This window comes from Clarias gariepinus, chromosome 9 (assembly GCF_024256425.1).
Source record: "Clarias gariepinus isolate MV-2021 ecotype Netherlands chromosome 9, CGAR_prim_01v2, whole genome shotgun sequence".
In the NCBI taxonomy this organism is placed as follows: domain Eukaryota; kingdom Metazoa; phylum Chordata; class Actinopteri; order Siluriformes; family Clariidae; genus Clarias; species Clarias gariepinus.
The window spans coordinates 18,453,557-18,524,987 of record NC_071108.1 but is presented as its reverse complement, the minus strand read 5'-3'; the positions used below and the strand labels follow the sequence as shown (position 1 = coordinate 18,524,987).

The 71,431-nt window shown below is 36.3% G+C and overlaps 3 protein-coding genes across 9 annotated transcripts; 2 read left to right on the top strand and 1 right to left on the bottom strand.

Moving 5' to 3' along the window:
• The first annotated feature begins 8,318 nt into the window (after positions 1 to 8,318).
• Positions 8,319 to 27,980, top strand: LOC128530337 (centrosomal protein of 120 kDa). Of its 5 annotated transcripts, none has more exons than XR_008361127.1 (20): positions 8,319 to 8,470; positions 9,087 to 9,243; positions 9,337 to 9,451; positions 9,603 to 9,738; positions 12,192 to 12,340; positions 13,228 to 13,425; positions 13,548 to 13,772; positions 17,353 to 17,566; positions 17,675 to 17,867; positions 17,947 to 18,096; positions 18,262 to 18,447; positions 19,339 to 19,435; positions 19,527 to 19,679; positions 19,853 to 19,942; positions 20,078 to 20,170; positions 20,362 to 20,523; positions 24,461 to 24,583; positions 24,918 to 25,016; positions 25,318 to 25,388; positions 27,048 to 27,172. XR_008361127.1 is itself a non-coding variant. In XM_053504224.1 (20 exons), exons 1-20 carry the CDS (start codon positions 8,422 to 8,424, stop codon positions 27,565 to 27,567), a joined length of 2,937 nt encoding a protein of 978 aa, XP_053360199.1. In that variant the 5' UTR covers positions 8,319 to 8,421; the 3' UTR covers positions 27,568 to 27,980. The 5 variants fall into 5 exon arrangements, 4 of the variants coding, with proteins under 4 accessions (XP_053360199.1, XP_053360202.1, XP_053360201.1 ...); XM_053504224.1 differs by lacking the exon at positions 25,318 to 25,388 and adding an exon at positions 27,366 to 27,980 and having other exon boundaries at positions 27,048 to 27,193; XM_053504227.1 differs by having other exon boundaries at positions 25,352 to 25,388.
• A 4,443-nt stretch (positions 27,981 to 32,423) lies between these two features.
• Positions 32,424 to 56,271, bottom strand: prdm6 (PR domain containing 6). Of its 2 annotated transcripts, none has more exons than XM_053503244.1 (8): positions 56,113 to 56,271; positions 55,290 to 55,794; positions 53,057 to 53,364; positions 44,467 to 44,594; positions 42,574 to 42,698; positions 39,977 to 40,322; positions 35,882 to 36,068; positions 32,424 to 33,454 (listed from the first exon to the last, which is right to left on the bottom strand). In XM_053503244.1, the coding sequence occupies exons 2-7, from the start codon at positions 55,780 to 55,782 to the stop codon at positions 35,888 to 35,890; spliced, it is 1,581 nt and encodes a 526-aa protein (XP_053359219.1). In that variant the 5' UTR covers positions 55,783 to 55,794; positions 56,113 to 56,271; the 3' UTR covers positions 32,424 to 33,454; positions 35,882 to 35,887. The 2 variants fall into 2 exon arrangements, with proteins under 2 accessions (XP_053359219.1, XP_053359217.1); XM_053503242.1 differs by having other exon boundaries at positions 35,892 to 36,068.
• An 8,457-nt stretch (positions 56,272 to 64,728) lies between these two features.
• On the top strand, positions 64,729 to 67,260 carry ppic (peptidylprolyl isomerase C). 2 transcript variants are annotated; one of them, XM_053504772.1, is made up of 5 exons: positions 64,729 to 64,898; positions 65,916 to 66,029; positions 66,249 to 66,342; positions 66,450 to 66,634; positions 66,806 to 67,260. In XM_053504772.1, exons 1-5 carry the CDS (start codon positions 64,797 to 64,799, stop codon positions 66,932 to 66,934), a joined length of 624 nt encoding a protein of 207 aa, XP_053360747.1. In that variant the 5' UTR covers positions 64,729 to 64,796; the 3' UTR covers positions 66,935 to 67,260. The 2 variants fall into 2 exon arrangements, with proteins under 2 accessions (XP_053360747.1, XP_053360746.1); XM_053504771.1 differs by having other exon boundaries at positions 65,916 to 66,038.
• The last annotated feature ends 4,171 nt before the right edge of the window (positions 67,261 to 71,431 follow it).

Here is a 71,431-nt window from a genome sequence, read left to right as displayed (position 1 = left end):
AGAATTGGTGACATTTCCAGAGGCGCAATGCAATAGTGTCAAGCAGCCTTAAATAGCTACAGTATGTCTATCTGGAAGTATGAAGGTTAAACAATATAGATCCACTGAAATCACACTCTCATTTTAGACTGTGAGCTACAGTATATATAATTATTCAGCAGTCCCCCGGCAGACAGTTTGCCAGCTTGTTTTGAGTACTTTAGACATAACGTCCAAAGCAGCATGTGTGTCCATAAATATCTAATATCATTAGGCAAAGTTGCCAAATTTCAGGCTACAACCTTTTCTTGATACTAGGGGAAAACAAATTTCAGGCACTGAAAAAGGAAAACACATTTTTCTTCTATTTCCTCAGGATATGCATGAAAAAAAGCAATGTCTAAATGGTACACATGGACACACATGTCTAATGAGTAAATGTTATCCATTACATAATCCCACTTTCCTTCTCCCATTCTTGCAATGTATTTAAAAATTGGTTCTTCATGTCAAAAACATTTGCTAAATTGTGTAACATTTATCAGTTTTCAATCAAACAAGAGTATGTGTCACCTGGGGATTTCGAAAATAGTCTAGTCTGTCTATTGCTGTACTTATGAAAATGTTCAAAAAGCATGCACTGGGCAGAGCAAATCTTAGAAAGGCAAGCAAATCAATTGAATATCTTGCAATATATAATTAATATAGCAGTACTACTTAAATACTCGTGTAGTCATAAGACTTTAATTAACATCATGAAATAAGAGCAAAACAAATTCAGGACTCTAAACAGGACCTAGAATAATGAATTATGGCTATAAACTAAATGCTACTGCTTACATACAGTAATTGAAAATGCAGAACTTAACAGTGTGTAAAACAAGATACAAACAAGACTCCAGTGAGTGTATAATCAGCAAACAACTCAAACCATATGACTGTGATCTGCAGGGGCTTATGGGTACTGTAGTTAAATGCTTCTAACGAGTCAGATAATGGAGCAAGCTGGACACCAGAGGTTTCTGTTTTACCCTGTGGCTCGGAAATCCTCTGGGAGGAGCTCAGCAAAGAAAGCCTCGTCATTGTCATTTGTAGCCCGCTTAAAAAAATATTTTTTTAAAGGAGGCTGACTGTAAGTTGTAGGTTGTCTTAGAGCTGATGCCTCAACCTCTGGTCCTCCTGCCTCAGCTGCCACAGGAATCTTTCCACATTGTTGAACTAGAAACATTAATTAATACTTAAAATTAATGCTAGAGAATAACAACAGCACATGTAACACTGATAGTAATTTACATAGCGTGTAAAATAAGATTAACACAAAACTTAGTGTTTTTATTACAGCCAATACATACACATGTGCTAGGGGCTTCTCTGTTCAGAAACAAGAACAAGACAGAGACAGAGGCTATTTCACTATGTTCACCTTTACTTGACTTTAAATCTACATACTGTACAGTACACCATTTTTTTTACATTCTGTTTTTGGTGATCTTGGCGAAAATAACAAAAGTGTGGTTCTCACCAACTTCAAAATTATACAAACAAACTAATAACCTTAAATGCGCAAAAATATATAAAGATTTGAATATCCGGTCATATTGTTCCCAAAACCTAAAGCAAAAAACTTTAAGTAAATATTAGCTGTAGGATTTTGTTGGTCTCTCGCATACTTTCTGGGATGTTTTAATGTTCCTTTAGAATTTATTTAAATTTAAGTCTGGATTCTGTCTTTCCACAACATATTTTATTTTTGTATTTTTTTATCCATTCGCATGTTGATGTGCTGGGGTGCTTGGGATAAATGTCTTGTTGCATGACCAATTTTAGCCCAGCTTAAGCTGCTGGACAGATGGCCTCACATTTGTCTCAAGAATATTTTCCTATAAAATGGCGATCATGTCTCAATAACTGCAAGTTTTCCAAATCCTCTGGCTGTAAGCAACCATAATCATCAGCCCTCCATGACCATGCTTGACAGTTATAATGAGGTGGTGGTATGCTGTGTTTGGTTTTTGCCAGACATGGCAGTGTACAATTTGACCTATTATCTCCACCATAGTCTTTTAAAGGATATTGTCACACAAATGTTGTGGTTTGTTTAAATGCAATTTTGCGAACATAAGTTTGCTGCCATAATCTTTTTGTAACGAAGGGCTTTGACCTAGCCATACTTTCATGAAAGCCACTTGTTATGTTTGTTTCTAATTGTGATGTCTTGGACAGAAACATTTATTGTGTTTTTTGACACAAGAGTTCTAATTGTTTAGAGGTGGGTTTATACCCTTTCACAGATTGATGAGCAGCAACAATTGCTTATCTAAAGCCTGATGTTCTGATTCTATTAAGTCTTTATAATTAATTAAATGACAATTAATCTTAATACAGTGGAACCTCGGATTACGAGTACGGGTAATTGTGAGTGTTACGCTAGACGAGCAAAGATTTTTAATAGATTTTGACAAAAAATAAGCAAGTCTTGGTTTTCGTGCACGTGTGTACTGTTTATTATAACACTGTGACCACGTGTGTGTGTAACATATTTTATTTTGTGTTTGTAAGCGTGTGTGTACAGCGCGCGTGTAGTGTCTATTATAACATGTGTGTGTGCGCATATAAAGCAAAAGAAAGTCTCATTAGAGGGTAAAGAACCATTTTTCTCTCCCTCTCTGTATCAGCCTGTCACGTAATTTGACACCGTGCTCCTTCACTCACACCAACGCACGCACGCACACACACACACACACACACACACTCTCGCCTTTACAATCCCCCTCTCACCCCCTTCTCCTCTCGGCTTCCCACACATACAGACGCTCTATTGCAATTCTTTCTAAAGGTAAAGTGCAGGTTCATTTGTTTTGTTTTTTTACTTTACAGCAGTGATTCTGTTAGTATGCGCTCACGCGAGTGTGATTAGCGATGTTCCTTGCTAATTTTTCCGATAAAAGTCTTTCCGTTAATGTGTGTGTACGCACATTACACACACACAGCGCCTGTGTGCATAAACAAAAACACTTATCTGTCGGGATTTATTTTTACTCTTTTTTAAAGGTAAATTGCAGGTTAAGTTGTTTTATTTTTACTTTATATTTTGTATTAATAATTTTTATGTATTTTTTTTTTGGGGGGGGGGGGGGGGAATTGGTGAAGGTCATCCAGTTGTTATGTAGGTTTTAATATTTAAAGTAAAGAAAAGTGTACTTTCTTTTTCCAATGACTGTACTATTTTCAGGACATCAGGTATCTTTGTGTACTTGTCGATGAAGAGTACTTATGTACATGCAGTACTTGAAGCTGTTCCAGAGCACAGTATGAACAGAACTATTTCGAAACCTCCAAATCGGAAGCGTGTCCAATGCACCTGCTATTGCTTCGCCAAAGTGTGAACTCTTCAGTGTGAAAATGCTTAACATGTGGAAGTATTCTCTGCAGAGTAAAATCATCATCAATCACAGTTCATCAATCATCATTAAGCACATTTAAATGGATGAGAAACACTGAGCTGACAATACTAGTCCAAATATCGGTGGTGAAGCTATACTGTAACATGCAGCTGATGTGTTTTTTTTCACAAAGGCAAGCTGCTTATTTAGTACTTTTTTAAGGGTAAGATCATAGAATACGTTTTAACATACGATTAAAAAAAAATTTATAAAGAAAGAAATCCATTTGCCACGACTGTCACCATTTGAAAGGCAAACATAAGAATTCTAGAAAATGGCAACTTTGTAGTGATGCAAGTTCATTTTGTACATGTGAATACATGTTTACACTGTTATCTTTTCCAAGCTGAAGTCTATAACACCATTGGCCATTGATGTTTATCAAACATAATATATAGTTGTACTGTATTTCTCCCTACATTTGTCAAGGTCAAAGTCATGAAACACAGCACTGGAGGTGGCTGGCAAACAAGCAAGACATAGGTTAGCAAGACTGACAGACCGATTTTCTCCTGAGGTGTGGTATTACATCAATGACCTTTCAACAGCCGTTGGCATACAAGTGGATATTTTCTTTTTCTTGGCAGAAGCCTTTCATTACCAGTTCTATATAACATTCATCAGGCCAGCCATCAAGACAGTGATAAATGACCTGATGAAACGTCTTGTCAGAATGTTTTCAGCATTACTTATCTACTGCAGTTCTGTCTTTGAAGCATGGTGTATATGCACTGTCTCTGATATGCTATTCACTAACATTTCTACACCTTTTCTAACCTAAAGCATTTTTTCTGTAGGCACATCCTATACATCCTATCCTATCCTATACCTAGCAGTCTGAGGGAGTATCTGCTGCAATAAGTGATTTTCCTGGCACTTGCTCTATATTTTACCTGAATTTGAACAGATGTGGGAGGAACCACATGATTCACAGAGAAATTTATTAGGTACTCAAAAGCCTAGCAACAGAACTAGCAGCGTGTGTTAGCTCTTGAAAATAAACAATAATTCAAACAGATAAGAGGAGAGGCATTTGTATACCTTGATGACCACGTTCAGCGCTTCCTTCAATGCCTGCACACCACTCAGTTGGTCTGATGACTTTGGAAATGACCCTCATGCCTTGCCTCTGCTCTAACTTTTTCTTGACCTTACTTGTCAGTGGAACTGCAATGTGATGGGGTGTAAACAATACATATGGTTTAACGTTATTAATAGGGTCAGAGGAAAACCCCAGCCTCATGAAGATTTTTGGTCATGCAACTAACAAATTGTAAGTGTCACCTTTAAGGTCTTGGATTTTATAAATCAAATGCAGTGCCTCTGTTGCAGGAAAGTTGTTTGAGAAGACCTCAAAAATGTACACATCCTGCATGGCACGGTGCTCTTTTGCCTTTAGTGAACTCTGGATACAACACAAAACTGCAAATTGGTCCTTTTTATTGCACAATCAGCATTCTGTGCTCCTCGCTATAGGCAGTCTTCTCATGGGTGAATTTCTTCTTCTCACAGCCACCAGTCTCTTTAAGATGAAGTATCTTTACTGTTTTGTCTTTTTTTAGGGTCCAAGCACTTTGACATCATCCCTATGTCGTCATAGTGTGTGAGTACCCTCTTGTTCTCCATTAGGGTGCCTGAGAATCTGGGCCCCTGGAGTGGCACAAGGCCCTCACACGAGATTTTGCCGCATATAGCTACACACTTGCATGCATACACACGAAAGCCGGTACACATTTAGAGCTAATTGAGCTGAACAACTTTTACATTGCATGTCATGCGCTCAACTTAACAGGAAGTCAGTTATTTTGGGTGTTTGCAAAAGCACCCAAAGGATTTTGATACACTCTTCCTAGGGAATTTATACAATTGCCACCAAACCGGGCCTATGTGATCTCAAGACATTGAGGATGTAAAATGTGGAGGGATGTTTGATGTCTCTAACAGGTCAGCCGTGATAATGTCTTAAACTTATGCTGAAAAAGATTAATAACCTTCTGTGTGGCATATTGAGTGACATTATATTCAGTGACACGTTCAGTGACATCACGTTCAGTGACATCACATTGAGTAACATCATAGTGTAATGCTATTTTTCAGCATCTGCAGCCTATTCTGTACACACTCACACACACACCTCTCTCACAACGCACACACACGCACAAACACACTTATATCACACACACACACATTACAAATGTTAACACCCTCACACTTACACAGATGCACACACGCACACATACACAAACTTACTCATATATCGCACATCACAAATATTAACACTCACACACTCACATCTCTGTCTCACAAGCCTGCACGGAGAAAAACACACACACGCACACAAACTAACAATTCACATGTCTCACACACATACGAACACACACATCACAAATGTTAACACAGACTCACACACAAATATGCACAAACACATTTACTCATCATACGCAGACTGATACATCCACACGTCTCACACACAAATGTCTCACACACACAAACCTCTCTCTTACACTCACACACACTAACCCTCACACACAAACACACTTCTCTCTCTTACTCACACACACACGCGCACACTCAACAAATATTTAGAGCCCAAACTGACATTAGCCCTGTATAGTGTGTGATGTGTGCAAGTTGTGCGGTGCAACCGGGTGGCGATAGCTTTTTGTAAGTCTTTACCAGCTCAAATAACACAGGTTATGCGGTGTCCCCGTGGGGGGGATGGCACAGGGTGCTTGGGCCCATCATCATTTAATTTTTTTTGCCCGGTTAATTATTTCCTTTAATTGTAATGCTGACAATATTATCATTAATTTTTCAAATTAATTATGTTGTTTTATTTTTTAATTTCGTAAAAAAAAAAAAAAATTAAGATGTTATTTTTCTGTCATAGTTTAAATGAGATCTCCATCTAGCAGCAACACCCAGACTATGTCCCCTAGTATGTAATTTAATTCATCAACCGATATGTATATTAATGTATTTACCTAAATATAAATGTATTTACCATATTTCAGAAACTTTTTGTTGAGGCCACAGTGATACTAAAAGGCATAAGAGGCATAAGAAAACAATTCAATTCACCTTTATTTATATATAGCGCCTAACAATTGATATTGTCACAAAGAAAAAAAAATCCAGATATAAATAATAAAAAAAAAGTTTATCTAAAAAATCTACAAGTTTTTCCACATGTGGCTAAGAAAAAAAATCCCTTGTATTACATGAGAAAAAAACCTTGACAGAACCCAGACTCCTTATTTAGGAACCCATCCTCATTTGGGTGATAACAGATGACCATATTTATGTGGTCATAAATAAATCCCTTCTATAACTGTAAGGTTAAAAATCAACTGTATACTAGGAAATGTGTTTTAGTTGCTATAAAGGTCACTTTGTTGAGGTTACCAGCTGTTTACTGATGGAACCACATGTACAAAACTACTTGTGGCAATTTCTCTTTAAATAAACTAGAAAAAAAAATCAAAGCTGTCAAAAGGTCTGAACTACTTACCATACTATTTAGCTTGTCACACTTTTTTCTTCCAGGCAACTTCCCATAAATCTACTTTAATATAGCACCCAATGCCACAGGCTGATCACTGACATGCTATCAGGAGTTGAACATTTGTATATTGTAAATCCTTTTTTGATTTTTTTGAGCTGTAAGCCATAATCATTTAAATTAAACAATATTACACTGTACGTGTAATGAGTCTAGAATATTTTTTTTACATCACTTTTTAAATTAAATTATAGGTAAACATATTTTGCATGATATTCTATATTTTGAGATGCACTATATTTTTCAACCGCCCTTCTTTCTATATACCCTGACTGTTTCCCATACCTCCTCCCTGCATACTTCATATTTCCATTACACATGATTTTTGCCTTATCAGCAGTGTGAATGTCATCTTAAATCTTGGGTTCAGGAAGACCCTTACTTCCTCCTACTGTGCACTGCACGCTGTATATGACTGTGATGATAATTTATATACATTTGACTTGTCAGTATTATACACAGTGCAGAGACAACAATCGCTATTTAGCCAATAACAGTTTTATTAACAATAATAATTACAGTTATCATCCCAACCACTGAAGCTGGTGAAACTAATGGTTGAATGAGAAAAGTCGCTGGTTGCTCTTTCACACCGGGCTCTCGTTTGGGGTATTTTACCATTTACTAGTCAAATTGACTATTTTTTCTCATAGTGCTGCTAATCATAAGAGACAAACTGGTCTTAGACTTCCGGCAGAAAGAATAAACATACATCGATCTAGACGGTAATTTTTGTAGTTTTGGTTTTATAGTCTACTTGCCTTTTTTGGAGTAAACCATGCTGTTCTTGTTTTTTTTTTCATACTTTGTGTATATATGGCAAACTATTGCATGGACTGGCTCTGTTAAGTGATTCATATAACCATGCCCTCCTAGAGAGGAAAAATCTCTAGATTACTCCTAGTCCTAGATTACAGCCCACGTGCAACTCGTGATATCTGCGTTAACTGCGAATGGAGTGTGTGGTCAACTCGCTGCCTCTCCTCACGCTTCTCCAATGTTCCACACAGCCCTACTGCGGTCAGACTTAGGCGCTTTCGCTGTAGAATCCGGTGTTACAGACCGCAGCTATGAGCTCGGCCTGACGTACCTGTTTCGCTACTCTTAGAACGCCTTTGACATGCCCTCAGAAGGGCAGGCGAGCAAATACATTTGACAATAAAGTATATATAATACTGTATGGAAAAAAACTATAGAAAAGCATAGAATCCCTGGTTCCGGGCCTCGTTCCGCCATTTAGTTGGCGTAAACGTACATCCTGTACTGAAGGGGGCGCTGTAACCAGACTTGCGACCTTACCACAGAGTCATAGGTTTTGTTGACGTTCGGTTTTAAATCAGTAGCGGGCGGAAGCGTTGTTTCTGAGTTGACAATATGAGCGTCTTCGGAACTTTGCGAATTCCAACAAATTAAAATTGTTCGTGGATCTAACATATCATGGCCTCAAAATCAGACCAACTCCTCATTGTCGTTTCTATTCTTGGAGGTTTGTCTAACTGTCATCCATTGCCTTTTGTGTGCGCCTGTAGCTTGGTTAGCTTGCGTTAGAATTAGCCCGCTGTTGCTAAGGACAAAAACATTTAAACTTCTGCAAACATGCTGTCCAGTAATGCCTTTGGCTCGGAAGTATAATGTATTTCGTTTTCGTATTTTTTAAAACATGCGCTTGCCGTGTCTGTTTAGTTTCCCAAACTAAAATATGCAGTCAAATGACAGTTTAAACGACGTTTGTATCCAAGCCAACCTGTGAACAAACCGACTGACTGCACCACAGAGCTCATTGTTTAACTAACAACTGGTTTCTTAGTTATGTTCGCACAGCTTTTTCGTTAAATAACATTAGATAATATATTGTAACCATGAGTAACTATGATGCTTTGTTTTTTAAATGGTCTCATTGTAAATTTATAACGACTTATAACAATCAGAATCAGCATCTATAACATTTAACACTTTCTTAGTATTAATGTATTGTACCGAATACATGACATATATTGTTTGTCATTCAAATCTATTTTTCTAAAGCAGGATATAGTTTATTTATTGCTATGATCTGTACGTAGTAGTAGATGATAAAGCATTAAACACATCTGTTCAAACAGGTCGTCAGTTTCCCAAGAGACAGCAACAAACCTTAGTTGTACAAGCAAAGTTTGATGGGGAACAGCTAGAGACAGACCCTGTGGAGCATAAGGAACAGCCACAGTTTTGTACAGAACTGGCATGGGAGCTTGATCGCCGAACGCTTCATCAGCATAGGTTGGTTCTCTATAAAATCATCAAAATCATAATGTTGTCTAGAATCTTACTGTCTTGTTCTGTCTGTTTGATGCATTCTTTGATTTCTTGCAGACTGCAGCGGACACCCATCAAGTTGCAGTGCTTTGCAATTGATTCAAATAACTCTTCAAGAGAATGTGTTGGCTATATTGTCTTGGATCTCAGATCAGTCCAGGAAGTTAAGCAGGTATGTTTGACAGGTAGTCATTTTCATATATTTGCTCATAAACTAATGTAACTTTCAGTACTTTTATATGCACTAAATACAAAATACACTAAATACAAAAAAATCTTTGCTTGCCTGTTTTTTTTCTCTCTCCAAATTGTTGTATTTGTAGCCTCCTAAGTGGTATTCCTTGCTGAGTAGTAAGTACACTAAACTGAAGCCATCACTGTTGTTGAGCCTGGTCCTGGAAAATGACACCAAACAGGAACCTGATCAATTTAAGGCAAAGAAAGCTCCACCAAGACCAGGTATGTTTTTATAGTTCCCTCTTTTCTTAAAAGACCAGAATTTTTCCAAAAACAGTTTATTATAATACGTAAGTATGCTGTTAAACTGTTTTAAACGTACTATGTTACAGACTTTGCAATATGTTACTGAACAAACTTTCATAATGTGGCTGGTTTAAATATGTTAGATTTGTATGTGACTTGTTTACTTGTGTCAAAGTACAAGAAAACACAATTTTGAACTCTAGCAGGAAAATGGAGAATAAACAAACCTGACAGATTGTTTTAAACACAGAACCAAGTTCATAAAAGTTTTTTGTGTGTGCCTATAGCAAAACAACTAAATTCACACTGCAGCAAACTTTTGGGCTTTTGGGGGGTCTTAACATGCTCAAAAACTCATGAAAATTGGCAGACAGGTTGGCCTGACCTGCTGCCATTAGGAGGCCAGAGAGTCGCATGGGCTGTAGCCACGAGATTTTGCTACATAGCTCATACACACTTGCACATATGCACATGAAACACGGTAGACATTTATTATTTAGTGATTTTATACATTATGTTTAGTGACATCATAGTATGAGTTTTTTTTTTGTTGTGCGGTGCACTCGGGTGGCGATGGCTTTTTGTAGGTCTTAACACGCTCAAATAACACACAGGTTGTGTGGGTTGCGATGGCACACGGTGCTTGGGCCGGTCATCATTGCTTGCATCTGTATTTCTTCCTTTTTTTTTTTGGTTTGTGACCTAAGTATATTATGATTAAAATAAAGCTGCTTACATTAGTGCGCACTTTTACTTTGAAAAAGGCAGTTGTTATTTAACAAGTGTATGTATATATATGTGTGTGTGTGTTGGTGTGTGTGTATATATATATATATATATATATATATACACACACACACACACACACACACACAGTTAGGCCCAAAACATTTCAACAGTGACGCAACCATCATGATTTTGCAGATTTTAAGGTTTAATTCAAGGGGTTGAACAAAAATATACAATTTAACATGTAGGAATTGTAGCAATTTTTATACAAACACTCCTCATTTCAGAAGCTCTAAAGTAATTGGACAAATAAACATAACCCTAAGTAAAATGTTACTTTTCAGTATTTGGTTGAGAATCCTTTGGAGGCAATGACTGCTTGAAGTCTGGAACCCATGGACATCACCAAACGCTAGGTTTCCTCCTTTGTGATGCTTTGCCAGGCCTTTACTGCAGCTGTCTTTAGTTGTTGCAAGTGAGCAATTGAAATGCATGCTCGATTGGGTTGAGATCTGGTGAGTGACTCGGCCATTGCAGAATATTCTACTTCTTTGTTTTAAAAAAGGCCTGGGTTGCTTTTGCAGTGTGTTTTGAATCATTGTCCATCTGTACTGTAAAATGCCGTCCAATCAATTTGGTTGAATCTTAGCAGTAAGTATATATCTATACACTTCATATAAGAATTCATATAATGTATGTGTGTTTTGTTTGTTTCCTGGGGTACTGTTATTGATTTTTCCATTTCGTCTGCTTTGCAAAAGTTGAGAGCAGCTTTATTTCAGTCATCATATACTCAGATCACAAAAAGTGGCAACTTATGCAATATAAAATCAACAACATAGAACAAATATATATACTTGCTAAATAAATGCTGCCTTTTGTAGTGTGAAAGCACACACTGATGTGAAAAACTTTATTTCACTTAAAAATTGCAACCACATTCCAGACATTCGTGGTCAAATAATTATTCAGTGCTGGACACGAAGAGCTAAAAAGCATAATGATTACTATTATTTAAAAAAAATCCTGAAGCGTTCATGTGGATTCATGAGAAGAGCAATTTTCATGTGATAAGATTTTTACATTGATATTGAAAGTGTTTTTTTTTTTTTTTTTTTTTTTTCTTCTTTCAAGCTCTTTTTATTTTGAAAAGATTATAAAAATTATAAAGATTATATTTTATATTTATATTTTTATTTTGAAAAGATTATAAAGATTATAAAGATTATAAAGACGCGCTTTCTCGCAAAGAGAAAAAAATGATTGGCATCATCGACAATGTCCTCACAACCTACCGATTAAATCAATTAATGACAATACTGACCAAACTGATCATTGTTTTGATAACGTGATTATTAATGTTAGTGCAATTATTCAGTCTTATTGCAGTATTGCAATTTCAGTACAAAATTTGGCATGGATTTTTTAAAGTTTACTACAGCCACTGTTTAAGTACCAACAGCCACTCATACCTAATAATGACTGTATAAATGTGTGGGAAAAATAACATTTTATGAGCTTCATGTGCTCTAACTGTGCCAACAAGACGCATATTAAGGTATAATTATGGTAATTTCCACTTAAGACATTTTGGTTCTGCCCATCTTACTCTACATGTTGTTTTTAACCCAGTATTTCTCATCTTTATGTGCATTATTTTACAAATGCTACATCTGTAACCATTAATATATGTCCTGCAGAGTCACCTGTAACCACAAAGCCTGAATCAATTAAACTAGAGGTGATTCTAAACGAAGAAGAAGGATATCACCAAATTGGACCAGCAGATGTTTGCAAAGACCTGTTTGTTCTGTCTGTAACTGTAGCCTTTGCAACCAGACTGGAACAGGTAAAACTAAATGTACAAGATTAGAGGTAGATCATAGTACATAGAGTTTATTTTGGAACCAAAACTGAGCTGAATTAGTTTTATCTTTAGTTGGTTACTGATTATGTGCTTTAGTTTTAGCAAAACAGTTAAGGACTGTATGTGCCAAAATATACTGTACAGTACTGAAACTCATTTGTTGATGTGGCATAACTCCAGCCAAATATGTTTCCAGTAGTGAAAAGGCGGTTGTGTTGTGCAGTTGTTGTTGGAAACGTGTCTCTCAATGAACAGAACAGTATTCATAGTTGAGTATTATTTCTGCTCATATAAAAGTGGTAGTGAATGGGGACTGAATTTGAAAAAAAGGTGCCAGAACAATTTAGAGAGAGATTTAGTAAGACTGAACCAATTAACACAGTTTTGATGCATACTGTAATTATGAACTGTAAAAGGATTTTGTATTTGGTCAATTAGAGACCTTCTTCAGAAAAAGTTTTTAATTTCAACACAACAGCAATGTAGTAACTAAACCTGCAGATGGGTACTGATCTGAGGATTATTTGAAACTGTTGTGGTAATGTTTTGTATTATGACAGAACAGAGAACATCTTTGAATTGCATTAGAATACCATTTTAACTGCTTTTCTAAACCACCTCTAGTAAACCAAATTTACCATAAAGGCATCGGTAATTATCTGGGGTAGGATGCTTAACCCTTTAGTGATGTGCTTCTATAATTCTATGTATTCTAGTGATGTAGCTCTATTGCAGTGTTGCACATCTCTTGTACTGTACAGTCTGGTGAACAGTTTATGTGGCATGTGAGGGTTTTATCTGTTAACATTTGTGTTTGTGTTCATGGACAAGAAAAGAGAATAAAAAACTGTCCCCTTTTTATGCTTTAGTTAATTTCAGGTTCAATGAAGTTAGTCAGTGAAGGTTCAGAGTTTTTCTTCTTCTACACTCTGTTGGGCAATGATGTCACCAGCGAACCCTTCCAAAACCTCATCAATCCAAACTTTGAGCCTGAACGAGCCTCAGTTCGTATTCGCAGCAATGAGAAAGTATTAAGAACTTTTTTCAGCAAGCACCCAAACCTTCAGGTAGTATACACAAACTTTTTTTCGAAATGAATTCTGTAGTAATGTTTGCAAGGTGTTGTGTATTTCTACACGTCAGTTATTTGTGCTTTTGCATATAAACCCTGATCTTTATTCATGTATAGATTCATCTTTGCTGTGGAAACCAGTCGTTAGGCAGCACAGAGGTCTCTCTTGCTTCGCTCATGAAGAATAGTGTGGATCTGGTCAAACAGGCGGCCTCTGTAGAGGGGGCTTTTGTCTTGAATCCACCAAGTCGTATACAACGGAACAGTCAGTCTATCCCAGTGGATTTACAGCCAACAGTTGGGGTGTCCGTAGGCTTGAGAAAAGAAGAAGCCAATGCTGAGGTACATAAATGACCTACAGTGGTTGTTTCAGTGTCAGTGTTTCAGTGCAATTTGCAAAAAGTTGCCTTAATAACTTTCCATTAGTAACATTTAGATTTTACTAACATTACACAGGGATGCAACAACATAATACAATTGATAAGTTATTCAGGTGATTTACATTCAAATGCTAAAATAAAGAAATATCACAAATGCAGTTATACTGAATATCGGCATGACTGTAATTTGACAGTTATTGCTGATATTCAGTTATTTATAGTCTTTTGGCTGCTCACGACAAGGGGTCGCCACAGCCATCATTGCTAATATTCAGCATAGCTGCGTAAGTTTGTATGTGATGGTGCTTTTATACAGCAATTAATTAAACAAGATATTGATATAGATAAAGTTACCTTTAACACACAATAAGGCCTAATGTTATGTTTATTTTTGCTCTGCTAGCAGAAATAGATCCCAATTAAGCTATACTCTTTATATAGCAGGTATGCTAGCTCACATTTATTTGCATATTCCCTTTAAATGTGTTTCCAGTAAAGATGGTCCTTATTCCATATATTTGTATACCTAAATAGGGCTGAAACGATTCCTTGAGTAATTTGATTACAAAAATTCATCGAGGCAACATCTTCTGCCTCAAAGCTTCTTTTAATTAATTTTAGAACCTTACGTTATGTTTTTGCGCAGTTATTAGTTTGGTATGACACAGCACGCTTCCGGATGCAAGCCGCCACTAAACATAGACGAAAAAGCGCTTACGTCACCCACAAAGCAGGATACGCAAACAGTTAGCTGTGTATTGATTTGATAAATCTATTGCAGGGAGGCATTTTAGTGCATAACAGTGTGTTTTAGTTTTGTTTTGATACTTTGTCATTTGAAATACCTTTTTTTAGTTTTTGCATCTGAGAACAGGCTTTAAAATAAGAATATATTGCACTGTAATGCACTTAATTCATCTCGGTCAACCTTAAGCTATTCATTGTATTGTGAATAATGACAATGTTTATTTTTGATGAAATGCTGTATGCATTTAAAAAATTAAATTACATTTTTTTTAAAAAGAAAACCAATTAATCTTTGTTTCTCTTATATATTTTATTTATTTTATTTATATTTATTTGATTAATCGATTAAATTTTTGGTAGAATACTCGATCACTAAAATATTCAATAGCTACAGCCCTATACCTAAATAATATAATTTGTTGTGTCTGCAGATGATGTTAATGTAACATTGTTTTTTTTTTGTTTTTTTTTGTTTTTTTAATTCAATTATATTTTTGTTTGTATAACACTTTTCACAATGGTCATTGTTGCATAGCGGCTTTACAAAATCCGATTGTGAATTTTACTTGGTCAACATATATGCGCACAGTAAGTAGTTCTCCTAGTTGCAAGAAATATAGGCTTTCGAACAATCATATTAGTTGACCTAAACTGACCAGTATAAACTGCAATACAGTATCTACAGTAATCATAAAAAAGGATATACACTGTTATAATGTATGTAGCGCAACTTTATTTAACTCTTCCTTATAAACATGCTCTAGAGCTTTTAAATTGTGAGGGGAATCTCGGTTCATAGACCTCTTCATATCATTTTACAGATTTTGGATTTAGTTTGGGCTGTTCCAAAATGTGTACCCATCTTCTGAATCATTGCTTTGTTGACTTGGATTAGGGCTTTGGATCATTACCTTTACTTTCAGAGGCTTTTAGTTTTTGTGCAAAATATTTAAGACCTTGGTCTCATCTGACTATAACAAGTATGATTATAGGTGGGCTTGGTTGTATTATTTTTTTTATTGTGAAGTTTAAAAGCGATTTGTCACATTTGGGAATGAACAGGACTTGCCAGATATTTAGCTTTTTTGATGTTGCTGTAAGCCTCTTAACAGCCTCCCTGATTTTCTTCCTGTTTTACTTTAGTGTTTGATGGTCATCCTATTCTTTGGAATGTTAATTTAGTTTACCAGCTAATGGATTTTGATTGTACATCTAATGCACTAATTGTTTAATGGTCTTTTGACAATAATATCAAATAAATGCTTTATAAACTATTTGAGGGCTGTGGCGCGGCAGTCGGATACAAACCAAAATGTCAAGAAAATCCTGAAAAATCTCCTGTTCAACCCTGTTGGAATCAACTCCATTAGATTTAGATCTAGTGACTGGGAGGGCCATTGTCCTATTCATAACAACAGTTTGAAATGAATTTTGCTTGGTGACACAATGCATTATCATGCTGGAAGGAGCTATTAGAAAATGGGAAAATACTGCATTCATTAACAGGTGAGATGCGGAAGCGCATCGGTTACTGGTCATCTCAGGGACACTGATGGTATGATAGTCCTTCGTATAAGTAAAGAGCAGTATTGATTATCACTTGGATCTGAGTTATTTTTATAGTATTTAATACAAGAGAGAAACAGTAACTTAGGTTATGCTATGATTGTTGTTTAAGTGTGGTTTCCATGCATTCACAAATTTTTTTTACATGTGCATTATATGTTTGTTTAAACAGTTCATGAAATAGTATATGTTAAGCTTATTTAAATTATTTTGTTGTTGCATTTGTTCACATTTTATTTTACTATTATTTTATTAGAAGTAGTGGTGTACCGCTTTCTTTGTGTTTTTTCATTTAAGGTTATCAACCACTCTAGTTGAATCAACTTTGAAGGATTGTTGTATAACCTGCTAAGCTGTCAAACACAATTAAAAAGTGATTCCAGAGTTGATCCCCGTGTCCCCTGTAGATGGCTAATGGCTTTTTTCGAGAAGCAGAAGTTGATGTGGAAATTCCCAGATAAATTGACAGTGGCATCAAAGCAATGACTAATATTTACAGGCCCAAAGTGCGTCAAGAAAACATTTCGCGCACTATTACACTACCCCCACCAGCCTAGGTTGTTGACAGACAGGTTGGGTCCATAGTCATGCTGTTGACACAAAATTCTCACGGACAATCTATAAGCGTCACCTGAAATTGAGATTTATTGGCCCAGCGTATGCTTTTTCCAGTGTTGAATTGTCTAGTTTTCATGAGCCTGTGCCACTAGTGCCTCACCTTTTTGTTCCTCTGTTGTTGTAGCCTGTCCCCCAAGTTTTTACATTTTCTACATTCTAAGTTGTTTTTTTTTTATCACCAGAATTGTATACAATGGTTATCTGAGTTACCTTTCTGTCAGCTGAACACTTAGTTTTGACTTTATTGTGCCATTTTGGCCAAACTCTAGAGACTGTTGTGCATGAAAATCCCAATCAGGCACCAACAATCATACCAAGATCAAAACCACTGAGATTGTATTTCCTTATTTAAATGGTTGATGTAAACATTATCTAAAGCTTCTGGTCTGTTTCTGCATGATTTCATGCATTGTATTGCTGCCAGATGATTTGCTGATAAAATAACTGCATGAATGATGTGTTCACTGAGTAAACTATGTACCACTGTAGATATGGAAAAATGATCGGACATGATTAATTTTTGTTTAATCTTATTACGCTACAAAAACAGTTTTAAAAAAAATCTATATACACTTATATGCTGTTAATTTATAACAATGTGTTTTGATAAGGCGCTGCCTATTAAGGGTGAAGATGGGCTTAGGACTCCTGTTAAAAAAAGCCCAGGAGTGCATTTCTTTCCAGAGCCAACTCTGTCTGAGCCAAGACAGTTTAGTCCATCTCCTGTTCCGTCCCAGAATTCTCCATCACCTGAACATCAGCATTCAGAGAGTGAGGCTGAGAGCCTCCCTGATGATGCAAAGAAAGCTGACCCAAAACAATCAGGTGAGACTGGGCAGATTTGACAGTTAAGTGAAATCCTGCTTACAGATTAGAGCGTTTTACAGTACTGACAGACTTTAACATCACTGCTTGATGTTTTTGCTTTTTCAGAATTGCCTATGCCTTTTTTTGCTGTGTCTGAAAATGTGCTACCAGAGAGAGAACCAGAAGTTCCAGGATCTTCCATTAGTGTGTCTGCTCCAAAGATTTCCATTCCAGCCTCAGCACATCATTACTGCTTTTCCATAGATCTGTGCAGCATCAGAGACCTTAATGTGAGCTTCCCCGTGAACTGCACACTAAGGTAGTATCTCTTAATACATCCTGTTGAAGCTTATGGGTAGTTGAATTGATAATAAAATTTCTGTCTCTTGTAAACCTAGGTATGCCTACCAGTTCTTTGGGAGTGCAGCCCCAATAATGACAAATCCTGCAGTGACGATTAAGAGGAATACAGAGGTTTTCCTGCCTCAGTCCTACTGTGCATTTGATTTTGCTGCACTTCCCAATCAGTTACAGGATACATTCTCAAGGTGACTTCACATCTACATCTGTTTTTAAAAACACTACATATTTTATTACGCTCATAATCCTGAATAGGAAGCAAAAAAATGGTTGACATTAATGTAATGCCAGATAGCATGCTTTTCACTGATACAGTGAACCTTATAATTGTTTGTTTGCTTGTTTTTTTTCAGGGTTCCACTGGTGGTTGAAATGTGGCATCGAGACCCTACTGCCAGTGATGTCCTACTAGGCACAGCCAGCATTCAGCTTTCCCACCTCCTCTCTTCTGAGAAGACCCACTTTCTTAGCCACCAGTCAGGCGAGCAGCACCGGAGACAGACTTACTCTGGGAGACTAGCTGTTGTCAAAACATCACGGTTTGTATAGTATTCAGGTTTTTGCCATATATAGTTTTTGTCAGGGAAAAAAAAGGCTTTTTAATTGAATGCAGTTTATTTGCATTATCTTAAATATACCTCTAGATGGCAGGCATGCAGCACTTTGGTAATATTTAAAGTCCTTTCACTTTCAGCAAGATGCTGATAATGGGCACATTTGTGCCCTGATTGAAACAAATTGTGTAAATCCATAATTCTCAAAACCGGGTGTGCTAATATATTATTTAATTAAACATTTTTAAGGTAAATCAATTTTATGAATCAGCAAATTGACAATCGGTTCTAATTTCATTCTATTATTCTCACATAATATTGTGTTCTGTATGAGTTTATTATCAATTAGGTTCCAGCTTTAGTTGATGATGGAGCCATGCTTGAAGTAATTGTTATGTAATTGCAATGGTATAAAGATTTTTAGCACATAATATATATATGGAGTCTAAATGCCTAACGATATGCAAACTAAGGTAACTAATGAAAAATGATTGTTGCTAAGGTTGTTTAATGAAACTCTTAAACCCTGATAACAAAATGACTAAGTATTTGGTTAAAGATCAGAGACCTGGATTAAATTGGAACATAGCATGTATATATATATTTTTTTAAATGCCACTTATGACAGTTTAAATTTAAATGTCTGATTTGATGTGATTTAATTATTACTGTTTATGCTTCAATGGAAAAAGTCACATACATGTACAACAATGTTCTTTTCACCTCAACTGGGGAAGTCCTCTGCAATCAGAACTTGTTTGGTTCTGACACCAGTATCTTTTGAAGGGAACATCGAAACATTTTCTAATATAAGAAATGCACATTTCTCAATATGTTCCACCTATCTGATTTCATTCTTTATTCTGTTTTATATAGAGCAAACGAGAAGGTGGCTGAACTTAGTTATGTGACAGTTCTGGAGGATATGGGTCTAGTGAAAGCCCAGGATGTCCTCTTTTCTGAGTCTTCCCAGGTAAAACTATATACGTTTTTATGACTAAAATGTATGATTTCATTTTGCTTTTCAGGAAATAGTTATTCCTGGGTCATGTTTTATTTGACAGGGTGCTAATCAGGTATACCACAAGCCAGCAGCTCGGGCTAGGCCATGCAGTGAAAGAGAGGTAGAGACTAAGCCTCGGGAGACTTTGGAGTATAGGGCAGCACTAGAGCTTGAGATGTGGAAGGAGATGCAAGAAGATCTATTTGAAAACCAGGTTACCACTTTTTATTAAGAATGCATTTTAAAACTGCCAAATTTAAACCTTTTCATAAAAAAAACCTTCATGCTCTAATCAAATAACCACACTGCGTGATTATTTTGCGAGTAAATTATTGCATTATAACATTTTAATTAAGTTGGAGAGTGCTGTGGTTCTGGTATCTGTAGTTGAAGCAGAAAGAACTGAGCCACATGCAAGCCCTAGCAGAGGAGTGGAGGAAGAGAGATCGGGAACGAGGGGCACTCCTTAAAAAGAAGGTATTCTGATATTACTGCAATTGATTTGTATTTTTTTAATGACAATGTCCAAGTTGTAAGAGCATTGACTGTTTAATGGAAGGTGATGGGCCAACTTTTTTATTTTATTAAATCATTTATTTATTTATAATTAAGGAGATGGAGTATAATCTTATGGAAGAACAGCTCCAGAAGGCTCTAGCTGACATAGAAAAAAGAGAAAAGACTCTCGCTCATGCAGAGATGGAGGTTGGTGTATTACAATTTGTGCAAATTATTACTAGGATAGGGTAAAAGTAAGACAAGTAATGAAGTAGATACATAGTTTGTTTATAAGTGATTTTTTTTTTTAAATAGCCAACCAATTTAAATTTAGATTTCTTTGCAGTGGTATACAGAGATTTAAAGATACTGTATTGCTTAGACATGTGTTTTATTAGACACAGAGGCTGCAGAAGGAAATGCGTGTGGAGCATGAGTTCAGCATGCGGGAGCTGCAGGACACCACCAGGCGCTTACGTGAAGACTGTGCTCACCAGGTGGAGCTGGAGAGATCAAAGGTCAGACAGCTTGAGGAGGACCTTGCAAGGCGTCAACAGCAGGTAGGCGTGACAGATGTAGTGTACCAAGTTCCATTTCTGCTTTAGTAGAGCAAGTAGCGCAGGAGAAGTTGTCGACCTCAAGGTCAATGGGGTGTAAGATCACTCCTCCGCCTTCTCCTGCAGTCTGATTTCAGAAAAGGACTGCTCAATCATGGTTTGACCCCAAGAAGGCTGTATGATATGGCTGTAGTTAAGTAAACGGGTCAGCTGAAACGATGCCTTAAACTTGCAGTGACATGTTCAGTGACATCATAGTGTGATGCTTTTCTTTTTTTTTCAGCGTCCTCTGCTTTTTGGATGTCTTAACATAATTATTTTTTTTTATTTTACACACTCGCACATCACAAATGTTAACACTCATGCATTCGCGTCTCTCTCACACACGCACAAACACACTTATAGATCACACACATGCACGCACAGACACAATCAAACATCAGACACATACAAACAAGTTGCATGTCTCACATACACGCACATCACACACATAGTAACACACACCTCACAAATGTTAACACAGACTTGCACACCACACATACACAAACAAACACATTCACTTGTCTCACACACACACACTAACACTCACATGTCTCTGTCACACACAAACACACACACACATCTGGGGCTTAAATGATTGAGATCAAACTATTTTTAACATTATACAAAGATAACCCAAGTAAACAGTGCACCAGAGTGGTGATGGCTTTTTGGAGGTCCTAACCTGCTCATTGTGTGGTGCACCTGGGGTGGCGATGGCACTGGTTGCTTGGGCCCATTCATTGTTGCTTGCAACTATATTTCATTTTGTTTTTGATTAATCAGAGCTTTTGGGAGGCTTAACAAGCTCAAAAATTAGACACCAGAGTGGCTGGGGCCTGGTCGTGTACATTGAGTGATGTAAATCAAACCGCAGCTTCATTTTAACAGAATAAATCCTATCACATGGATATGAATACTGTCAATCTCAGTCATAGCGCCACGAATTGGCAGCAGAAAGTGTTTACTTTGAGAAATCTCTAATATTTTGTTACTTACTTTCACCTGATATTACAAAAAATATGTAATTCATATTAAAGCCTTCATGTCCCGGATAATATGGCTTCTCTCGGGATTTCCCCTTTAAATGCATGTGCCCACGGTCTTTATGGTGTGCCTGGGTGGAGAGCGCAGGTGCCAGATCATTGTTGTTTTACAACTATATGTTCTCTTGTTTGTTTGTTTTTCAGCCTAACGATAGTCTTCAGTTGCGCCATTGCTCAACTGACTAGCTTAAACAGACCTTTAAAAATGATCAATTCATGAGTATGATTTCCCATAAAAATAGGCTTGTAGACAATCTAAGCTGAACATACAAAGAAAGCCATATGGACCTTCCCTTCATCAATCCAAGTAAAGAATACTTAGAAGGAGGTAGGTATTTCATTGTTAAAGTTTCCAATCAAGCAACCTTTATGGATGTAAATACAGAGGGTTTCTAAACATCTACCACTTGTAATACTCAATAATAGACAGGACTGATTAGAGTAAACATCAGACATGCCTGTCCAGGTCTGGAACAATATGTTTAGGTTGGACAGATGAAACCTGAATAAAGGAATTGTGTTCCAAAGTGTACCACATAACATAACTGCTGGCAGCAGTGTTATGGCATGGGCATGTACTGCATGCCTCACTGTTTAGTGATGTGACTTCTGATAGAAGTAGCAGAATGAAGTGTATAGAGCTATACTTTCTGTTCAGATTCAGTCAAATGCTTCGAAAGTGAAAAGACAGTGCTTCACAGTACAGATGCATAATGACCCAAAATATATTTTACTACTCAACCCAAAAGCTTCTTGGGGTAAAGAATAATGTGTTACTGTCCTGATTACTCATGAATCTGTATACAGAGGATAACGAAACTTCTGTCATTCTCACCTTAATGGAAGATTTTCTCCTTTATTTTTGTAGTGTCTAAATGTACCAAAAAAATAAAATAAATAAATAAAAACATGTTTTGTGATTGTCATTTTATCAGGCTCACAGCACTTGCTGTTAGGACTTTATGTAGTGTTTGGTCCTGAAACAATGGCCAGTAAGATGGACTTTCCTCATTAAAATTTTCTTTTTTTTATATACGTATTATATGTTTTTATATTTGCATGGTTTACCCTTTATATCACAATATTACTCAGTCTTTATTAGATTACATAAAGACATTTTGTATCTAACATCATGATGTCTGCGCTTCCTGGTCTTGCCCACTTCTGAATGGCAAAGGGAACATTACTTACGAGATGTCAGTGTCAAAACCCATATCTGCTTACATTATGCCATGTTAACCAACACTAATTAATTGCTTCAGTCTATATTGCCTCTAAAGAGTCTGTGTTGTGTTTTACTATCTAGCTTGTAATACAAGGCTGAATCTAACCTCTAAACAAGATACATCATATGCCATAACATCGTTTCATTTGCAACAAAAGCACTAAATAAGTTAACTTTATTACTAGCAAATCCAGGAGAAAACACATATTTGTAAACTGTCTGTCAGTTTACAAGTAATCATTATAATAACCAAACATCTACAAATTAATATCCTAATTACATTTTTCATCTATTTTCACACCCTAGTTTTTCTTTTGAATGTTATGAAGTACACCACAACATAATGCATGTGAAAATATTCAGCAGAACAGAAATAAAGGAACTATTTCGGCAGAAATGAGTGAAGAAATTGCTTTACTGGCAGGCTAACTCCTAGCAGCATTAGGCAAACCTTTCTATTTTAATATCGCTGAATGTTAGATGCAGTATTTACTTGAGCACACTTTATCATTCATCTAATTAATCATCTGACCAACTTGCAAAGTTCTTTTTAAAACCTCCAAATTTAACTTGCGCCAGACAGTGTTTCTGTTTTCTTTCATTTTCCTCTTTTGACCATATTTCTCAGGGTTTTTTTTAACAGAAAAATGCTTCACGTCTTAACCAGACTCGCGTCATGCTTTGCACAGACAGCCCACCTACTGAAATAGTTCAGTCTGCTGTCTCATTTCTTTCCCCAAAACATCTGGACTGGCCCTGGATCTAACAAATCAACCAAAGTAGGTTTCTGACATGCGAAACGGAGAAGGGCCTTTGTGATGAGAGATCCTCGGCTGAGGTTGCCACATGACTCTATATCTTGTCTTCCCTCCCGTGTCAGGAATGTGTAAACATACATTTGTCCTGTGTCAGCACACACTAACTAGTTTATCATGCTAGAATTCTCCTGGCCTGTTTTTCTGGACACTCGTCTTGTCTCAGACCATACGTGTGTGTGTGTTAGGCTTTTTTGGTGTCTGGTTTATATCAGAAAGGGAAGCCTGGAATGGGGAAAGCTCATTGGGATTTAGTTACATTGGATGCTGCCTAACCCTGGGAGCAATACCTAATTAATTGATGGTAGTTTTTTTTTGTTATATAAGAAGTGTTAAGCTGTAAGTAAATGTAGTGGATGTGATATGCACATTTATAAATGTTCAGTGAAAAATTTTAAAGCATCCAAAGAATTAAACATGCACAAAATTCTAACTACTGACTTCTGTTTTTTACTGTCAATAGGTAACAGTAGTGTTCAATAGCTGAGCAATATTTAGTGCCAGTGTTATGATTCATTGATTAACTCATTTTTCACCTGAGTAGACATGCTTGAGGCTCTGTATTTTCAATAGTAAAATTTATGCCATTTTTCAAATAAGACAAAATCAACATTTTCAATGTGGTAAACGGTCTACAAATTCTGACATTCAGATATAGTGAGTAACATGTATACATGTATTCGATGCAAATATGTTATATAACCTTAAACAATTAATTCATCTTTTTTGCATTTGATCATGCTGTGTGTGTGTGTGTGTGTGTGTGTGTGTGTGTGTGTGTGTGTGTGTGTGTGTGCGCGCGCTTCTATCAAAAGGTAATAGATGCTGAAAAGAAGTACAAACTCCTAGAAAAAGAATTTCAGCATTATCGTGACGAGCAGAAGACTCGGCCTGAAATCCATTTGCAGTCTGAGATTAATTTGATTCGATTAGAGAAGGTTAGTAAATGATAAAACTGAAATATTAAGTAGCATTCGCTTTTTAAACCATTTGAAGATGTTTTTTTTTTTTCATTATTGTGAATGTACAAAATAATTCTGTCTTAGACTGAAAACACATTGGCATGGGAACCTTTTATAGAGAAAATATTTTCTGTGCATTTATGACTTGTTATAGACATTTATATAGGCAGTTTTTTGTATCTGGCTGCCTCAGACAAATGATGTAAATCATGTCATGTAAAGTTTTTTTTTTTTTTTTTTTTTTTAAGTAACATTTTGGTATTGCTTCAAGAAACTTTCTAAAATTGTTGATGCTTTTGTGAAACGAAAGGCGGAATTGGAGCGGAAACTAGAATCAACAACAAAATCTAAACTGCATTACAAGCAGCAATGGGGGCGTGCTCTAAAAGAACTGGCAAGATTTAAACAGGTAAGTGCTCTAAACCCCATGTGTTTCTCAGTTTTTAAGTAGGGTTTAACTTTTTTTTTTTTTTTTTTTTAAAGATTTTATGGTTCTACCCACATACTTTCCATCTTATATTTAAAATATCCTCATGATAGACTGATTATTGTAACATACACACAATTTGGAAACACTGTATTGTATATACTGTATGTCCTTCATCATAGCTATAGATCAAAAGCAAACGAAAGTGAGGTATGTTGTATCTCACTTGAGTAGCTGTGCGTGATAGGAAAAGTCAGCTCAAGACTAATGTGCTTTTTCTTAGTGCATTTCCTGCATGAAGTAAATTAATTTTCCAGGGTTGAAGAAAACTCCTGCATGGTGCACTGAGAAACGGTAAGGCTGCCTCTAGCTTGTGGTGTTTGCTTTGAAACATTGAACTCCTTCTTAAGTGAACCCTGTAAAGACTAATACCAATGTAAACAGAGCAGACGCAAAGAGCTTATCAGGCCTTACTAATAACTGTTAAAGACAGAGTCCAGCTGGAAAGTCTGAGTTGTCTTTTCCCCCCTGCCTCTTTTTCTTTCGTCTCTTTAAGTGCCAGATATATGTTAGGAAAACATTGGTTGATTTATGATGCACCAAGGGGTCTAGAACATGATATGAAAGAGAGCTATAAATCAGAATTATATTATTCTAAGCATTAGCCTGCACAGTAACCAATTGAACATTGAGTTCAGTCGTTGAAAGATCAATATATGAAGATGTGATGCTAATATTTACACCTGGGGTAGATTATTCTCAGTGTTCACATATAATTTATGAAAGTCATTGACTGTTGCATATTCGAAATGTATAAAATTATATTAAAACAGCATTATTAGTTGTAAAAGTATTATTTGGAGGGCGTAGTGAACACATGACAGATTTCATTAAAAATCCTTAATACTTATAAAATAGCCCTATTATCGTTAGTCCAAATGCATATTTCTCACCCACTCAGGGAATATCTTCTGGCTTTAGCTGCTAACACTACAGGCCCTGCCTATTTAAAACTTGCTTTAGCATTTATTTTGTCAATTTGAAGAGCTGGGAAAACTTAAGCCATGAAATCCCCCAGGTGCTTGTCCTGTTCTTGTCAGCTCAGTGTTCAGCAGAAAACTGCAATTGAGCTGTAGTCTGGAAGCCTTCTGCACTTACATGAGTCCTTCGTCTGACCCTCTCTGGAGGAAAGCCACAGGTCATTCATTGGTCACTCTGTTGCTTTTTACTCCTTTGTCAACCCCCAGGTCAAGGCAACCCAAAATATGTTTGTGTACACAATTTGTCAAGGTCCTATAATAGTTAGTTAGGCCATCCTTTTGCCATGCACCTTTTTATTGTCAGTTTAGGCCTCTGGAAATATTTAGTTTAGCCATCAACCACAGGTAGCAAAGGAAACACTTCAGCCCTAGGGACCTAAAGAAAATCTGCAGGATAATTGTTTCAGCGTTTTTCTTCACCATTTGCTTGGCTTTAAATGCTATAGCCATGTCTTTTTGGGTTTGTTTTTCTTACAATTTAGGTTCTTACAAATGTATTATTGGCCTCAAATGCTCCACGAAAAGACAAAATTAAATTAGATTATGCATAAACATATCTGTTCAATGATAAAATTAAGCCAAGTCATTAAGCCAGCTATAATGGAACAGCTCATTAAATTTTCAGAAAGCATTTCTTTTGTCAACAGTTGGTTCAGAATATTGATGTGTGGTTTTTTAATGGTAATGTAGGATCACTTTTAACCTCCGCAGTTTCAGCAGTTTTTCCTTAACCTGACAGTTCTAAAGTTCAAATTTAATTGAATCACAATTTTAATTGGGATGTGCTGTAGTTCTGCAAGTTCCTTAGGTATGTAACTTGCGAATGTAAACCTAAATAGATGGATTTTATTCCCCAAGGGGAATTTGGAATTAGATTCATTTCTATTTTTCACTATTTTCTTTCTATTTGGATTCATATAGAATGTGTTGCATCTCTGTGTCTTGTGTTTGTTTTTTTTTGTTTTTTTTTCAGAGAGAACAGGAAAATGCTATGACACAGCTGAAGAAACAGCAGCAAGAACTGAAGCACATGAGGCTGCGGTATCTGGCAGCTGAGGAAAAGGAAGCTGTCAAAAATGAGAAACATGAACTCCAGGACATCCGCAATGAGCTGAACAGGTAAAAGCTAAGCTTAAAAAAATAAAGGCAAAATAAAGTATATTGTGAAATTAAGACACTGTAATTTGGTTGATCTAAACTAAAGTTTGAGTACAAATTTTAAGATTTTATAATAATAATAATATATTTCCATTTATATTCTATAATTAAATGGCTTGTCAATCATGTTCAGGCTAATACGGCAGGATGAGAAGAGCGCATGGAAAGAACCAACAAGCATGTCTCTGAATTCGATTGCTGATGAGCACCTCAGTCGGCTATTAGAGGAGAGAGACACACTGCTCCGTACGGGTGTATACACACACGAGGACCATATCATTGCTGAACTTAATCGACAGATCCAGGAGGCCATGTCTGACAAAGTTCCAAAGTAAATTTTCATTTGGAACACACTAATTTATAAAACTGCATGTATAGGAATTGCCACATTCCAAATGATAATGCATTGTCATTTTAATGATTTGGAAATTATTATGGCTCCCCATCCACAATGTGTGTGCATGCGTGTGTATGAGACAGAAAGAGACACCAACTTTTTTTTTTTTTTTTTTTTAAGCTGATGATTCCTTTGGGTTTGGTAAATGAGGGATTTCACCAGGTGGCACTATCTATCAAGAAATAAGTTGCAAAAACATTATGCCCCTTTTTTTTCCTTTCTTTTTTTTTTTTTTTATTTCTGAATCAGTTAACATTGTGTATGTTTCTATTTATTGTGTGGTTTGACAGAGTTGTTTGTACAATTCTTTTTTTTAAATATGTACATCTGTCTAATAAATTATTTCTTATATGTTAATGATAGATTTTTGCCTAAAATTAATCTGGTATTTTAGATTAAATGGTCCTTAAATGTAAAGTCTGTAATTCAGTTATACACAGTTCACAGTTTATTATGCTTGATATTCACAGATAGTTTTGTGGTATTTGTGTGGAGAATGTTTAATATATTCTAAATTGAATAATTAATCATTTAAATAACATTTGTAGTTGTTAATATGATGAAACTTGGTTGTTGTTTTTTTACAATCCTGGAAGGGTTCTCCAATGCCAAAACTTTGCAATAGACAGAAAGAAGGCTGCTATTCATTTATTTTTTATTTTTGCCATGACTGAGGACTGTGCTTGTGTGCGTTCTCTGTAACATGGCAGGTCGCATTTTATGTATTATTAACTTTAGGAAAGAAGAACAAGAGTCTAGTAAAGAAATTTATAGAAGCTATAATTTAAACAGTAACAGGAATTGAATTGTTTAGCATACATTATTTAGTGTGACTAAACAGTTTAAATGTACAACAGGTAATTTATTAACAAATAAATTATGGAACCACTAGGTAGAATATAACTAAAGGTTTGTAAATGTCTGACCACCTTATATCACCCCTTATATTTGGTGTTTTATTTGTCCACAGTTGGAAGTGCACAGTTCTCCATGATATCTTTCTGTATAATTGTTATTTCCTTTTGTCAGAACTAAAAGCCTCAAAAACATACCAGCATGATGATACCCCTGTGCACAAAAGGAAGTACAGTAGGTCATGGTTTGCCAGGGTTAGAGTGGAAGAACTCCACTGACTACCATCAATGCCTACATCACTAAAATTCCAGAATCTGATGTAAAAATACCTATATTTAATTTATACCAAGATACCATACCTTTTTTTAGAAGGTGAACTAAATTTACACTGGGATCTTGAAAAGCACATATGGAAACGATGCTAGATGTCCAAAAATGTTGTATGGCCATACAGTGTAAAATGAGCCCAATGTGTGTTTCAAGCTGAGTGTGGTGATATATCTGCCATTTACTTTAAGCCCTTAAGAAAATAACACATGATGCATTCTTTCAAAGCGAACTCATTTTCTGAAGATTGACATTATAAGTTCCAGCTTTTAGATAAAGGCAGCAAAATAGCAGAGAAAAATCTGAAAAAGTGGTAAGCAATAGAATACAAATAAAGCTTGTATTATATGTTCTCATTCTTAAGCAGCATGCAGTTTCAGGGTAATTGGAAAATAAATTGGACTTATTGTCTCTAGTTAGGTTTCTAACTCGCACATATACATGTACACACACACTTGCCCATTCCAGCCATGAGCAGAAGTGGAATTTGTAGTATGCTTTATCTGGCTCTAAAGAGCATCACTCAATGGCAGTCCTGCTGTGTGAAACTGTTTGAACACACACTGTTGTATAGCTTGTATTGGGCACTTATGAGGACAGTCCATCAGCAACAGCTTACACAGCTGATAGAGACACAGCCCTATCTACACATGAGAGTCTTAACTGTAGGATTAATGTCTGTCACAGTGAACAGCTTTAAACCTCAGAAAGCCATAGTGCGAAGCTTTGATCTCAGTTCTTCAGCTTACATGCATTCCTTGTCCCAGCTTCTGGGGACAACAACTCATGATTGTTTCTTCAGGCTCTGCAAAGCACGTTATAAATTTGTGTCCCAGACAAGAACAAATACAGTTTTGATGTTTATCTATCTACCTTATTTTTCTAAGCATCTACTCCTTTTGGTATGATTGACATTTGTCATTTGCATAAACTAGTATCAACATAATAGTATTTTTTTTCACGATTTGTTTTTACCGGCTATAAGCAAATGAAGTATGAATGGTGACAGTGAAAGTACAATCAGCATATCCCTGCTGTGTGGTAAAACTGTTGACATCATCTGATTTAATAGCTTTCATGCAAAGAAACTCATGGCCTTAAATTATGTCTTTGGAGCACATCAACAATCAATTGAAAGCATGACATTGAAGTTTTCAGGGTGATTATGAACTTTTCATTGGTTTCACCTGTTCAGTAGACCACTGCCTCTGGTTTACTGAACACCTGTGCAATTGGTTCCAGAATATTTAAAATCCGGGTGAGTTTCAGAAGACAAGTTGGTGTTTATTGGCACTCGGAAGTGAGAAAGATGAAATGTACTGAAAAATCTGATCAAATACTGCCCAAAGAAATTAAGCATTTTTTTCCACAAGTTTACAATGCTGTGCAAGTTTCAATTAGAATTTTTGTTCCTTAAAAATTTCTTTTTTTATCACTAATTGATCCTGCAAATGTGTCCTTTTGTGTCTTTAGTGTTTTCAACAGCAGGAAATTCCACAAAAAAAGGAACACTCACAGTAAAAGGCCATTGCTTTATGTATGTTTTCAAAATAATAATTTTCATCTGATTATTTGTGGAGCCTTTGGGCGATACTGCTTTTCACAGGTCCACGTTCCCACAGCAAAGTTCTATGATTGATGGGTGGAATTTTCACTACTTGTTTTATAAATTGCTGATACTCCTTTGGGGCAATTTACTTGGGGTTCAAAACTGTAGCGATTACTAAGCAAGAGAATCAGCTTTTTCCTGTGATTAAAAATAAGAATTAGTAAATCAGTCTCTCTAGGGTTCCTGTGCACTGTTTGTTCACATTTACTTTGTCAAGTTAAAGATAAATATGCAGTATTATGCATGTAACCATAATGCAGTGTAAAGGAATGTTCCCATGAACATAACTGTAAGTAATATACATATGTCAGCTATGCAAAATGTCATTCTCAGTTCTCAAAAACAAACTATTACTTTCTTGCTCTACAGCAAGAGCCTTGTTTATAAGACTTGTGAAAATACCATGAAAACTTCTCTTCAACTGGCGGAGAATATAAATCCAAACATTTTAAACTAAGCTGTCTGAAGGCTATACTGACATAAATGGTGGGATACCATATTAAGATGCATAGCATCTCACTTGCAAGTGATTAATATCGTGCAAGCCAAACTAAACAAGACTGTGCCCCAAAAAGTAAGACAATGTTTATTCAACAGTCTCCAATCATTTTCATGTTAAAGCTGATTGTCAATGATAAATGTCAAGCAATTGTTTTACACTTTCCTGTATTTCAAGTACTGATGTAGTCTAACAGATTAAATGCTTTGAAATCTTCCATGTGATAAATAAGACCAATAGAAATGTACAACCTTCCCTGCGAAAAGGGTGCTTTTTTTATTTCTATCCTACAAACTGGGTTCCGTGTTTGGATGAGGGAGGCTTAAAGAACTCTACTTGAAAGGTGTGCATGGCAAGACTTAATAAATCAGAGCCCGAGCGAGTGAACAAGGCTGAGTTCATGCTCATACGGCCAGATCCATAACACCACGACAGTTGCCTGAACCGCAGAAACAGAGGCGCACAGGGACATGACCTTTCACCCAGGCACCAGAGGGGCCAGAACTGGAGCACTAACCTCCAACGCCACACTGATACATCGCCAGCGAGTGAAGATGGATTTCATGCTTTGTATAAGACGAAAAAAAAAAGTGCACTGGAGCCTGAATGTGTATTGTTTCTCGGTGCAACTAACAATATGTAAGCAATAGTAAACAATGACAGAAAATTACAGGATACACCTGGTTTTCACATGTATGTATGATTTACTTATTAAAGTTTTAATGTTTTAAATGATTTACATTGTTTTTTATTTTTATTTTTATTTGATCGATCAAGATTAGAGTTGTACAATTTTTTTTTATAACATTACCAGTCTAATTATTTCAGATTTGCCTACCGTCATATATGTATAGTACATAATATTGCATAATGGAAATAACAGGTTTAAAATGCTCTTATTTTGACTAATCTTAAGTGCTGCAGAAAAAAACAATGAATGGAAAAAAAATTATTAATAAATATGGAAGTACATTCTTTTAAAAAATGACCTAATGACAATCGACTTTATCACTTTATTTAAAAGACATAATCTGTTTTAGTTGTTTCATAATGTTTATTTAAAAAAGGAAAATCATGCAAACAAGAATCAAACGTGGACAAGACTGAGCTCATCACACTTTCCAGAATTTAACGTATTCTGAGACACTGATGATTATCATACACGACTGTCTCTTTTTGACTTAAAAGCTGATTTCGATTTAAAAGCTGATTTCATTAAACCAAAATGTTTCGAGGTTTACAAAAACTCGCCTTCCTTGATTGAGTGATTTTGATTATCACAGTGTAGGTAAATCACTGTGATTCTTTGTAAAATTTTTAAAACCTGTTTTAAATATTCTGAGACCAATCTGATCAGTCTATTGTGTTTTTGATTAGAAAAATGTGTCAAAATATGATATACTGCTCAAAAAAATGGAGGAAACACTTAGTCCCTGTTTGATTTGAAAGTATATATATATATATATATATATATATATATATATATATATACATGTGAGGGGCGTTTAAGTTAAACCGGGGCTAATTGTTTCCTTCATTTTATTGAGCATACACATATACCTTTCCACAACTGAAATGTTTATCTTATTTATGGTGAAATTATGTTAAATATTTTTTTATAACAAAAATGTAAGATTCAATAGCCCCATTCACCATAAAAACAAAGTGAATCTGGCAATAAAAGCATTGAATGACTCACAGATACAATTCTATATATTGCTTTAAAACTCTTCCTTTCATATTTGGTAACAAGTTTTATCATTATTATTATTATTATTATTTAATTTATTTTGCAAGGACCCTTTTTTTCTCCTAACCCACTCATATTTAAATAGTCTTCATCATTACATTTAAAATCATTATCCAAATTAAATATAAAATAAAACCAGTCAAAGGTGCCAAAAAAGCATAATATGAGAGAAATATAATTAAAAATGTACACTTTATACAGAGGCTGTTTTTTGGTGAATACAAATATTTCTCTCAAAAAGTCTTGCTTATTAAATTATACAGATACTGTGCATTGCCAGTTTGGGGGGAGGGGGGGGTATGTCCCTGCACCCCTTTCAGTCTTCTCCCTTTGGTATTAATGTACAATGTACATGACTAAGAAATAAAGCAATAAGCAATGTTTTTTGGAATTTCACACTTATGTTCCAGCTTTTTAACAGTAGTGTGACTTTTCCAGTCATGAATAAATAATCTTGTCCACCACAATACCCCCCCACACCCTAGCCAGCAACCAGTCCCTTATCTGTGTCGGGATCAATATCTCTTAACATCTTACTTATTTTATTACTGCTTTTGGTTTTCTGGGGCTGATTGAGAGTTTCTCAGAGGAAATCTTTGGTTTTGCTTAAGTGTCCGTGACATTTAATCATGACTTTCCCTCGCCGTTTAATTCCGGCATGGTCAATCAACTAATCCACCTCAATTGATTCGCTGCTCTCGCTGATGGGTTTGCACTCGTTGGGCATCCGCTGGTGTCTGCTAAGCTGTGTGGCTTGTGTGAAGCTCCTCTCGCACCGCTCACACCTGGACAAACACGAAACACAGACAGCATACTTAGCGAGAGCCATCAGACGTTGTGAATCATCCGTTGTTGCCTTAATGACAAGTGACACTTGAAAGTGGCTGGGAAGCTTACTGGGCCAGAAAGGTGTAATTGCTGCCCACACCTAGGGGCCTTGATGCCGATGATGAGCGAAGGCTCAGACGGCTCTCAACATGGGGGTCTGTCAATAATCTGAGAGGAAGGGGTGCCCCAAGAGAGGCCTGTCGAGATAAGGGCCCGCATCATTGTCACTTACAATAGATAATGAACAAAAAAGAGAGTTTTGGGAGGTAGGATATCAAAGGCGAGCATCTCCTGATGGCTTGGTTTTAACTGAGCTGAAAGCGTTTCAAGCAGACACAGGGTATGGGGCACTATATCAGCTGCACTCTGTCTAGCACATACAGATCTGTGGATCCGAATTAGTCTCAGACACGTTGCACAAAAATCTAAGGAACCCGTGGAGAATCAGCTTGGAACTTTTTAATTTATGTCTATAGACACAACATACACAGTACATTAAGTCACACACACACACATATCGCATTGAACAGTTATCACCAACATTATATACTGTATGTACAGCCAACAGTTATTGACTACACCTAAAAATAGATACCCTTTCACAAACTTTAAATTCTAACCTGTAAATTAGAAACGGTTCTGCTGTAACACAAAATCTTAGATGAGGTTCATGTAAAACACTTCATTTTCCACAAACAAAGGAAAAATGCCAGCCTTATCCTATCAAGCACATCAGCTCAATGAGAATAACTCAGGCATATTGACTGACTAAAGATTTCTGGGGAGTTTCATTAATGTCTTTGTGTGCTTCTTTCTCTCTAAAGCTCCTGAAGTGCTGATGACACATTTGTGTATCACTGATTGCTTATTAGATAGTTGACTTGTTACTGGATTGCTCTGCTCCCAACAGCCCATCTGCTCATAGTAAAACCACTGTGTGCAATGCAGACAAGTCCGTTATGAGACTGAGAGTAAAGTCTACTTTACAACTGCGAATTTGAAATAAATGTAAAAAATATTAAAATTTCCTATGACTTCATTTACATGGCTGTTGCTCATGAATTTTTCTAGATCTCGGTGCTTGCCAAACAAAGAACATTATGAGAATGCAGAACAAAAAATATTTAGGGTCGATAACTTAGGGCACAATTCAGGATATACCCTGGATTGAGTTCCAACCCATTGCAGGGGACAAGCACACAAGCATACAACAAATATTTGCACACACTATAGGCAATTTTGAAACATCAATTCACCTAAATCTGCAAATCGTTGGACTGTGTGAGGAAAGCCACCAAACACGGGGAGAACATGCCATCTCCAAGCAAAGGCCGGGGGCAAGATTTCAACCCGCCATCACTGGATGTGTGAGACAACAGTGCCAATTTATTTATTTATTTATTGGATGGGGTTCATTTATGGTTTGTGTGCCTGGGGAAGAAAAGCAAATACAGTGTAATTGTGCATGTGATATCTAATAGGCAGCCATGACATTTACATTGAAACCTTTATAGTAAAAATGTTTTCAATTAAAACTTTCATTGTAGTGGTTTTAAATAATGCTGATTAGCACCTAAGTTAAAATGTGACCTGTGTGTGTGTGCATGTGTGTGTGTGTGTGTGTGTGTGTGTGTGTGTGTGTGTGTGTGTGTGGTGGGGCACATGTAACTAACAATCTATAGACTAGAGAAAAGCACCGACTGCTGTTAATGCTAAACTTGTACAAACTTTATTTTAGGAAATCTGTATAGCTTGCATCTTGCCTCCCACAAATCTGGGCACTTTAGACAAAATGGGAATTCCAGACCTAGACAATAATATTTTGCTCCCATAAGCCATAGCTGAAGGAATGTCAGTGCTGGAAATACCAGTATGGGCCAATTTCAACCCAACTGTTATATAAAAAGTATAGTGGTTTACACTCCTGTAGTCAGGGACCTGGCAATACGTGGTAAGTGATATATTCACACTATTTCAATAGCTATAGTTCAAAAGATCACCCATTGTATATTTTGTAGACTGACTTATTGCTTGTTGCCAAAGTTTTTATACAGGGCTTTAACACTCCTAAACACCAGCACTCTTTCCAAACCTTTCTGCTATTTGTGGTTCCCTTTGCCTCAGCGTGAATATAACATTTAGGGTGTGTGTCTGTCTGTATGTGTGTGTCCATTAATAGCCACAGTAAATTTTACTTTATTTACTTTAGTCAGTAAAATCATCTGGCAAATAAACAAAAGCAAACACATGATTATGATATTCTATAATATTCTATATTCTATATCATTACAACATTCTACAAAATTTTATTTTTATCTTTATTTGCTGTATTTCATTTTAAATACATGAATTAAAATACATGGCTAGGAAGTTGTGGTACTCACTGTTACTTACTTGAATGGCTTCTCCCCAGTGTGAGTGCGGATGTGGTTGTTAAGTGTCGTGGCTCCAGCAAAAGCTCGGCCACAATAGCCACACTTGAAGGGCCGGTCACTGGAATGTGTTACCACGTGGTTACGCAGCTCTGAGGGCTGGGCAAAGGACTGTGAACAGTGTCCACACTGATACGGTCTGGAAACACGCACACACACACACACACACACAAAAACACACACAGGAGCACATCAGTGACAGCCCAGTGCTGTTACCATGGCAGCATGACCTCTCATCAACAACAGGGCAGGGAACACAGTTTAGGCCATCTATCAATATTTTCACTTGCTCTGATGGTTAGGGTTTCCTCTGCTTTTTTCGGCTCACAAGTGCTTAGCTGTAGCCATAAAAACCTCTGTTAATTATTAGCCCAGTTTCACTTAATCATGGGGATCTGATAACAAATCACGAATTTATTGACAATTACACACAACAAAGGAAAGCACTTACAGGCGTAATTAGATGAATTGACAATTCAAATGTGTCATCAATTACATTATGTATTTAGACGGAGAAAGAGAGACATTGGCTTGAACATCTTGCATTTCATATAGTTTTACTGAAATCTGTGACTGAAGTTTTTCTGTTGAGAGATGCATTGATTGTGAATATTTTACCATGATAAATGTTTGGCGAGTATTTACTACAGAGGCACTTGTGATTAATGTCAACATATTGTTTATTGCCGCACTGGGCCCTGGCGCAGCACAATATTAGAGATAAATGGCCCACTGAACCGAGTCTGTACCGAAAACATACTTAAGCCTTATATAAACTTATCTAATATTACATAAATAATAAAAAATCATGACTGAAGTCTACCTGCGTGTGTACACGGATTGGTGTCTCCCTGCTAGTGCAGCTAAGAATTTGACTTTGGATTTGTTTGGAGTTCGTTAGCATTGGTGTTTGGGTGTTTATGGTGCAGATCAATACTGTAATTAATGGCTCTTTGGAAGGCTTTGCCTATTAAAGGAATGCACCAAAATTAAGTAGACGCAGTAATGGTCCAACAAAAAACAAGAAAAACCCCTTTTTATGGTATAGTCAGCAACATATAAGCATCATCTTTCGTGATGGTATACCCAAATAATTTATCCACGCTGAAATGTTCATACAGAACTGAGATCAATAAAAATGTATAGGCTAAATCCCATAAAGCATAGCTGAGAGCATTTGAAAAAGATTCCAAGGGTCATTTATGGCACTTGCTTCAACTCCAAATACCAACAGATCCAGATTCCCTTGTTCAGCTAAATTTTATCTGCACCCCAGGGTCATAAAGTTTAATATTGACAGCCCTTCACATCGACTTCAACTCCTAGGGTATCCCAGCAACATTTTTCTTGTCTATGAATATTAGTTTATTGAATAAGTGGCATCTGTTTTCCTCTGCATCACCGTTAGAGTGGGTATTTCTTTGTGACAGCAGCAACTGATTTATAGGTTTGTATGCACCAAAGAAATATAGTGCTAAGCAAAAAATTTCCAATACGTCCTGGACCATATTTAATTAGGTTTAGAGATGTTACACACAGTAAATTCCAGAGTGGTCAGCGATGCAAAACTGTGTGTAAATTGTCAATTCTATACCCCTTATACAGTGATGCAGAGAAGTTACATTTATTCTATTTTCATATCAGCCTCTCAAATATTGCGCAAGTCAGGAACCCGCTAATGAATCCCCATAATTATGGTACATGAACATGCTTACGTAGCTATATAATATTTTCCTAATGCGTTTCAATACTTATGTACATAGTCAAGAATAACAACAGAATTCCACTGCACAATACATGAATGAAACACCACATTCAAATACGACCATATGTTTTAGTGTTAAATTTAACCTAGTCATACATTTACTTAGTTTTCTCATAACGCAATCCCACTCTAATTAAAAATAGTGAAACATAACCGTTTGTCAAATGTCTAAACTTAACCCCGGCTGTTTTCAATGAAAGAAAAAGCATGTGATTTTAATATCGGCCAGGCCACAGTTGTAAATAAGAAACCTGTTCTTAATCTGTTTTGCCTGGTTAAATAAAGGTAAATAAATAAAATAAATAAATATACTCTAAAAAAGCTTAATGTAAGTCCAAAACCCTTTTTTTAACTTTAAAGTAATAATTTAAGACAAAACTAAACAGACACCGTTTCATGCAAAAGTTTGCTGGTCAACATTTCTGTGAATACTTAGTTATAGTAGAAGATAAGCTGATCTCCAAAAGGCATAACGTTAAAGATGAAGCTTTTCAGCATTATTAACAAGATTAGGGTATTATTTTATTTTGTACAACTGAAGAGTGAACAAAGGAAAGAGTGCCTTGCAAAAGTTTGAACATCACAAGGGATTGAGTTCCTAGAAAACCTTTATCAACATCTCAGACTTAAAGTAGCTAGTTAGGGCTATGGCTTGTTTAAAATCCTTCCTTTCGCTAGATGATTACGAATTGCAAAGCAAACAAACTCCTGAATCCTGGTTTAAACGATCAGCAGATATAGACTGCTCTAAGCTACTAGCTAGCACTCAGAAAAGTTTAACTATTTTTGATCACAGTAGAACGCTATAAAAAGATGTGCTCTTAGGGACACTTTTCTTCAAGTTGTAATGTATTTAAAAATGACATTTTTGTCTAGAAGACAAAAATTACATTTTGTCTAAAACAAAATGTCTGAAGGAACTTGCTAGAAAGACAGCTCAAAACTTGCCAGCAATGACAGCTTAAAACTTGTCACCTGAACAAATATGACTTTCATGGAGGAGTTTTCAGCAAAGGTATGTATGAAAAAGGGGATCATTTCGTAAGAAAGACACATCTCCACCTGTTCAGCATGGGGATGGAACAATCATGCTCTGGGCTCGTGTAATAGGCAGTAACACAGGAAAAATTTCACTGCTAGAGGGAAGACTGGATTCAATTAAATACCAGCAAATTCTGGAAGCAAACATCACACCATATGTAAACATGCTGAAGATGAAAAGTGGATGGTTTCTACAACAGGATAATCATCCTAAACACATCACAAAATCACACAATGGACTTCCTCAAGAGGCGAAAGCTGAAGGTTTTGGAATGGCCCTCACAGTCTCTCGATCTAAACATGATTGACAGTCTGTGGATAGACCTCAAAAGAGCAATGAACGCAATACTGCCAAAAAATCTGATAGATCCAGAAGCCTTTTGTAGGGAGAGTGCAAGAAAATTCACCAAATGAAAACTGAAAGATACTTTGCTGGCAACAAAAAGTGTTTACAAGCTGTGACACTTTTCAAGGGGGGTGTTACTAAGCACTGACATGCCCAAATTTTTGTTTCAGACCCTTTTCCTTGGTTGTTTTGACTTTGTAAAAACTAAAAATAAAAAAAATCTTAAAATAATAAAGAAATTTGTCATCTTTATACTTTTTGGAGATCAGTTCATCTTCAACTTGGTTAAGTATTCACAATAACAGATATTTTTTGACCAGGGATGTATATTTATTGGCATGGGAATAGCATTTTTATTAACATTAAGTCATTCCTAAAGAAAAAAATGGAATAGAATAAAATGTTCCTTTTTAAGGTCTGAATATTTTGATAGTAAGATCACTGTGATGTTGCACGTTACATAAGGTGATTACTTTCTTCGAGCAAACCAAAACAAAATTTACTAAGAACTGATGTAATGACTGAAAAGGTTTTATATATAATTATCATGTTAATGGTCTTGGCCACATACATTATTTTAAACTATTACAAACTAAAGAAGAATATGATTGGTTTAAATAACTGGAAAATGTTATCTTGCATAACTGATGAACTACTAAATATTAAAATGCATAGACTCTGTTCTAGATTAATCTGTAAGATGTATAATGCATGGGAAGCACACCAAACAACATGGTTTAAAAACCACAAAAAGGCTATGATGTTTATTCCAGATGTTGTATCTAGTTACATCCCTGTGTTCTAACTTTAGTTGAATATGTTGATTATTTACTCTGTAAATTCTTATTAGTTTGCTATTACTGAGTTACGATTGCCCTGTAAAGGTGAGAATTACCTGTCTGGGTTCTGTGTGCACACATGCATTTGCAGAAGTATGCGCTGCGTGAACGTTTTGAAGCACTGGCCACACTTCCAGAGGTGCCAGTCGCTGAACTCACTGTTTAGCTGGCTGGTGGATGTGGGACTGGCCAAGACTCGCTGGTTCTTAGGGTTTAGCTGGTTAAAGCCAGACTCCATATTGCCAACCTTATCCAGTAAAGAGAAGCTCCGTGAGCAGGGCGAGTGAGGGAAAACCATTGAGCGCTGCAGCATGGTTGGTGAAGAGGATTTGGATGTTTTGTTGAAAGACTGCAGGCTTTCCTGTCGGGACATGGCTTCCATTACAGTAGATGGCACATTCACTGAAACACAAATAATTGGGGAGCAGTTAGTATTCTGTACTAATTATTGTTTGTTATTGAGTTCTTACTGCATCAGTTACCATCAGCAAATCCAACATGACAACATGACATCATGTTGGAACAAATGCAGAATTTTGTTTCAGATAGTTTCATATTAAAGTTCATATTTAAGAGGGCAGAATTAGTTATCTCATGCACAGACATTACCATTTTCCACATTCTTTTAGCACAACATGCTGTACACACAAAAATAACATTAACAAACTGTAAGATGAGAAGAGCTTGGGCTTTCTTATTTAATAAAGCTAACATATCCAGTCAAAATTTTATGTTGGATGATGATCAAAATAAAGAAATGTAATTACAGTTAGCACTGAAGCTATGTTTTTGCTACAGAACATCTGGAGTAGTATATCAGAGGAGTTAATTTAAGATGCAGAAGTCACTGTTGATTTCTTAACCATGTTTCAAGCTTTCTTTAAGATAAACATTTCTGTTCAGCTCTTTTTACAGCCATTTGTTCTTTTGTATGTTTTGTTGATAACCAATTCAATAAGAATTGACAGAAGCCAAACTATATGAAAAATTACATGTGAAAGGTTTTTTTTTAAAAAAAGATAATTAAGCAGAGCTTTTATTTTGACTTTTTTTTTTTTTTTTTTTAAAAACCTGCCAAATTACTGTCTCGGTTTTTATTGTATAAAATTTTGCATAGCATTAGCTTGCCTCACAATATCTATACAGTATATGCTCAAGAAAAATGCAATCAAGAGTACAAATAAATCACATACAACAAAATCAAATCCACCATACACCCACCATCAACTTATCAGAATACCTATACACCTGTACATTTATACAATTATATAAATAGCCAGACTTATGGCAGCAATGCATTGCAAAAAAACATACATATACAGGTCAAAAGCTTTAGTTAATGTTCACATAAAATATCAGAACGAAAAAATTGATCCTTTGATTGGTACCAGAAGGGCAGGTTTGAGTATTTCATAAACCAATAATGTCCTGGAAATTTCACTGGCAACATAATAATAATAATAATTATAATAATAATAATAATAATAATAATTAAGAGGAAAAGCATGGTGACTTTGCCCGAGATATCAAATCCTAGGGTGGCTCACCCAAACTGGACAATTTAAGCCTGGAAAAAGACAGGGTCCCTTTTATTTATTTTGTCCAGTTTGGGTAAGTCTGTGGCCTTATCTCCTCATATTCTCGGGCATGGCTGACAGGAGTAAAACATGATGTGGCCTTTTGTTGTTGTGCATTCTGAGATGGTTTTCTGCTGATCGTGGTTGTAAAGGTATTTTTTAAATACCTATAGACTTTCTGTTAGCTCTAACTTTATTCTAACTTTCTGTTAGTTCAAGTCATTGACATTATTTTTTTCCAACTCTGATAAATCAGAGAGTCTTTTGACTTGTATTTGCATGATCAATTGCATTACAATCTCTCAGTTCTATTTCTTCATGTCCTAGGCATGGTTAATTACACAGTAAAAGACATCTGTATTAAACTACATTACCATAATTCCCCAGAAGCAAATAGACATGGCTCTTCGGTATTGTTTTTGTTTTGTTTTGTTTTGTTTTGTTTGTTTTTTTTATTTGGGTATAGTATTGCATTGATCAAATCATACTGTACACTTTGGAAAACAGTTTGCAGGGAAAGAGAGTTGTTTAAATAAAACAGCAACCAGACTAAAGCCATAAAATGTCTCTCATGTAAACACGAAACTGTCAGACTCTGTCAGATATCCAGGCGTTCCACTCGCCAATGGGCTCCACAAATACAAGACCTAACTGTATGGGGTAAACGTTCATTTATGCTGAGAAAATAATATATGAAATCAAAAGTACTTTTAAATAGAATTATGGAATGTACCATGCACTTATGGGGGACTAAAACTGCAGTTGACCTCATATACACTAACTCTGCTAATCTCTAACATGCACATATAAAATACAAAGTAGACGTTGGATGACAGGTCCAAAAATGAAGACATGGAATTTGGTTCTACATCTCCAAAACTGATTGATCCGCCATGAAGTCCATGACGAAAAACAATCTGTTTGGATGAGTTATGACTATAGTTACAGTATGTTAAAAATAATATGAATTGGATTAATATAATATTAAATCTACAAATTTGTCCTTCTTTAAATGTATGTATATAGTGCGGGCTAGCACTGCTAATTTGGTTAAAGAAGTGAGTGGTGAAACTTACAGTTTTCATCCTGTGCGATGCACTGCAGCGGGATGCCAAAGAAGGAGGTGTAACTGTCGTTGTACCAGACCAGAAGCTCTGTTCCTCGTGGGATATCCATACAAGCCCGATAGAAAATACACGATCTGGAAAAATAATTTAATTTTTCTATCTAATAGAATACAATAGCATGGAATACAATACAAGCATACAGATGAGTGATTAGATTTGAATTCACAATAAATTGACAATGATTTTAGACATAATAACCATGTGGTTACCTGGGTTCAGTGACCCCAGTGTCTTCTTTCATGGCTTGCTAAATTGAACAATTTTCCATGATTTAAAGATCCTACATGTTATTACCTTCAGTCACAATATAATGCATAATTTGTTGGTTAATTAGGTTAGGTTAGGTTAAAAATAATATTTGATTACTCTGTGTTTTACATAAATTATTATATAAATATTTACACTACGCAGAGAATTTGTTCTCATATGTTCAGAGGAGCTCTGGACTGGGAATTGGGGTGCACTACAAATATTTGATAATAAGCTCCTTTAGTCTCTGCAGAGCTGCAGAGGCTTGTGAATTTTATTAATTCCTTTCACCGAGACACCAAAATAAAACAAGAGGTGAGTCCATAAATCAAAAGCATCTTGCAACCCACGAGAGAAAAAAATACTCTATACCATGTACTTTATACCCTTGTAACAGTTCATCTCTCAGTTTGGCTTCACTTAACATAAACACTGGAGCACACAAATAAATGTACTCGCACTAAATGACTCAGTTGGCTGCTGAAAGAGGGCTGTTTTTGGAGCGATGGGTGGTCTTGCGCGTTTTCAGAGGAGGTCGAACAAGTGTAAACGAACACCATCTCTTACAACGCTGCCGTCACTTCCAAAATGTGCACAGAACTCCACACCAGCCAAGCACATCAAAGACCATTTTTTCCCCTTCGTCTTGGATAACATTTCCAGCGCTGACATGTATTTAGTATTGTGGTTGGATGAGTCATAAAGACAACGGTGGGGCGTCCCCAGTGCAAGTGAAGTAAAGCACATGCCAATGGACATTATTGTCAAGGCAAAACAAAACAGCCAGCTCAGGGTTGATCAATCACAAGTCGCTTTGAAGAGAATTCCATCTAGATATTGCAAATCATAACACTGGAACTCAATCCAGCTGACGGAGAGGACATTCCAATGTGCAGCGTGCACATGGTTGGAAAAACTCCTAACAGCTACAACTTATATACACAATAGTATATGAAAGTGGGGAGTCTCACCTCTGAAGTTCCCTAAAGCTGTCCTCTTGAGTATACACCTCTTTAGAGCACTAAAGGGTCACTAGTGCTTAACAGTGAAATGATACCAGGCAAACCACTGTTGAAGTACACACTTGAAGCACTTGAAGCCACAGAGTGGCACTGTGTTAAAGTAAATCCCACTTATGTTTGTAACTCAAAAGACTAATTCCACATCATGGCCCCAAATTTCCTACTGACACTACACAGTCACCAAAACCTCAAGCCATAATAATAGAGGCACTAAGAGGGAAGCAATAACACAGCGCCTGCTTAGGGTTATCAAAGCAAAATTATACCCAGCCTTCACAGTCTAGACAGACACTAGGCTATCCAATTTCAACCTGAAAGTAATGTAAAGATTCTTATTCCTGTTTAGCATGAAATCTTTTATGCCAGGGGAAATATGAATATTGCATACTAATAGCAAAGTGCTTAAAGTTCTGTGCTACTGACCTTCAGGTTTTAAGTTCAAAATCCAGGGCTGCCAGACAGGCCACATTTGGCCTATGTCAGTTTTTATAAAATTATCTGCCAAATAAATAAATTCAAATAAATAAGCAAAAGGACATAATATGGAATATGTAATAAGTCTGTACATTACCTATACTGAACCACTGTCATGTTCTGTTCCCCACAGTGTCTGGCACAGCGAATGTATCTCATCCAGCTTGACTTGCTTGGATCATTGCCATCAATAAAGTGCTGTAACGTGCCCTCCTGGTCATATATCTAAAACACAAAGAATACAAGGCACATAGCGAATGTAATCAAAACCAATGCCACTTTACGTGAAATCATGCAGTACGTGTTTTTTTTACATGCTGATAAAAAATGTATGAATATATTTACAGATGCACAAAACATGCACCTTCATGTGCTCCTAAAGCATTTCATACTTTTTAAGAAAAAAAAAATTGTCACCATGGATATATTTTTTTGTAAACATACCTATTCCTCTTTTGCATTATTTATATGTAATCATTTATTGCATTATATGTGTAAACTTTTTGACTTGAAAACTGGGGACCCCTGCCACCCCCTCCACTTCATAATACACCTTGAAGCACATTCTGAAGAACACTTTTTTATTGTCTTTTACAAGCTGCCACACTGTTTTTAAGTAACACAGGAACCCATATATAACCTATACAGTAAGATGTGGTGCTGAATTTCTGACTGAAATTAATGAGTGCATTACAATTAATATCTGCACACTTGCAAATAATTTGTCTTTTTACTACAGATAACTGATATATTCAGCTCCTAAAATAGTAAGCAATTTAATTTATTCTCTGGAACATTTCTGAGCTAGATAACATTTGTATTGAATTTGTATTGTTAAATTAAATTTCAGCAAAAAAAACTATGTGTATTAAATGTTAACTCTATAGCTTTTATGCTCAGATTCACTTTTAAATCTGCAATATGCATCAGAACTTTAACAGACTCTCGTCTAATGTCTCGTAATAAGACACGTGCGCGTGTGTGTGTGTGTGTGTGTGTGTGTGTGTGTGTGTGTGTGTGTGTGTGTGTGTGCGTGTGTGTGTAGTTTATAGTTGTAAAATGAAGAATAGACAGGGTCTCAAATTGTGCTAAATGTTAAATTACCAAATCAAGTGTCTGGATTGTTTCCTTCCACTTCACTGAAGTGCTCAACACTGTGAAGTGTTCAACATTGTCAGAGGTTAAAAATGTTCAATCTTCAAAACATGGTACATTAGAGGAAGTTTACAACATTCTTTCAATAAAATAAAGACATCACAACACCTACAGTATATGTAGTATTTTATATGTAAACCATTAAATAGCCATCTCCAAGTGGTGAAGTAAGGGACCTTCTGCCTTGTCACTGGGTCAGGCCTGAATGAATGGGATTTAGAGACCCCTCTGACCCCACTGAGCCCCTGACATCCAGTTTGTCTCCACTCATTCCCCTTTCTTATCCTCATGGCTTTTTAGTGAACCTCTACCGCCTCTGACAGCATGATAGAATGCTTGGACACTGCTTACAGCAAAGCAGTTTGTTACACAAGCCCTGAGCCTAACCTTCCAGCTGCTTTATCAAAAAAGAGACACTTTATTTATGGATTGTTTAGCTCTAACTAAATAAATATCGCAACCAATATAAAAATATCAAGCAAGTATGATACAAAACAGCAAGCTTATATGGTGCAAATGTCCTGTTAACATGGTAGAGGATTTGTTCCTTGGTTGCAAAACCAATATTAGTGAAAGCACTGTTGTAAACAAGAAATTGTAAAATGTGATCATTTAAAAAAACACACACTAATTCCTGATTTTAGACTTATGTCCTGCAGGAAGAAGAAGGAAAGAAAAGGAAACGAAAGAAAAGGAAATGAAATGAAGGGAAAGGAATACAAATTCCTGATTAAAGCCAAGATATTCTGTGGTGTATCCAATACATTTAGTCACTGTGTGACATTTGTTAGCTCTCTGCAGCATGTTTAGGTACATGTGGTCATAGTAGCTAAACAAAAAAGGGCATTATAAAATTAGTGCTGACCACAACAAAAAAAGCCTTAGCACCACACAGAATGAAAGAGCATGCTGTTACTGTTCTAAAGACTATCCTTCATACATACAGTATGGATCTACACACATTTCATTACTCACTCTCTCACTCACTTATTCTCTATACCACATATTCTCACAGGAGGCCTTGAGCCTATCCCAGGGGTCTTAGGGTACTAGACGGAATACAGGGTGCCTATCCAACGCAGAGCACAAACGCACGCACACACACACACACACACACACACACAGTTTACTTAGAATTGCCAGTTAGCCTAATCTGCTTGTCTTTGGACTGTGAGAGAAAACTGGAGTACCCAGAGAAAACCCACCAAGCATGGGAAGAACATGCAAACTCCATGCACATAGAACTGAAGGGAGACCCTGGAACCCTTGACCCTGAAGGTGTGAGACCACAGTGGTAACCATTATGCCATCATGCCATCTACATTTCAATTAATCTAATTTAAAAACAGAATGCATATAGTGCTTTTAAAGATACATTATATAAAATGTAGATTTATAGACAATAGATATGTACACCTTTGCGATATACACATATATATTCTAATGTAATAACAGTTTAGAAAAACGACGTATTTTAATAATCACCTTTAAATAGGGCCCATCATCATCAGATCTGGCAACCTTGGTGATAACGTATACGTCAGTAAGGCGTTTATCAATTATTCTCCTATTCAAAACCTTAAACAAGTTTTTCGTGACTTTTTAAAATTGTTCAAATCATAAAAGAAAAATGGGAAACTGTTTAACTAAACATACTGATCATAGCATTCTTATATAGAAAAAAAGAAACTAAATGATTTTAATCGTGTTAATTCGTTTCATATCGTTTACTTGCTCTCAGTCATTACTTAATAATTAAGTCATTGTAACAATGTGTAACAATGTCACGCGCGAGGCTTTTAAACGGCGCAGTGTTCATGCGCACGCGCGGGTCTGAACCACGAGCGCTTTTTGCGGCCGCAACACGATATAACTCTTCATTCTGGGGTTTTTCTTGAATTTGTCACCACCACCCTCTTTTAAATCAAAAATAAGCTTACGAAGAACTTACTTAGCCACCAATTCAGTTGAAGAGCAAATATATTTGCATTGCTTTAATAATAATAATAATAATAATAATAATGCCTTGGACATTTTCCCTCTATCGTCTAGAAGCTTTAAATGCCCCCTTTTATGTACAGAACGATTCGGCTTATGAAAAGTTATGAAAAAGTTAAACAGGAGCACACTTTTATTCAATAAAATAACCTATAGAAACAAAACAAGCACATTGATATTGCTCTTAAACAAGATGTAGCGTTTGCTATTTAGTTTATATCCTCTGTATTCATTTCTCTTCGCACTGGTCTACAGAGTACTCTCGATTTTTTTCGGTCCTTCTCTTTTTACTCAGCTCTCAGCTCAGCGATAGTCTATACTGTAATGCGACCAGATGCATTGTTTCACTCACAAAAAATGTTTGTGGAATGGATTGTTTATGTTGTGCTCTTACTTCATAGCATTAAAAGATTATTTGTGCGCGGCATTGTATTTCACAGTTCAATGTAATATGTTCATCTGGGTTTCATCAGAATGTGAGCACACTGCCTAAGCTTTTAGTGTACCATTTCATTACAGATTTGTGTACATATTGTATAATACAAACTGCTTACAAGCATTTGATGATTTGAATGTTTTAAATAGAAGAGGTAGCAATAGTTCTACTACTTGGCTTGCATTTGGACTGCTTTGATTGATTTTTACATGATGTCTCAAAGAATGCGTAATATATGGCAAACCTGGGTGGAAAACACACTTTGATTGATAGGCGTCATTGTGCCCTAATGCACTGAGTGAAATATGCTTGTTACAGCTCTAAGTAAGAATGAAAGTAAATGCCCTATAAATGCAATTTATGTCATTTTTAGTCCTACATTATCCCTACATCTGACTTTGCTCCAGCTGAGCCATCCTTTAATTACAAATCATCACATTTAAGGAGCACAAATCAGTTATACCTTTTAAATATACAACAGATAAGCACAAGTCAACAAGATCTTTTTATTTTGATTGTTTTATTTTAAATATCAATTGAACTGTCCTCATTAATAACATATTCATTTCTGACCATATCTCAGCTCTGGATGTTTTTCATGTTAAATAGCCTCAGGTGTATAGTCGTTATTGCGAAGGGACAGTTCACTGCAGAAGTGAACTGGGTCAATATCTTTGCTACAATTACCTATAACTCAAGATAAAATAATTTTTTTTAATGATGTCAATAAACAAGAAAATTACATGGTTTATCTTAATTTAAATGGGGTTTAAATGGGAAGACTGATAACCTGTCTAAGAATGCTAAGAAAAATGTAGTCTTTAATGTAACAGTTTGAGTTTATCGTGACAATTTAACTGATAGATGCAAATATGCTATAGTGAATTTAAATCAAACTTTATATGGAGAATGTTATAAGTAGCTAATAACTAACAGAAAAGGCAATATTGCCTCCACAGGAAAAATTGCAAGAAGAAAGGTAAAACAAAGCATATTAAAAACATATCAAATGACTTCCAACCCAAAAACCTATTTGAGTTTTCTTTTACTTCTCATTGTATTACCACTGGTCTCAGTGTGTAGCTCATCTAGCCATTGATTTGGGCTAGTGGTGTCCTGTCACTGCCTTACTTACTGTTCAATGTCTTTCGGACCGACATTTACAGCACACTGATTGGACTCTGTCACTGACCAAATGCTGTAAATCGTCCTTGAACAGCCGCTCATCGATAGCTGAGCCATGGGGAAAGATAGGTGAGAGAAATAGAGAGACACTCAGGCCCAACTAATCCTAGCTGAGAGTCGCTTGACCTCATGCCCTTATTATGGTGAGTAAATCAGGGCCCTCTGGCCATTAAGCTCTAAGATGAGAGAACCTTGGTCCCAGTGGCCCAGGGAAAAGTCTGTGTGAGTCTGGAGCATGGAACACTTTGTGTAATGGGACTGGCATGCCTTATCTAAGGAAACACTTAGCAGCCATCGCCTGAACGGGATGGGGCATGTAAGTGGTACAGCTGAGAGGGGATACAGTGTAAGTGCGATAATGTGGCTCTGGTATCTGTTTAAAAAAACACCTTCTGGTAGATGTTTACCTCTTGTCTTATAAGCTCAAATGGTCTCTTTTTCCTCAATAAGGGTCATGCAAAAATGCAAAATATAAAAAATGCATTTAACGATTCAGGAAATGTGTTAAAAAAATTAAATGCAGCAGTAAAAAAAGCTAAGAATAATTATCATAATGTATTTAATTTATCTATACGATTATGCCTTTAGACGTGAATTTAAAAAAAGGATTCATAGTGTCAATTTACACATTGAAGGGGATGGATTTTGCCCCATATTAATATCTGTCTGACAGAGTGTGCAGAGTACACAGAATATAACTCTGGTTTCCTCTTTTAAAAAATTATGTCTTACATTCGATGTACAATACATAATGAGTTACACATTTTAGTTGCCAGGACTTCAAACCATAATTGCAAGATTTAAGTCATAAATGAAGTTGGTAAAAGAACAGCCTACCAAAATCTAAAAATAGAAAGAAAAAAATGCCCAGCAAAACATTCTAATCTAAACACTCCAAGATGTGGTTGTAATATGTAATCTCATTCTTGGATATGGTGGATAAAAATAAAATATAACGATGTAAGGGAAACTGAATGGGGCAAGAATGCACTGTTAAATACACACACGAACATGCTTCACTTCCAAGTAAAACTGCTTTCAGTACATATTTGCTGCTATTGAATCTAACACAAGATAAATAAATAAATAATAATAATAAAAAAACATGCCTCTAAAAGTGTTTACCTTTTAGATCCGGATATATTTCAAATAAAATTGTTCCACCATCAACGTGCTTTCTCACACAACAGAGCCCTGGATCAAGGGGGAAATGGAGCATAAAATAACTTAAATGACAAATTATGGAGCTTTCTATGTCAGCGATCCGACATTAAACATGTCACTCCTCATTCTGGCGCACAGAAAATCAAAATAATTATCCTGGCCTGTGGCCTAGGCACTTTATTATTACTCTAGAACACCCACTGGTGCCTGCCAATGATGATATCATTGTGGACCATCATGTTCACACAATGATAGTTCATACAGGGGTATTGCCAGTGACCCCCTGACCACCAGTGCAAAATATTATTCCTATCAGTTAATCCCTCAGCACCTGGCCTAATCAATCTAAACAAGTCCTAATCTCCAATATTTGTGTCTACTTCAACTTACTATTTTCATACATTAATCTGACCCCTTATCGTTTCAACAGTCTAACACAAATATCTTCTGGTAAAATGCTTTAAGTATTTCTACAATTTCAGGAAAAAAAAGCTTTGTGTATTTTATACTGATTTACAATATGTAGAACTAGCAGTTGAAAAAGATCACTTTAGGTAGTGGCTTCCTTAATTTACGTTTAGTGTTAACTAAACCTATTTTGCATTTAAAATTTTCTTATCATACATATACATAGTGCTTTTATTAAATACTTGTGAAAATGAAAAGTTAATGACCATACTCAACAGAAAAGAAAGCAAAGCGCAGAGCTATTTCAGAGCTTCAATGTTCATACACTTTATGAGGTGTATCACTATTTCTTGCTATGTAATATTCTTGCTATGTAATATTAATATTGACATGGTATTTAACTTTTAATGAGAATGAATTGTCGAAAGATTTATCTGAAGCTTCACACCACATTGCACATACTGTTCAGTTTCAACATTATCCCATGGTATAGTGAAAAAACAACGTAAAAGTAATGGACTTTTTAGATGATAAACATTAATGACTGCGTTCAATATTGTTTAAAATCAGGGTCTTATGAATCCTAAAAGCAAGATGGATAATATTATTTGGTCAGAAATATTTGAGCCTTGGCATGGACATTCCGCAGTCAAATTCATGAAAAACCCTTGGTGAAGCAAAGTCTGCTGGGAAAAATTATAGGTTTATAGATCACAGATAGTACAAACATAAAACTGCCCCTAGTATGAACAAAATGAAAATAGACAAGAACCCAGTGCTTTTAATCCAAAGATTAAAAAGTTATAGAAAAAAATACTGTATATTACAGTTCTGTGCAATCCAGGCAACAGGACGAAATTGTAGAAAATGATAAATTAGAAGAAGATGTTATTAGAATAACGAGTGCATAGTGGCATATATAGCTAATGTAAAAGTATTTAAGTATTTAAGTATTTAAAGCCCATGTAGAACAAATAATAAATAGACATAAAATAAACCTCACAAAAAAAAAAATCATGAAATAAACCTCACAAAAAACAGTACATGGTCACACATGTTTGTGTCATAGTAAATATATTTAATTTATTATTAGGTGCAAGAGCTATAAACAAGCTGGAAAAAAAATTTAACATGTTTCTCTAGAAAGTACAATCCCACTAATAAGATTCTGTTCAATATATTTAATTAAGTTTATTTTTGGACAATAGTGTCACAATAGTCTTATTTAACTCAGTAAGCATTTTATATGGCTTTGATAAGGAAAATTAGATTAATTTTCCATATGACCAAGACATTTAAGATTATACACTGTCTTTGACACTTTATCATTTGACAATTAAAAAAAACACACAATAATGAGTGAGCTGTCACCAAAATGAGCAATTCTGTAGTGATTCTGTAGTTTACACTTTATCAGCAGTGAGGAAATAGATCAACACTTTACACGCTGCTAAATAAGAGTGCTCTCTTTTGCTAGTCCAGCATGAAATACTGGGCAAGCCTCTTTCCTTCACCCACCTCAGTTTTGTTTAAGCTGCTGGAATTTTTACAGCCCTCCCTGGCCAAGCAAGTGTTTAAAATGGCGTCACACAGAACATATATAACAAGTAATAGTGTTCCATTCTGTCTGTGTGGGCCTCAACAACAGCAGGCCTGTATTTGGATGGAGAGAGCCATAGAACACCAATAACAAACTTTGCACCGAGATCTCAAAAGCCGCCTCCTTGAGGCTGTCATCAGTTTGTGTTGATCTATATTAGAGATCTGTTGTCAAGTTGCAACTACTTGCTATACAAAAAGATAAATTGTATCTATCTACGTCTATAATTAGAGAATCTAGGAAAGGATAGCTTGTAAACATGTCTGAGTAATGATAGTTTATATCTCAGCTAAACCACAGTTCTGGATTCTCGGCTGAATGGCAATTCACTCTCAGTAGCACTCGTCTTCTTACACACACACACCCCCCCCTCCACCCCTCTCTGCCTCATCTCTCTTGTCAGCTGGTCATCTTTAAAAGCTGTGACCTTTATTTCTCTGTGTGTACATGGGGTTTTCCATCCTTCAGTTTTTCTCTTTAAACCATACGGTTTGAATACCAACATTTTAAGTATTTTCTAAAAACCTGTGAAGTATGGATGCAATTAAAGTTTCTGCAAATTATTAATTCTGAATAATCTCATTCATAAACCTTTTAAACATTTAACTAATGTCCAGTAATTTAAAGTCAAGGTAACTATATAATCTATAGATATAATATCAAGAGGTTTTGCCTCATGTCAGGTCAAAATCAGCAAAATGTCTGAGCAGTTTGTAAAACCAGAAAAGATAAAATACTTACCTCCCATAAGTGTCTTGTGTTGCGCATCGCTCCAGTCTGCACCTTATCGAGCAGCAGAGGAATACCCTGAAAAGGCCCAATCCAAGTGCCCTGTGGTATTCGCTGAGCAGCACAGATCCCATAGCCCAGGCCTGGCACTGTGCTGGTGCAGAGGCAGACTTCACGGGGTAGGTCACGCAGCCACTCAGGAACCTCAGGAGGGGGCACAGCGGTAGATGCACTACTCGTCCCTACCAGGCGCCGCAGTGAGTGCAGGGGCCCGTGCATGGGGCACTCGCCATTCCGGTTATCTGCACACATGTCACAGCCTGCAGGACAGTGCAGTGTGAGAGAGAGTGTTACTTATTCAAGAATCCAGATGAGACCCTATAAAAGTACTGACTAATTGTTAATTTACTACTCCCACTACTACTCCCTCCAACATTTTTACAGTTGTATATGAAAACATTTGTTTTATGCTAGTCAATGACAGAAACAAGTACTATTGAAAATGAGCAACTCGGGTTTGAACTAAAAACATTTTGGACTTAACTGACATTTGTTACATAACTTTGTTGTTTTTAAATCATTTATATATTTTAAAGGAATCCAGTATATCTAAATTATTATTGTTTTTGAAGTTCCCCTGGTAATATATAATATATCACTACGAACATATTATTGTTTTACATCCATGCATCTGAATTAGGGAAATTTCCAATTCCATACAAAGTACATGTCATGTACAGACCAAGGGGAAACGAACGTTTTATTCGATATGTACTAATTAAGGACTATTGACATGGATAATGACAATAGTTGCAATTAGACCAACCTTTAGGATTGTAATGCTCTTAGCATATTCCATGTCAGAATTTGATCGACATGAACCGCTCTGAAAACGCATATTACATAAAATTAAGCCACGAGTTTTAAAATGTATGTTCCCTCTGTAATCTGCGCTCTTTATAAATGAGCTCAAGCGATGTGAAATATGGGCGAGAGAATAGCAAATGTAGATAAAGCAATCCTGCTGGCCCCGGGAGACTCCCATATAGCGCGGTGGGATGATGAATAGCGGCCGATGGGACAGATCGATCTCTGATCCACACTCAGTCCACTCTCTTCTACAAAACTATACAGCAATTAATTGTGGCTTGTCCCCCCTCCTCCATGCCTCATCTCCTCGTGGCACGTATCGATGAAGATTACTGCTGATGGTCTGTTTTATCACCTTAAATAAACAGTCACCACCTTTTCAAACTAGGCTTTAATATGGTTATTTCTCCTTAGTGAATTTTATGGTGTTGTCTCCTTTGCTGATTGCGTGCTATTAGACAATTATAATCAACCCACAGAAATGAATGAACCGACTACCGATTCGTTAATGGATGGAAAACTAAATGGCGTTAATTATCAAGGACTGATTAGTCTAATCAGTTCATCATCTAAATGTTATTAATCAATTTTATTTTATTTTATTCTATTTTTTTTTATAAAAAACGAATGTTAAACAATGTTTTATTTAATTTTAATTTTAGTTATTCTATTATTAATGATTGAAGCCTTATATCTGCAGCAAAATACAGAGTGTTGAATAAATACAGTGTTCGTGAGTCTATTATAAATGTTATTTTCAGCTCCGGTGATTTTGTTGTGCTTGTTCTTAATATCCTCATTGACAACTTTTTTGCTTGACGACTTGCAAAATAAGTCACCAATAAATCATCCAGCGTGGCCTGTACGCGCTGTGGATGCGCAGAGAGCTGCCCGTTATTTCATTCGTGAAGAAAGAATAACTTATTAGATATTTCGCGTGTAGGTTTCTAAAATTTCTTCACATTGTGACATTAATTATTTGTTGCGTTATGTTATGGTTTTACGCATTTGAATCACTTTTGAAAAGTTTTAATAATACCGAAAGGCGTTACAAATGACAACAACTCACAAGTGATGGCCACGCAGCAAAAAGTAAATTCCTAAATAAATTATTACAGTGCTTACACAACTGTTTCAGGGTTGAATTTTAGCAGATGCGCGATATAAGAAATGTACTAATTTAAATAACTTTTACAATTTTTACATGCTTATCATATCTAGAGATGAAAGGACTTGGGGTTTGATGTGAATCATATTGAATAAAACATTGCTGTTTGTTAGACCTTAAATGCAACTAATCTATTGCTTTATATCAGGTGTGTGCATGTGTGGGACACAATCAAGTGGCCCCTACGTTAATCTTAAATTTACGCACGGTTGTTGAGATCACTGGTGTGATTGTTCAGTGGAATAATCTCCATCCTCTGCTGTCCGTATAGATAGTAGTCCAGTTCCTCTGAGGTCAGCTTCAACCGGGACGATTTGTCGTTATAGTTGGACTGCAGGCAAAGTTCCTTGGACTGAGGCGCGCCGCTGTTTTCTGTCGGTGCGACCTCAGTACAGAGCGTGTGTCCGAATAGCGCGAGCTGCGGCGCAGAGAGCTGCGTTAACCCCGCGAGCGCGGACACGGCAGGAGCGCAGGACGAACTGGAGGACGGCGTTAAAGCAGCCGAAGCGGTGGTGGAGGAAATCAAGCCGGTTCTCTGGCGAAGGCTTTCTGCAGCTACAGGCGCGCGATCGGGCGCCGGGATCTGTGGAATCGCGCAGTTCTTCAGCTGACTCTGCGGGAAAAGCTGCTGCCAGTGCTGAAGGTAAGTCGGATCCACTTTGAGGAAAGCAGAACCGCTCTGATCCCCCGGCTTCAGCATTTCCAACTGCAGCTACAAAAATAAAAATGCAAGTAATGAGGTTTTGTACTCATGTTGAAATACTTTAATGTATCACCTACCTGCTGTAGGTTACCAAAATCCTCTAACTTTTCACTAGAACATAAACAGCACGTGGGTGTCAAATTTGTCTTATTTTTAATGTTAAAACAAACACAAAACTTATAGAGATTAAAACAATAATCTATCCGAAGCGTGTCTGATGAAGTTTTGTTTTTCAGGTACTTCAGAACAGTACGCATCTCCTGCGACAGAAATCAAATCGCTTCGTTCTTTGAAAAACACGCAGAGATTTAATAACATAACACTGACCTTATTAGCTCAAGCGAGTTTGTCAGATCCGACCACTGTCAACTGCGGTTCCCGGACGTTTACACCATAACGGTCCTGAGCGGCGAGCCTTTTCCTGAAGTCTGTGGATGGAGAAAAGAGACGCCGTCATCTCTTCCCCTCTCTCTTCCTCTGCCCTCCTTCTGCTGTGGCGGAACACGTGGGTTGGACGCGAGAGTGGGGCAGAGGGACAGAGGGGGGAGGGGAGGGGTCGAGCTGGCACGAAAAATTAACACCAGACGTATTAGGTAAAGTATTCCGCTTTATCGGGCCTTACACACGCAACCGGACTGTTTAAGTTCATTGTTCAAGACGCAGATGCGATAAGTAAATTAATGCTCATAGGTTTTCGTTATGGGATTTAGCTCTTCCATTTCAGGTGCTAGAGAGATAGAGAAAGGTCTCAGCAAAGTTATTTAAAAAGTTGTTTGGGCTGAGGAAGAAGATTCGGATTGTTATGTTATTCAATTAATACAAGACAAAGCCCAAACTTACTCTTGTTTGAGCTCGGTCCGATTAGAGGGACTAAAGCAAACCGGTTTGTTCCCCCAGACTCTCCGAGACGCTTGAGAAAGTTATAGCTGTTTGGATAGGCTCTCCATGTCTACACACAGGGCATTTTACACGATTTCACTCCAGAGCGGTGGTAAAATGTTTGGACTGGCGTCATTTTGACAGGGTCATTCATCATGCTGGGGTCTCTGTAGATTGATAACGAAACCCAAACAAAAACATAATCGTCTGAAAATGAATTCGTGTCCACAAATGCAGCTCTCTGCAAAAGAATGCGAACAATAATAAAGCACAGAAATTTTAAACGTACTTTTAATGTTTTCCCCCGGAGACTAATAGCATACTGTAGAACCTTTGTTAATATCAAACCTTGTTAGATCATTCTTACGTCATAAAAACTCGAATCCAGAAGAGCTTATTTGCAAAATTTTAGAATTTATTCTACCGACATTAAATGTATTATTATTATTATTATTATTATTATTATTATTATTATTAATGTTCTCATGATTTTGGGATGGCCTCTACACCTGCTATGATTAAAGTTAGATGTTTTCGGGTCTTAGATCATATTACAGTAATCAGGCTTTACACTGCACATGACAGCGCATTGGCTCCTGCGTATTGTTGCGCATTTTTCAGGGTGTTGGTGTTGTTGATAAATGACTGGTGAAATAAAGTGCACTCGAGAGAGGACGGGAATCGATACATTAACTGCTGAAATGTGTCATTTTCTTGGCCGAATAACGAATTATTAAGGGTAAACGGAGCATATGAATTCTGGTTAATTTGGATATTAACATAAGCTTTGACGCGAGGGCGCCTAAACAAGCGCGGTGTTCATTTACATAGCGGCCGCCTTTGGCATTCAATTAGAACGTGCGCACTTGTTAATTAATTCGCCTGATGCCTGAAAGACAAATGAACGGCCCTCTCTGACAGGAGCCCGATAAAGAATTCAGCCACCACTCCCTGTGCCCCCGGTGTCTCATCTTATGCTTTTTAAGGTCACGCCATGTTAGAGTATATAATTCAGTAATATAGATGTATATTTAGGTAGGAGCTGCTGATCATCTTAGTATAGGTTACTGACTTTTAAACGCGTGTATAATATCGTCCAATCCAGTATTCATTAGATTATTCACTGGCTGTATAGGTGACCACTGAAAAACATAAGTGTTCTGAGATCACCATGGGCTAAAGTGTACTTTTTAACCAAGAAAAAAAAATGGCATCTATAGCGGTTATTGCCCTGAGTAACATAAATGCACCTGTTTTGCATAATTATGACATTATTGATTTTAGTAACAAATTTAGATATGATTAAATATAATGATCAGGAGCAATGTAAATGCTTAGAAATGTAATTTCAATTGCTTAACCATGAGGGACATCAAGAGTGATAGATAGATAGATAGATAGATAGATAGATAGATAGATAGATAGATAGATAGATAGATAGATAGATAGATAAAGAAAAAGTTTACATGAGAATGAGCTAATAGAAATCCATTACTTTTTACATTTTGACTTATACCATTTTTTATTTGAAATTTAATTTTCAGGTGTGCATTGATTCTGTGCAGCAAAATTTTGAGCAATACAAAAAAACATAGAGCATCAAACTGGTCAACAGTTACTCAAGCCTTCAATATAAGAAAAGGTGTTGATCCTAAACAGAAATAGTTTTTACTGAAAGGTTTGTGAGTTCTCTTACATTTTTAGTTTGTTTAATATCCCAAATCAGCAAATCAGGAATCTAAAATAGGCCACAGAACATGATTCAATATAATACCGCTGCAAACATTATTAAACTTTGTTTTACTTTAATTTTACTTTACAGTTTAACATAATATGACATAAAAATCTGCAGTTTAATTCCTATTTTTTTTTTTCAGAAAGCAGAACATAATTAATGAGCCAATATATTCTTTTCCCTAAACAAACTACAACACAATTGACTTTAACCATTAAATGTATAACTGATCTTCATTATTGAAAGTCCTGAACGGAGCAGTTGGCATTGGTAGGAATTGTGTATATCCTACGAAATAAACAACATAAATGTCAGGAGATAACAAGAGTTTTCCTGGGAGAAAGGATGGTGGAAAGTGCTTATAACTGAATACTTAAAAACAATCAAGAAGTAAAGCAATCATTTTAAGTCTAATTTAAGATGACAATTCTTTTCTAGAATTGTTAATATCTTAGCTTGTACCTGAAATGAGAGCTTAATGAAGCTTGTAGCCTACATTTGCCAGTGATCTGATAGAAAAATCAATAGGTATTAAATGGAAGAGTCTGATGGTAAGACCTGGATAGATCTGTACATGTTACATGCTTATCATTAGTGTTTATATATATGCTATTGTCAACATATGAAATTATAGAATTAAGTAACAACAACAGTCAACAGTTATTTTAAGACACGACAAAGGAAGGTCAGCTGTTTTGGAACAGTTCTAGCAAGAACAGTATTGTCAACTGCATTTGCAAAAAACATCAAGCACCATGATAAAACTGGCTCTTGTTAAGACCATCACAGGAAAGAAAGACCAAGACTTCACTACAAAAATCACCATATAACAGCATCTCAGTTTAGAGCTGTTATAAATGTTTTACAGAGCATTTGTAGCAAACACTTCTTAATATCAACTGTTCAAATGAGATAATTGCATATTTTGAATGTCTTTATCAGGAAAAACAATTGATTTAGAAGTTGTGTTCAAACTTTTAAATTGTATATATATATATATATATATATATATATATATATATATATATATATACACCAGTACAGTACCTAATCATTTTGATGTTGTCACAAGTCACGTGAGTTATCTTTTTTGATTTGAAGCATGCATCTCGCCCACCATTTTCCTCACTCATGTTTAGTAACCTGAAAGTTCTCCACAAGAGGCTGCTCATTAGCTCTACAGGACAAAAGTCACACTTCTAACCAGGTACCAAAACCTTTTAAGTAATTAAAGGGTTCTAGAACGACCCTGAGCAACTACTGCACAGTTTCTGCATAAGTAGTGTTATTTTTTTTTTATTTATATGACATTTAAAGGAACTTGGCCATTACATAAAATGAAGAATGTGAAGTAAACCATGCACCATACACATGATTTTAGCATTAATTTAGCAGTAATTATTGGTTGGCAGCTTTAGACTCTTTGCCTGCTGGGCCCTGTCACAGGGGGCTGTGGTGCACTGAATATTCTGGTGCCTTTCTATCAAGGCTAGCATTCAGTTTTTTAGTGATTTTCTGCTGCATTGGCTTTTCTGTGGGATTAGAACGGATGGGCTGGCCTTTTCTCCCCACGGGCATGGGTAAGCCTTGGGTGCCTATGATTTTGTCACCAGTTTACTGGTATATAGTTCATCATCAATGTTAATGTTATAGCTTATCAGTTATTATTGGACAACCTGGCAAATCCATCATAACAAGTCTGCAACAAGAATTGTGGAGCAAAATTAGTCAGGGCTTTGTCTTAAGAAAATATCCCAAACATCAAACATCCTTTGTATTAAAAAAAAAATAGGAAAATGACAAAATTGTAGCTCTGCCTAGAGTACTGCAACTACCAAATGTCAATGATTGGATAAGGAGGTTATTAGAAAATCAATTCAAGCTTTTTGAAGAAGAACCCATTCATCACATATGTCCTTACTGGTTACTTTAACAGGAACCCCTGTATACCTGCTTATTTATGCAGTTACTTAGTTATTTAGTTTATGTTCAACTCTTAAAACATTCAAACATTAGAATTGTAATGTAGTTGGTGCCAGTTAGGCTGGTTTGAATATTTCAAAACCTGCTGATCCCCTAAGATATTTTTACTGAGACATCCCTCTCTCTCTCCCTCATACACACACACACACACACACCACAAACCCCCCCCCCCCCCCCCCCCCCCAAAAAAAAACTATTCTGAGAGCAAAGGGTCTGTAGGCTAAAGCAGCTTGTTTATGAGAGATCAGAAGAGAATAATTATACTGGTTTGAGCTGACAGTGACATCTATAGTAACTCAAATGAGCGCAACTGTGGTGAGCTGAAAAGCATCTCAGAATGCATAACACATCAGTCTTTGAAGAGGATGGGCCTAAACATTAGACAACAACATCAGGTTCCACGCCTTTTAGCCAAGAACAAGAATTTGACGCTAAAATAGGCACAGACTCACCCAAACTGTAAGGACTAAAAAAAACATCCAAATTGTTAAGACTAAAAAAAGCCAGGTCGATAATCAGCAACTTTCTGATGAGGCTGTGCCTACGATCACCTCAGGTTTTTATTTTATGCATGCTAAGATGCTTCTATGCCCATGACGGTTGTAAAGTGTAATTAGTTGAGTTACTATAATATATACTTCCTGGCAACTCAAACAACTTTGGAAAATTTCCTATGCTCTCCTGTATCACCAAAAAACAAAACATTTTAATATGTGTATGTGCTTTAAACAATTTTGTGTGCTCTCTAGATACTATTGTAGAATTCCCAGCATTGGTGAAATATTCAAACCTGTCCCTCTGGTACTAAAACTGATGCCACAACCAAAGTAACAGTAATCACACTTTCATTAGATGTGTGATCTAATTATAAATCTAGTTATTAGATCTAGCTATTAAATTATATTGTTTCTGAGTCTCCTGTTGTGTGTGAATAGGTGTTTAACTTATTCCCTATGGTAGTATAATTTTTTATTTATTTTTTAATACTACGCATTTCTCTAAAACAGAAACTTATCCCATTCTTAGCTTTCTACAATTTCAACATGACACACTCTGCCATCAGGTATTGAGAATATGGCCCCTGCAATGGACCACAATCTCAAAAACGGCATGCTGGTACCTCTGCTAGGTTTCTGGCACATCATTCCTGCAGTACACTAGAGCCCTGTGAAGTGCACCCCAGCTTTGAGAATGACCTGCCTTATGCCCTGTCCCCACACTGTGTCAAGTTCCATGCCAAGTTCCGTGCCGTGTGCTCAAATATAGTTTGCAATATGTTCACAATAAATATTGAGTGACGGCCACTGCAGTGCATCACAACATCATAGATGCCTTCTCTTTGTGGGTTCAAAAAAACTTTATTACTTTCAATTATAAACTTTCTAAAAAAAATAGAGTGGTATCTCCCCAACCCATTTCCAAAGAGAATGGTATGGGAACCTCCTTGCTGCTAAACTGAAATAAGTGTTTTAAAAAAAGACAGCTATGCGTACGTATAGGCTTACCTTGCAAACACTGATGGCCATATAACTTGTGGTTGTACCATGATTTTTACCGAAGATCATATTACCAAAATTTGTTAAAAGATTGACAAATCTAATATGAACCAGTTAAATGAATACCAGGCAATGGCCATTTGTTTTTCAGATAATCTGTTCATCTGTAATGCAGGAAAGGCATAAACAGCTAAAATAATGAAATTAAATGGCTCCTATTTAAAGGTATATCAGGACTGGGAAGCTTGACTTTCAGACAAGCAGGGGTGGACAATCAGATATGAAGCTCATGGGGAAAGGAAAGGTAGGTTAAGTAACATAGAAACACACTGGACCCCTGTTGGTTACTCATGCAGCACTGCGCAGAACTTTTACTGCAGCTTTTTAAAATGCTTCATTGTGGTCAGTGTTGTTGCGGTTAATTTATTTATTATTATTATTTTTTTGTAATTTGAGGATACATAATGTAAATTTTTAAATACTGTGGGCAGGATTTGTAAAACATTAAAAAGTAATACTGTTGTATTTAAACCAGACATTCAGTAGCACCAAGCTTTGAATCCACACCTAACTATTACAACAAAACTCTGAACTAGATCTGGGTGGAATATAGCATTATCTTACCATGCCAAAATTTTACTATTGCAGATTGACAATACCCTGTGGTTTCGGAGATAAGAGTAAGGAAAAGTGGGGGCAATAGCCAAATGCTGAATACAAGTGGTCTGTAGCCGCTATGTGCTGGTATTAACTATATAAATAATACTTATATTATATATGTTTTATGTAACCCAATAGGGTTTGATTCCTTAAAATTTATGCAAAAATTAATTTAGGACTAAAATAAATATAAACAAATATATAAAATTATGAGCTGTACCTAAGCTCATTATTAATTAAACAAAATTACATAAAGTGCATGGAGATGCAGGAGGTAGGAGACTAAATAAAACGTCATCTGTAAAGTCACTTCACCTTGATTACTATATTGAAAACACTACAACAACAGATTATTTGATGATTCACCACTTGAAAATCGATTGTTTTTCGAGAATATGCGCTCAATTCAAATCACAAACAACAGAAAACAAGTAGTGTTAAAGAGGTGAACCAATTATGTTATAGTACTGTATACAAGGAGTTTCAAACAAAGGCCTAGTCCTTCGAGATCAAGGATAGGTCAATGCTTACCTATCTGCCAGCAAATATATCAGAACAATAATTTCAGGATAACATTTATCTATTATTATCAAAAAAATTCAAGGAAACCTATTAAAACCCAATGTGTACAGGGCAGGGCCAAAAAAAAACTTGAATATGTGTGATTTTGCGATCCCAACAATCTGAAAAAGCGTTATGCTTCTGTAATGGATATCATGATGTTAGGATCACTTTGTCTATTAACGCCTGCATTTACAAATGCAGTTTAAGACTTAAGGAAGACATACATCAACACTGTCCAGAAGCAGCAAAAACTTTTGGGCTCTGTTTCTTCTGAGATCGACAGTGGCACATGGGAAATGTGTTTTGTGGTCGGCCAAGTAAACATTTCAAATAGTTGATAGCTGTCAAGTCAAAGAGGAAAATAACCATCCAAGCTGTTATCAGCATCAGGTCCCGCATCAGTCATGGTATGGGGTGGGCTAGTGGCCGTGGCATGGATAAATTGCATATCTGTGGGGGTAGCATTAATGCAAAAAAAATGCTCATTTTGAAACAACATATGTATAATAAATAAATGTATGTGCTATGTCTTAATACACTCACCCTCATCATTAGTGACGGCAAAGTGTATTTACTTCTGTTCCCAAAAGTTTAAAAACATCCAACATGAAAGTAAAGATCTACTTGGGACCTTGCACTAAGGTTTATAACACATTTATCTGTTTTTACATTTGATAGTACTGTTTGTTTACTGTATCAAAATGTGTTTCTGCCATAAGGTATTGAAGAAAGAATATTTTCAGAGAAAAATTACAAAATATAAACATCTGTTTCCCTTTCTTCACAATATAACGTCTTAAAGCCCCCATCTTAGATCAACTAGTTGAACCAAAACCAACAGAATCAACATTAACAGTAATAAATTTTTTAACAATAATTAACAGTATTATTATTATCATTATTATTATCATTATTATTATTATTATTATTATTATTATTGTGGCTAACATTCATTATCAATATTTACTGTTATAGTGTATGCATGTACTCACTCATTCATCTCATTCATCTCATTCATATTGCTTTTAACCTGTATACAGGATCACATGGGGCGTAGAGCCTAATGCCAGGATACTCACTCATCTGAAACCTAGGGCACGGGGTATCGTACACCCTGGACAAGGTGCCAGGGCACACACACTCACTCACACACTACAGACATTTTGGGAACTCTAATTAGCCTATTCAGCATGTCTTTGGACTGTGGGAGGAAAACAGAGTACCTGGAGGAAACCCACCAAGCAGGGGGAGAACATACAAACTCTGCGCACACAGACCTAAGGCAGGAATCCAGCCTGGACCCTGGTGTGTAAGGTGACAATGCTAAGCATTAGGCCACCGTGCTGCTGGGGTCCAAACCTGGTCCATCATATTATGGGAGTAAATTTGGAAAAGGCTCCTCAAAAACAAATTAATAATATTGTTAGGTGTTCACACACTTTATGTATTTAAGTTTACTATCGACACTACAGCTTATAAAAAGGACGTGGCCAACAGAAAGTGTGCAATAAAATAAAAATAAATTCTAAAATAAATAAAATACAATAGCCTTTTTTAAATACAGCCTTAATTTCAGTGCTCCAGATATGACGCCGTCCTTCAGGAGGAGGGATATCGATACCGGAAGTAAACACCAAATCTCAGATTACTGCTGTAGGAGCTCGTCACCCAGAGATTACAGACAATATTTAGTCATGCAGTGGGGAAATATGTGTTTAAAATTATTTTTTTATTTGACATTGTTCGAAACTGTGGTTTATTCCAAAGCGAAAGTGGGTCCGAAAGTAACGGATAAGGTGAGTGGCGTCCTCTGGTTGACATGTTCTGAAATGCCGACGTTACCGCGGCGTTACATCCTACTGAAATAATAATAATAATAATAATAATAATAATAATAAACACACCCCGAAAGTGTGTTGGCGGAAAATTGTTATAACATTAAAACATACGTTTTGTGGTAATGCGTTTCCTCTTTAAAGCGTTTTCCTGCTTTAAAAAAAAAAGCTGTGTAGAAAACGCTGTCCGTGTTAGCCTGTAGTGCATCTCTGAAATGTGCAGCTGCAGGACTGGGTATATTTTAGCAGCTCAAAGCTAACTTACGAGCAACGCATTATGTATTATGGAGGAGCACACGTACAAGACTCCTTACTCGAGGCTAGAAGCGTGTAGATACTGCACAGAAGGTAGCGGTGACACGTTTTAATCTAAAATCACGTCCTACCTGTCAGTGCAGTGTGTGACCGAAGGTGGCGCACTACTTAAGTACATTTTATTACCGGAGTGTGCACATCACCTTTTTCTTACACTCACTCACTCACTCATCGTCTATATCGCTTTATCCTCTATACCGGGTCGCAGGGTGCCTGGAGCCTATCCCAGGTGATTAGAGGCATGAGGCAGGGTATAACCTAGACACATGTACACATGCACACACACGTTTACACACTACGGGCAATTTGGGTCGCCCAATCTTCATATCTTTGGACTGTGAAAGGAACTTTAGACTGTGGAAGGAAACCAGAGTACCCGGAGAAAACCCACTCCATGCACACAGAGGCTGGAAACGAACTCAGACCCAGAAGGTGCATGGCAACAGTGCTAACCATTAGATCACCATGCCGCTGTTTTTCTTACACATCTGAAATAAATCATTCTTTTCAGTCGTACGAATGACAAGGTTTTCATATTCTTTAGTAAATAGGCAAGAATAATAAATAATGTTTCGAAAACATTATAAAACATTCATGTTTTTCTAACTGAAAATAATACTTTTTATTAACTCTTCCCCTCTTCTATAATCTTTCCTGTTGCAGGTGTTTTTTGACATCACTGTAGGAGGACATGAAGTTGGCAGAATTGTGATTGGGCTTTTTGGGGAGGTTGTGCCTTTGACTGTGAAGAACTTTGTTACTCTTGCTTCTGGAGAGGTAAAAGAGGTAGTGTGTGTGTGTGTGAGTGTGTGTTTTAAACACATAAGATTTTCATTATAATTTCATTAAGTATAAAACTTTCATATTTGCAGTGCAATTTTTTGGAACTACTACAATATATCATAATGAAAAGAGGGAAAGGAATCCTGTCTAAAACGATGGTTTGTATTATGAAAGCTTTCAGTCACATGTCCTTTATTCACTTTCTCTTTATAGAAAGGATACGGTTACAAAGGAAGTAAGTTTCATCGTGTCATCAAGGACTTTATGATTCAAGGTGGGGACTTCACAGCCGGAGATGGAACGGGAGGTGATGTTTTACTCTAATTCAAGCATCATTTCTAGATAGTTAAGATAAAACTTCACATAATTATTAATGTTTTCATGCTCTCTCATAAGTGATAATTTGCATTGCAGGTAAAAGCATTTATGGAAAGACCTTTGCAGATGAGAACTTTAAGCTGAAGCACCAGGGCACTGGCTGGGTCAGCATGGCTAACGCAGGCCCAGACACCAATGGTTCACAGTTCTTCATCACATTAGCACGGGCTCCCTGGCTGGATGGCAAGCATGTTGTCTTTGGCAAGGTCTTGGAAGGCATGGTATGTTTATGTATATTTTACAGTTCTTGACCTACCAAATGTTTGTTAATATAAGGCAAATAAATGTAAATTAATTACTGAATAATGATAATTATAGAACTTATCTAGCATACAAATCAGTTATTATATTCCACAAATTGCAAATATGTTTCTCTTTTTCCAACTCTCCAGACTGTTGTTCACACCATTGAGCTCCAGGACACAAACGACAGAAATATGCCCTACACAGAGTGCGTTATAGTAAACAGTGGGAAAATTGAGGTTAAAACGCCATTTGTTGTAGAAGTGGAGGGTTGGTAATATCTCACACACTGTAGCTCTGGACTTCTCCATTCCCTACTTTATCCTAAACAGTATTAGAGTGGAAAATTAATCTATGTCTACTAGATAGTTTTTACTTTGAAAAAAGGAAAAGCAGCCAATAAGTCATGAACAAGTTTGGAACATTCTTCAAGACTGGGAAACATCCCAGATGGCTCAAGAAGCTGGTCCCCAAGCATGTGCAAAGCAAACATAAGTGTAATTTGACAAGTCTGAAATGTGAAAATGAAGATAAAATAGACAAGTTTATTTATTTTAGAATTCTATTGCCTATGCTATTGAAAATAGAATTGGTATCATGTAAACCATTGTGTTGTATGCTATATTGCTATCCACTTACCATCATGCTGCTTAATCTCAAAGTTTCTAATAATTCTCAGGGTTTTAGTTATTCACCAGACTGCGTATAGTGGTAAAAGCCCATGTGGGTAGTAAAGCCCATTAGCCAGTTGTAGAGTTTCATATAAAAGTCAATTGGACAGAAAACTGTCAGTCATTTACCTTAAGTATCCTCTTTAGTTATTACTTTTATTTCATTTGTCTCTTGAAACTTAACTTAATTTTGGTTGGATATACATATAATATAATTTAAACTAATAGAAACAAGAGCCTATAGTAATAAAGGAACAAGGTAAGGATGAACTATATAGCACCTATATTTTTACATACATGCAGTTTGTTTTTATGACATATGGCTAAACATATAATTTGATTATATAATCTTAATAATTTAAAGACACATCAATTCACTCATGTGCCAAATATGTATGTACTGTACTTCAGTGGGGTGACACGGTGGTGTAGTGGTTAGCACTGTCGCCTTGCACCTCCAGGGTCCACATTCGATTTCCCGGCCAGGCTTGATTCCCGTCTCTGTGTGCATGGAGTTTGCATGTTCTCCCCGTGCTTGGTGGGTTTCCTCCGGGTACTCCGCTTTCCTCCCACAGTCCAAAGATATGCAGGTTAGGCTAAATGGCGTTCCCAAATTGCCCATAGTCTGTAAATGAATGTGTGTATGTGTGTGTGCCCTGCGATGGATTGGCACCTTGTCCAGGGTGTACACTGCCTCGTGCCCTAAGCCTCCAGGGATAAGCTCCAGGTCCCCGCAACCCTGAATACAAGATAAAGCGGTATAGAAGATGAGTGAGTAAGTGAGTGTGCTTCAATGTCAAACTAGTGTAGTCTGAAAATGCAGTTTCTAAAGGTTCCAAAGTAAGGCATATTTGTCTATAATAGGAAACTAATTAATAAATGAACTGAAAATCCTGGTGCCAAAAAAGAAATACATTTGAACACATTATGTCAAGTACTTTAATTATATTTTTAGAAAATGTTAAAGGTTGTCTAGTCCTACTTCATACACTATTTTAAAGAATACACAATAAAGCCTTTATACAATATATTAAAAACAGCCTGGTGCATTTTTTTTTAAATATATATTTTTTTATTATTGTACTAAATCCTTGTCCATGCCTATTTTATTTATTAATTCTTAACATTTTAAAACAAGCTTTTAGTTTTATTTTTAGTACGTTCATTAATTAAACTTTTCTAACCTAATATGATTTATTTTACTGCCTGACACATAAATATAAAAAGTAAAAATAAAAACATTTCAGAAATGCTACTGTACTGCAGATACAAGTATAAAGCTTTGGTTAAAAGCAAGATTGCTAAAGGTAAATTGATCATATTGTATTGGCATTAATATTACACTATGGTTTAAAAGTGTGCCAGTGCAATGGCGAGTTTTCTATTCCATGACAAATTGAAAAATGTGTTGAATTTGCAGTGGGTAGCTGTACTGTAATGTAGATGTATTATAAGTCTACGATCAAAAGACAAAGAAGAAGTATACCACATCATCAAGCATAGTAAAGCTAATGTTATGGCAGTCAGTCCTCAAAATGTCAAATGATAAAAAAAAAAAAAAAAAAAAACAAGGATCTGAGTGACGAGGACTAAATGCCATGCTTCAATAAGTAAAAGCTGTTTTGGTGGCACAAGGGGGACCTACCTGATTTTACAATGGTGGCTTCAAAGTTGTAGCTGATAGGTTGTGTGTATGTTTTTAGGTGGACAAATATTTATGCATGTGTTATAGTTATAATAGAGTATACTTTTGTTTTATGGAAGACAACTACAGGTATAATAATGCATTGATTAAAACAAACATAATTGTTTATTAAATTGTTTACACTGTTAGATTTTTTTACAAAATTGCATCAGTGGTCAGTTTTGAAACCTCGTATGAGTTTTTTAAAGCCAAGATTAGCAACTAAAATTTGACATTTGTGAGACAAATTAGATCACACAGCACTCACTTTTCTTTAAAGAACAACTTCTTTAAGGCAGATAGTATAATAAACCAACCATTGAACAAGTGCTAAAAGCAACTAAGAAATTCTTATAGAGATTTAGAGGTGTTTTGGAATATATCACTGAACCAACAAAAACATGTATGAAGCTGGAGTTGTGTCTGGAGTGGGACTGAAAGAGGATGTGAACTGGATGACAGGCTTCATTACCAGCTCAGCGCAGCACTGCAGTTGGAGTCCCATAGGGGCCCTGCTGCTGCATGATGGGACAGTTTTCTGGAAAGGTCAAAATCAGACAAATCAGCCCTGCACCAAGCATGTTAAACTGCTGCTGATAGAGCCAAGCCTGGAGCTTCTTACCAAAAAATTAATAGCTATTTTAATAGGTGGGTGGTTGGGGGAACTGTGAGAATCACATTATTCCAAGTTTTTTATTGCATTTTTTTTCTTTCTGGTTAGGGATACAGTGGAAAATCTGGATGGGTTGCCAGGTCATTGTAAAATGTCATTTTATTTTATTTTATTACCTTTTTATTTAAATTTGTTTTTTGTTTAATAAAGTAAAATACAAATATTTTTTATTTAATTTAATTGTTTTATGTTTTATTTTATTCAGCTAATATTGCAAAGTATACTTGCAGTTTAAACACACCATAACAATCTTCTCTTAAAATGTCACTATTTCTTTTTTCCTTTTTTTTTACTTTCTTTGAGTCATGAAAGAGTGTTCATGAAAAACTATTTCTCTCTAGTCTAGTCTCTATTTTTGTGTATTTGTGTAAACTAATTTTTACTTAAACAGTAAAAATCTTTCCCTGCTGACCAGGAGAAATTTCTGATGTCTGTTCAGTTTCTGCAGTATTGACTTGCTGTAATGACAATGACTAACCCTGTTATACTGTAGTCAAACAATTATAACCATATGCTCCAGGACTTGACAATTAGATCCTATTTTACCATGCTGACATATTTGACAGGCTTCAGACTCGCTGTGAGAAAATTTACTGATTAAATGATACTTTCTGAGGTACTGTAGATTTCTGCTATATTTACAGTAAAAACTTTTTTGGCAAAGGTAACCCTAACCCCGACCCTAACTCTAGATAAACAATACACTTGTTTGCATGGTAAATAATATAACACTGAATTTTGCATCCATCCGGTGTAATCTACGACATCAAATTAATTAATATGTCCCTAATTGTGCTTCCTAAACCAAAAAAGTTATGGATGACATTGGCTTTTATTAGATGTGCTTTAACTATTAGATTAATGGGTTAAAAAAAAAGTCATGTTGTAAGCATTTTTACTTTAAACTGAACTGGAGTTCTGAAATTCACAGGTCTCAAGGCTGAAACATTTCTAGTCTCTTTCAAAATGTGGCTGAGCAGCTCCAGAAATCGTTAAAGCTCTATCTCTTTACACTCAGAAGAAGACACCAGGTGGACAGCATTGATTTTTCCTTCAAGCTCTCTTACTGGCTCTGCGCTACACGTCACCAATTGTCTGGCTTTTTCTCTTTCAACCATTAAAATATGGTCACAAATTTACAAAAGGTACTTGTTCTCCCCTGACCCCACAAGGTACCATCACTCAGCGGAAAACATTGTGAAAATATCAAAGGGAAGTGGTGCCTGACAAGGGAGAGGTATAAACAGCGTAATGATTTCCCCAGAGTTTCTGCCAGGAGTCAGTGTCACCCGAAAGCGGCATAAATGGTGACATATCCTCACTTAGGATCCAGGGAAATCGAACACTGACATTCTTTTAGGGCCTGAGCCTCCTCATCAGCCAATTACTGTGGTAACTGGAGAGCGCACTTCTCCAAGCTAGGGCTAGAATGTCTCAGACCTTCTGAGATTGGGACTGTGTACATTGCCAGAACAACCTGAAGTGGACAGACCTTGGGGTTTTCATACTAAAAGGTTATATTTATGAATGAACTGAACCCTAACTCTAAATCACACTTAGTTGTAATAGTCCTTTTTGTGCAGACTGCTTTCTAAAATTATACCCAAACCTCCTCTTTTTGGTATGAAGGAATACACTTACAAAAAAAAAAAAAAAAAAAAAAAAAGCCACACTTGAATAATGGCTTTACTTAATAAAATCTTCTATGAAATCTTAAAATAGCAAGACAGGGTTTAGTCAGAGAGAA

Bases quoted from the DNA above. Each gene is read 5' to 3' on its own strand.
- ppic (XM_053504771.1), top strand. From the start codon at position 64,797: ATGCAGTGGGGAAATATGTGTTTAAAATTATTTTTTTATTTGACATTG. The intron at 64,899-65,915 runs GTGAGTGGCGTC...TTCCTGTTGCAG, and splicing joins GTCCGAAAGTAACGGATAAG to GTGTTTTTTGACATCACTGT. The intron at 66,635-66,805 runs GTATGTTTATGT...CCAACTCTCCAG, and splicing joins GCAAGGTCTTGGAAGGCATG to ACTGTTGTTCACACCATTGA.
- prdm6 (XM_053503242.1), bottom strand. From the start codon at position 55,782: ATGCTGAAGCCGGGGGATCAGAGCGGTTCTGCTTTCCTCAAAGTGGAT. The intron at 53,365-55,289 runs GTGCGTAAATTT...ACTGTCCTGCAG, and splicing joins CACCAGTGATCTCAACAACC to GCTGTGACATGTGTGCAGAT. The intron at 42,699-44,466 runs GTAATGTACAGA...TTATTTTTCCAG, and splicing joins ATGACAGTGGTTCAGTATAG to ATCGTGTATTTTCTATCGGG.
- LOC128530337 (XM_053504224.1), top strand. From the start codon at position 8,422: ATGGCCTCAAAATCAGACCAACTCCTCATTGTCGTTTCTATTCTTGGA. The intron at 18,448-19,338 runs GTTTGTATAGTA...TGTTTTATATAG, and splicing joins GCTGTTGTCAAAACATCACG to AGCAAACGAGAAGGTGGCTG. The intron at 25,017-27,047 runs GTAAGTGCTCTA...TTTTTTTTTCAG, and splicing joins AACTGGCAAGATTTAAACAG to AGAGAACAGGAAAATGCTAT.